This window comes from Microchirus variegatus (genome assembly GCF_963457635.1).
Source record: "Microchirus variegatus genome assembly, chromosome: 8".
NCBI lineage: Eukaryota > Metazoa > Chordata > Actinopteri > Pleuronectiformes > Soleidae > Microchirus > Microchirus variegatus.
In genome coordinates this window covers 4,214,594-4,273,900 of record NC_139809.1, presented here as the reverse complement: position 1 = coordinate 4,273,900, position 59,307 = coordinate 4,214,594, and the positions used below count along the sequence as shown (strand labels likewise).

Here is a 59,307-nt window from a genome sequence, read left to right as displayed (position 1 = left end):
TACCCGTGGAACACGTTTTGCAGCCCATCTCACAGTCAATGCACTCTCCCGTGTCTGGGTCCTGCACCTGTCCTGAAACAGATATCCAGCACGATGTGTCTTTTGCTTAAGTTACAGCCTGTTCAAGAACTCTGCTTGAGATGTATTTACCTATGTCGCAGGATGCCGTTTGGCAGACCCCATTCTTAAGTTTGTAGTGTTCCCGACATTTGGCACATACGTAGCCATCTGTGCAGAGTTCACAATTGGCGAGGCAGGGCGTGCACACGTAGTGACCCCTGTCACGATAGAATCCCCGAGGGCAATGTGTCCGACAGCGACCTTGGTGAAGGAAATGTTCCTGTCCGTCTTCATCTGTAGAGGAGGAGGAGGACGACACAAAGGACATGTTAAGATACAGAACCAGTCTATTAAATTGTATACATTGTACAGCTACACAGGTGTAAATACAGAAAACTTTACTAATCCCTGACGGGGCAATTACATTTCTTCACTTTATACTGACCACATTTACACATTCGTAAAATATGCATTTTCAGTGGCAGATGAAACAGTATGATGTATGGGAATCTACTAAGCATACAAGCAAGGCAGAGAGCAGGAAAAATAAATAAGAGTAAAACATAATGCAGTTACAAAAAATGAGTGTGTATATGCAAAAAAAAAATGACATTACATTCCAATGTGTCTGATGTGAGAGTGCAAAATGTACTAATTCTAACATTTTTCTTCCCGCCTTCCAGACGGCATCAATAAAAACTCACCAGACAGAACATGATCCATGTTTATGGAGGACCAAAAATGACAAAACAATAAATAAATAAATAAAATATATAAATAAATAAATATGTGTAAAAAAATATGATATAGAAATAGCCCTTTTCATGATGATTTTTCAAAAAATGTATTTACATATTTATATCTGCATTTATTTATTTATTTATTTATTGTTTTGTCATTTTTGGTCCTCTGATCAGGTCGATGATGTCATTAGCCACATATGAATCCTGCCTCGTCTTATAAGTGGGTAATATTAAAAAAAAACTGAGGCGGAGCCAAATATGGGCCTTGTGACACTGTATCATGCAGCTACTTTACCGGAGAGGCTGCTTGTTTCAAAAGAAGGAGCTGTAACTCAATGTGTGGATCAACTCATTTAGAACCAGAAATCAGTGGCAGAGCTCAGAGGAACTTATGTACAACATCATCATCTGTGGGGCTGCAGTCCAACATGTTGACTTGTAGACCTGCAATAGCACATCGCCGTGTGATATCGCCGACTGATGGTGCTCCAAACAACACAAACAAGGGCAACCGGAAGCAGATGAGGGATCAGAATCAGAGCTGTGGGCACAGACTGCGTCTTGCCCTTATTCTACTTATTAATATTCCGCCACCTGCTGCCACTGGCCTATAGCTGTGGCACCCGGGGCATCTCTGCAAGCAGAGTTACTGCATTGTCTCTTCTGTTCAGCACTGCACACAGAAGATGTGCGAGGCGGCGGGGGGGAAAGGGGACCACGAGTTGCTGCTGCCTTAACAGCACATCCACCCTCCAGAGACAAATAACAGCACATACAAAAAAATGTGGCTCCTCCATGTCAACAAATATGGCTGGACATGAGGATTCGGGAGGAGATCTTGGTTGTTTTAAGGGCACGGCAGACATTTGCTGCATTAATTAGGCTTAACTGCAAACTAGAGATGAATACAGAGTCTGCACAAGTGGAAATACCTGATTGTCCAAGTGAGTTAAAGGCAGACAAAGGGTTTACAGGTTAAGCCCAGTGAAATGCAACAGTAATACTTCAAGCCCCGAGGGGATATTTTCCTCTTTCCCTGATTAACAAAGGCCCCATTCTGACATGATCAGATTTCACAGAGAAAAACTGGGCAGAAAATGATCACACCTTCATTTCTTACCCATTTCAAAGGTGCCCTAAGTTGCACACAAACAAAGTCCTACAGTCCTACAGCCTATTGATTGTTTAAGAGTAAATAGTAAACCAGAGCTATGGAGCACAAGCAGCTTTACTTTGAGTCATCAAAGTTGCTTTTGTAAAGAAAATTAAAACTCCACCTGTCCTTCAGATGAGTCAGTGACATGGTTTTGTTTTATTTGGGCACCTGCGAGGCCACATTAGGGAAAATAGACAAGACAGCATCTAAAAACTATACAAAACATTATATATATGTATGTATTTTTTGGTCATAATATTCGCGCTGTGTTTAGAGTGAAATGCGTAAACGCTCACCAACTCCACAGGTCGTGCATTCAAACAGCTCGTGTCCGTCGCACTCAGAGCAGGTGGGATGGCAGAGGACACACTGGCCCTTCAGCATGAACTGTCCGCTCGGACACAACGACGAGGGTTTGCATGCAATAAATCCGACACAGCAGCAGATCAGGATCGGAAAGGCGGCGGCGGCGGTGGCGGCGGCGGCGGCGGACCTCATGCCTGTGCCCGGGGACTGTCACTGCAAGTGAGGGAAACAGCTGTGGTTCGTCCCCAAAGACGCAGTCGCAGTGTCCGTGCAGCAGCAGCAGCAGCAGCAGCAGCAGAAATCCTGTGCGCTGAAAGATCGATACGGATCACTGAGGCAGCAGCTCTGAAATAACTTGCTGGACCAGTTTATTCAAGTGAGGCTCTCTGGACAATGAGAGTGAACTGCGGTCAGCGTGAAGTGAATGATGCCTTTAGAGGAAAGAGAGCGCACACCGGTGTTGAATGGATTTCTTGTTTGCAGAGCTTTTTGATGCCAGTGCGCTGCTCTCTTTCCACAAGCTTTGATTAAAAAAAAATAATAAAAAAAAAAAAAAAATATCGTCACATTTATTACCCATAATCAATCTTACCTTGCTGCTGCTAAATCCTTTAAATAGATCCGCAACCCATAGATACAGGTTTAAAAGGGGATATTTAAAGCCACCCTTAACTGTCAAGTCCTCAGTGTTTGAAGTTGAGGACCACAGTCACCAAAGAGTCTTTGTTGAGTCCTGAGTCCCCAGTGTTCACGTGAAAGTAACCAACAAAAAGTCTGTGTTGAGTCAAGTGTTCAAGTCTTTCAAACAAAGGACAAGTCTGAGTGAGTCCTAAGGCCCCAGTGTTTTTCCACAATGCAGTTCGAGCACGGCTCTGCTCCACTCCACTCAAATTCTTCTGCTTTTCGATTCAAGATAGTACCTGGTACTTTTGTTTAGTACATGACAGCTCTGACAAGTTTCCGACAGACTTCCGGCCACCGATTGGCAGAGAATGTCGTCACTGGAAGATTCACGAGTGCGACGTCTGACACAGGAATCAAACCCGAACCATGCCAAACTGTAGATCACTCAAAAAACGCATAAAAATCCTGAAAACATGCGTAAAACTATAGACAAGAGCCTCGCTGTATGGAGGTCGCCATCCTGCACTGCCGTGTTTCTACAACAGCCTATACGTGGACGTGCGTTAGGTATTTTGAAGCTGCTTTGCAAACAAAGAGGAGCGGCTAAACTTATGTATGACCCAACAAAAGAGAAGTAGGAGGACACAGAGTGAATGAGCGATAGTTCACATCCTTTCTGCTGTGTGAAGGTCACCATAGTTTCCTGACGTTCTTGGTTTGCTGCACTCTATGATCGCCAGGTGTTACAAACTCTTAAGACCCACTTATACTCCACTTTCATCTGTTTTTATGTCTGCTCCAAACATCATCTCTGTCACTACCCTACATAACTCGGAAGTAGATGGATTGATGTTTACACACTACTTCATCTAGTACTGGGTTGCAGGTGTCAACATAGCGGCCATTGAAAGGGGTTCTTTTTCATCCCATCAATGGGGAATATTACTCGTTGGTGTTGCTGATGAGAGAGATTGATGACGAGTGGCATATACACTGTAGATAAAAACACTATTATACTGCCCCCACGATTTCTATTGGTATTGCTCCATTTCGTTAGTCATCCTCAGCTCCCCTCCGTGGTGCATAATGATGGACAAAATTAACGCAAACTACAGACAAAAGGCTCCGCCCGTCGCCATCTTTTGGGTAAAGTATAAATGGGCCTTTACACACTGGACCTTTAACAGCCGTTGAATCTTAAATGCACTTTTACTTGTCTTGTTTTCTCGATGTTACTTGATAAATTGTGTATCTGTGATAAAGCTACTTTTCTCTCTCTCTACATCTGTATCTGTCTTTACTGTTGTCTGTGCCATATGTATGTATGTGTCTGTGTGTATGCATGTATGTAGTACATATACATGTGTATGTGTGTACGTATGTATGTAAGTGTCTGTTTGTGTGTGTGTATGTATGTATGTAGTATATATAGTAAATATATACATGTGAATGTCTATATATGTATGTATATGTTTATTTTTATGTATATATAGTAAAATATAGTAATAGTAATATATGCATACATATATATTACTATTACTATGTTTTACGATATATATACATATAAATAAACATATACATACATATATAGACATACACATGTATGTATGTATGTATGTAATATACATGTGTATGTTTGTACGTATGTGTCTGTTTGTATGTATGTATGTAGTATATATACATGTGTATGTGTGTATGTATGTATGTAGTATATATACATGTGTATGTGTGTATGTATGTATGTATGTAGTATATATACATGTGTATGTATGTGTCTGTGTGTATATATGTATGTAGTATATAGTAAATATATACTTGTGTATGTCTATATATGTTTGTATATGTTTATTTATATGTATATATAGTAAAATATAGTAATAGTAATATATGCATACATATACATTACTATTACTTTCTTTTACGATATATATATATACATATAAATAAACATATGCATACATATATAGTCATACACATGTATGTATGTATATATAGTATACATGTTTATGTAGTATATATACATGTGTATGTGTGTATGTATGTAGTATATATGTGTATGTGTGTGTATGTATGTAGGTAGTATATATGTGTATGTGTGTGTATGTATGTGTCTGTGTGTATGTAGTATATGGTAAATATATACTTGTGTATGTCTATATATGTTTATTTCTATGTATATATAGTAATAGTAATATATGCATACATATACATATATTACTATATTTTACGATATATATACACATAAATAAACATATACATACATATAAAGACATACACATGTATGTATGTATATATAGTATACATGTTTATGTAGTATATATACATGTGTATGTGTGTATGTATGTATGTATGTAGTATATATGTGTGTGTGTGTATGTATGTAGGTAGTATATATGTGTATGTGTGTGTATGTATGTATGTATGTGTCTGTGTGTATATATGTATGTAGTATATAGTAAATATATACTTGTGTATGTCTATATATGTTTGCATATGTTTATTTATATGTATATATAGTAAAATATAGTAATAGTAATATATGCATACATATACATTACTATATTTTACGATATATATATACACATATAAATAAACATATACATACATATATAGACATACACATGTATGTATAGTATTCATGTGTATGTCTATATATGTGTGTTTATTGATATGTATATGTATGTATACCCATACATACATACATACAAAGACACAGCGGCCTCTGGCGGCTCTTCGCTGCATGTGCATTCGAGGGCGTGAGCCAAAGGGGCTGCTCGCCGGCTGACGTCACGCGGCAGTTGGCTGTCGGAGGGGGCGTGGCCTCGTTCTGCTGCAGCGGAGAAATATGACATGGGGATGAGCGAGAGAGGGGGAGAGTGAGCGAACCTGGCAGGAATTATCGGTTCGTCAGCGGTCTGGAGCGAAAAACGTTAGGATGGGGAGCAATGACTGAAAACACACCGACGGTAAGCTAGCGACCTGCCTTTGTTGTTGTCCCTCCCGTGGTCCCGCACACACAGCGGCGTTAACACAGGCCGATTCGTGGCTCGTTTGACAGCGCACACAAAAGGCTGCTGCCACTGCAGACAGGTGCACTTGCCTTTAAGCGAGTACGTGAGCGATGCGAACAACTTAAGGTTCGCTGCGAAAAGCCTTGTGTTTTTTTTTTTTGTGTGTTTTTTTTCTTTCGGTCGAAGGCTAAAAGCATCGAGGGCATAGATCTTATCGACGCGTTTGGGGATTGTCCTGTGACTCTCACATTGATGTGCTGTAAACACGGATGTATGTTCACCAGACATGGCAGCCCTACATTCATCATCATCCCTGTGTGTTTGGGGCCGGATGTGCTTCTTTACATATAGATGGTGAGATTTGTTCTGTCTCAGCAGTCTCACTTTGCCAGATCTGTCTGTGTCTATAGCATATTATAGAAGGGCCTTACAACAACTTACACCAAACAGACTACTGTCTGATTCAGCGTATTTATTTATTTATTTCTATGCTGGCCTGGTTAATATCTCCCAAGTGTGTTTGTAAATCTCACCAGGGCACTTGTGTTTTTCCAAATTAAATTAACCTTAATTTACCTCCCCTGACAAAAGACCTGTAAAAAAAAAACCCAAAACAAAAACAAGCATTAATCTATCAGCTGTTAAACCAGGAATAACATGCTCTCATGGGTTCTCACTGGTCATTTTTAAGATCATTTGCCATCTCACCTTTCCATCTCAGCTGTTTAAATTGTTTTGTTCATGCACTTCAGCTCAATATTTACATTGTGATAGTTTTTGTATGTAGTGGCAAGTGTGATTTAACTTTGACCATTATTGAATGCATTGAGAGTAAAGTATAAACCCTGGGTCAGACTTGCTGCCTTTGGGATTCGCCTGTTGTTCGATATTGTAATTTTGATTTGAAAACAAAGAATGGTTCAGCCTGTGGTTACCAGACTTCTGGCATGGTTTAGCCCAAGCCAGGCCAGGCCAGGCCAGGCCAGGGCAGGAAGGCACTGGGGAGATGGTACCTGGCACCTGACCAGTTACCACCATGGATTCTGTTTGTGTCATTGGCATTTAGCTACGGAAAAGCAAGGGTAGAGATGACGCTTTCATGTCTGTGTGGCAGTGCTGCTTTAAAGGACTATTTTTAAACGGCTAGGAAATGACACATTATGACTTGGCAAACAATGGTCCAGTTGCAGAGAAAATTCCCTCATAAACCTTAAATATTCCCGTTCACAATGTCAGTTTTTTTGAGCTGTGCCGTGCTTTATCATCCATTTATAGTTGACAAAATTGGCATCATACTTATAGATTAAGTGAGTCGTAGGCTGTGTTCTCTCTAACAGTTTTTTTTTTTTTTTGCATCTAGCTAATTGCCACTTCCTTTCTACCTCCTAGGCTTCACCTTTTCCAAACAGAAGGCATTTTTTCACATTGCACCAGGGCACCTTAAGCACTAGTGTTATGTTTTACCACTAATACACTGGACGATGATGAACAGAAATCATCAGGACCATTAAAAGCACATGTGAAGGTGTCCTATTTCCATCCCTGTCTGTAGAATATGATCTGATTAAGCCAACAATGTTGTCCTTCTGCTGAGATGAAATGAGACAAGTGCCCATGGTAATCACAGCCTAATCTCTGTGGCCATTGATGTCGGATGCTACGTTTTTCAGTCTGCAGGCAGAGGGAGGTCAGCTCGGGGCCATGGAGGCAGGCAGACATCACATTAGTGGACGACCACCACCACCACCACCACCACTCATATGAGGGTCTGTGCACGGTGCTCACTGCTAGACATGTGTACCCTATTGTGAGAAAACACTTGCTCAAATTCGTGTTTGAATGGAAATGAGAATTGTACATCTAAATCACGGGACAAATTGGGTCATAAGCCTTGCACTATAAAGATGTGATAAATCACTGCACCAGCGTTCGCTCTCAGGCTGCAGCCACAGTGTTTTAGTATGTTGACTGCAGGAATCATTTTTTGATTTATTGTCTTTTTCATTGTAAAGCTAAACAACGTTTGTGGTTCATCCACAAGGCCGGAGCCTGTGCTGCTGTTTGAGTGTGATTTTGAGATTTGTTGGACATAAAATCCCCCTGCGGCCTGTAACGATAGGCTAGAGGCGACCATAGACCGAGTAGTTTTTAACAAAACAGGATGTAAACCATAATGTCTTTTAATTCATTCAATTAAGCAAAAACGGATAGTTGTGTAGGTATCTAAAACATTCAGTGAACAAGGTCCGTTTTAAAGCTTTAGCATTCAGATTTTCTGAAACTAGTAGAAAGGTCTTTCAGACTCTGATCTCAGTCTAGTCCTTTTTATCCGACATCTGGAGGTTGTTGAATCCAGATGCTGAGTCGTCAACAACGCGCTCATTCAGCATGCGACTGAATGCCACTGGATTATAATTTATGCTGTTTGATGATTACTGCCATTTAAGCAGTTGTGATGTCCCCCTGAACAGGATAATGCTAATGCCATACTCGATCAGCATGAACGTCACTGGCATGTGTGTGGATTTTACAATGTTTGGAATACGTTATGCAGTCAAAAAAAGATTGAAGCTGAATTTACAGATAAAGTGGTGTTGTCTGCTATTATTATTATTATTGTTATTGCCCTTCGAGCATGTGTGATTGTGGCTATTGTAATACTACAATGGCAGTTGTTGAGGTTGCCAACCATGGTATTCTGCAACAGACCATTTTTTAAAATATATTTTAACACTTGACATTTGAAACGTTTTATATACGACGACTAAAGCTTGGTGTTGTTGGGTTAAGCTTGGACATTTTGATGTTTACAGGCACACGTTATCTAAAGTTGAACTTCCATCACCAGTGAGTAGGGCTGCAGAGATTGGTCGATATAATCAATGATGTCGATTATTAAAATGGGTCAAGCTGTAATGTACTACATGGGCGTAAGGCCCATTTATACTCCAGTCTCCTCTGTTCTACGTCCGTCCATCTCAAAAGTTATCTCCATCACTACCCTACACACACAAAAAAGCTGTGTCATGTGTCAAATGCAGTGAATTACAGAAGTAGCTGTGTTGTCTGTTTTTTTTTGTTTGTGTTAATAACGATCGAAGAGTCGACTGTGATTAGTCCACTTCCAAAATAATCTTCCGTTGCAGCCCTACCCAAATGAACAGGTGTTAGGATCTGAGAGTGACGCCCTCAGAAAGACAGCGACGCAGCAGGGTGTGTGTTTCTGTGTGAAAGACGAAGATTTGCCTTTTATTTTAAATGTGTCGCACGCAGCAACAGAAGTTGGATGTTTGTGCCAATAATGTGTCCTCTGTCCACAGCTATGGTCTGTGTGTGTGTGTGTGTTTGTGTGTGTGTGTGTGGCTTGTCTGGTGCTCGACCTGGGAGCAGACCTGCTGCTGGAGACACCATTGATAAGTTCTCAGTGTCCCTGTGTCTTGCCTTGAATCAGCAAGGGAGCAGTTTCTAAATCCTCCTGTTACACAGGATACCCGCGGTGACTTAATTTAGATTCATGCAGGTCCACAGTGTAGGTCATATTTATTAATTCTGGAAAAGAGGACAGGCCTCTTTCTCTTCTCTTTTTTTTGGGTGAGTTTCATCAGAAAACGGGTTCTTTTGAAACGATACTATCAGACCTGACCGAGGGAGCATTTGTGTGTATACAGCAGCATCACAGGGGCAATGAGTTACTTTTTTGGAGAGTGGAATTCACTTCTGAAACATTTTATTTACAGTTACCCTCCAACCTGCTTTACAGGGGTGGGGGAAATCGATTCACATAGGAATCGCGATTCTAATCGATTCATAAACATAAAAAATAGATTTTTGGAAAAAAAATATTTTTTTATATTTTTTTTTTTTTTAAGTTTCTATTTTGAAAAACCACACATTTGTGTTATTTGTGTACAGTTTATTTTTGTAATTTCTTGGAGAAAAAGTCAGCTAGCCTAAGCTTTTATTTGTGCAAGTTATTTTTTTTGTACAGTAAGTAAGTTTTTATTTGTTTTGAATGAATAAATGTTAACTTTTGTCTTAAGTTTGCCTTTGTGGGATCACATTATCACATTATCTTATAGAAACGGTGTTGTTTTGATACCATCATTTGCCTTAACTATGCATTGTATCAATTTTTGAATCGAGAATAGTTCTCAAATCGTGAGAACTATCGTGACTAATCAAATCGTGACCCTAAGAATCGGAAATGAATCGAATCGTGAGCCACCCAAAAGATTCACATCCCTACTGCTTTACTAGAGCAATGTTACTGTTGCCTCCTGTCTTGACATAAACAAATCAGTGTATATGTGTAATGCAGAAATGTCATCAGACGACACAAAATCTAAACACCGATATACCGAGCAATGCTGTGAAAGTCTCATGGAGCTGATGGTCTCAATCCGCATAGATTTGTTTGTACTTAAAAAGGGACACAGTACAGTTTTAATTCAAATGCAGGTTATCAACAACGTATCTCAGATCTCTTGAATGCATCGCATCAAGCTTACAAAATGAAACATTGGGGAGTCATTTTGCCCTTTCATTCAGCAAGTGATAACACTCATTGTCTCCTCAGTGGTGAATCTGAGATGACTCAAGAAGGCCATGAGCTAGAGTTGTTGTTGAGTCTTTTCGCAAATGCTCCTTGAACCACTGGAATAACTTGACTGCTCTTCGTTAGCAGTTGTTTTGGGTTGTTTTTACAATTTAACTCTTCACTGGTGAGTGCCATTTTAATGACTCAACATTATCAATGTATGTTTGGTTATTTATTTATTTGAATTAGGACAATGCATATTCATCAACATGTCAGCATAGCGCAACAATGTAAGTATGCCGGAGTTAGCACAATAGCTAATTTTCATCCATTGTCCTAAGGCAGGTTAGCACATTAGACATTTAACAGGACATTACAAAAAAAAAAAGAAAAAAAAAGTGAATAATCTAACTGTGAGTGCATGTCTGGTTAGTTTTCAACCATTGTTTGAGTGCAATTTTAAATGTTGAATAGGTGTCACAGTTTCTGACATGGTCTGGTAGCCTATTCCATGATTGTGTGCCCCTGATGGACCCCACCATTTGGCCAAATTTCGTCTTGCGCCTTTGTACGTTGCAGTTACTGTACTGCATTACTGTAGTTAAACCTCAATGAGCTAGAGCTCGCATAAACTTCCAAATCATAAGCTCACCAGTAAGTTAATTAGCCTTAACTACTTCTTCTTCTTCATTATTTTTCTTTTTGCCTTATCTCTTTAAGGCCACATTATACTTCTCCGACTGCGTAATGCGTTATCCGACTGCATCACCACGGAGACGACTCGAGCCTTTGTACTTCTGCGTCGTGGTGACGGACACGCGCTGCAATTTCCCGCTCGATCAGTAGGGGTCGCTGCACAAGGTTGTTGTGCTTCTGGCTACAGTGAGCAATGGCGTCGAGAGAGAAAGACTGTTGTTGTTGAAACAGTGGCCGTTTCTCACTTTTCTGTGTCACGGAACGCAGTTTTAAGATAATTTGATTTTTTTCCATTTAGAGTCTAAACTTGTGCTGTGTGTGTTAAGATATGACATATTTATAGTTTGGCAGCGTCGTTATCGGCGGGGATCAGCTCCGCCTCTGTGAACGCTCGGTGCTCACTGTGAGCCGGCACAGAGCAGCTTAGCTCGGCCTGTCCTGAGGACCAATCGCAGCTCTTGCCGTCTCCGTTGTCCCTTGACGGAGTGACGGACACTTAAAAAATATTTTGTGCAGTCGGAGACGACGCAGAGGCTCTTCGACAGGCTCTGCGTCGACGCAGAGTCTCTGCGTAACCTACGTAGAGCACTTTACGCAGGAGTATAAATTGGGCTTTAGGGGTTGCCACAGCAGATCATCTGTCTTTATCTTGCAACTATCCTTTCATGATTTCTTTCATGACTACATAGATTAAAAAAAAAACGGAACCTCATCCCCTCAGCTCATGCAGTCCCACAGAAAGACACAATTAAGGATTATAAAAGGTAATAAAATAATAAAAACAACAACAGAAAGTAACATATAACAGCAGCCTGAGCACAGCATGCTAAAGTGCACAGCAGTGCAAAATATTAAAGTGTCATTTTAGTCAATCAGGTGTGTGGCAGAAGATGGTAAGGGTGATGGATGTCCCTTATGAAGGAGGCGGCCCTGCAAGTGCAGTGCTGGAAATAGAGTTCCATCAGGGAAGGGAGAGAGAGGCACCAATGATCTTACTGGCTGTCTTTTTCAATCCTGCTCAGCTGGTGTTTCTTCCTGTGCTGTGCAGGTGAAGCCTCACTGAGAGAGGTTGCTGCAGACATCAGCCGCGCTCACAACCTCGTGTCCTCTTCTGTTACAATAACTGTCCTCCTTCACAACATCCACGACCCTTCTCTGTTGTCTTCCTCTTTTCCTCCTGCTCGGCAGCTCCATCTTCAACATCCTTCGTCCAATATAATCGCTATCACGTGATCCTCTGCACGTGACCAAATCATCTCAACCATGCCTCTCTAATTTTATTTCCAAACCATCTCCGTTTTCTTTTAAAGGTCACATAGAGTGGTCCTGTTGCACATAAATGTTAGTTATGGAGGTCTACTTACATATATTAACTTGTTTTATGGTCAAAAACCTCCTAGTTGCTGTGAACTAGCCGATAGAAATCCTCTTTTCCGACAGTGTTTTTCTGCTGCGAGATTTCAGAGTGAACTTTCACCCCCAGAAGACAGTCTTGTGATTGGCCAGTACTATCCAGCACATCCGTTCTCAGAAGCGCAGCGCCCCCCTCTGGAACGGCGGATGCACTGCTCCTCATTATCAAACCATTGTTTTAACAGTGTTTAAGAATAGCTTCGTCACGACTCCCCGCCGCAGTCCCTTTTATGACTTTAAACCGGAGTCAGACCCAGAGTCAGAAGACACTGTCGCTGTTGAAACACCTCCACAACGGACGTTATTCTTCTTCTGCGGTTCAATGTACGCAACCGGATGCGCCCGGACTACCGCCCGGAGCAGGACGATCGGTTGTTCAGGAGAACCGCTGCTTACGTAACTATTACGGGATTTTCAGTGATCTCGTTGAGCCCCGAGATTACAATAAAACACAACGTTCTCAGCAATGGCTGAACTGTTTGTTTCGAACCGTCAGGGCTTCATAAACAAGGTAATGACGCAGATACACACCAAAAAAATAGCGATAATAGGAACTTCCGGTCGAGTTCCGCTTTAAACACATTTGTGTCATGAAAAAAACAGTCTGAGCAATGAAGGGGAAAATCTCTGAATCTGCATACGTGCATCATCAGTCAACAACATAATTAAGCAGATGTGTGTGATTTTAGCCTTCTGAGTATGATGCATGTTTCCTCCACACTGCACACCCACTGAATGCTTTCTCCGTGGGTGCACGTGAGTTCAGTTTGGAGAAACAAAGTGACTCAAACCAAGTTTGTTTGGCATCCAAACATTTTATGCTATAAACTATTAAATAAAAATTCAGATTCAGTTGTAATGATTTCTTTGTTATGTGGAGCAAGGAAACCAGAAAATATTCTCATTTAAGAAATTAAAACACTCAGAAATCTTGTTTTAATAAGGAAAAAAAACTCAAACCGATCATCAATCGATAATCAAAATAGTTGACGATTCATTTAGTAATCCATTAAAAATCGGTAATTGCTTCAGCGCTAGTGCAAGCACCCAAAAATGTCCATTAGCTTGTTCTTTCATTTTAGATCATAACTGGTGAGAAAATAAAGGTTCACTCTGTATTTCTTTAGCTACACACTAGAGCAGAGGTCGCAAACTTGAGGGCCGTGGGCCACATGAAAATACTAGTTTTGCATCATAAATACATTTTTATTGTTAATGATATATTGTTCCGTTTCAACACAATGCACAGTGCTCCTGCTGTCCACTGTAGCATTTATCAAACCTTACCTCAAATATTTATGTCATGATGCATTTCGTGCAAATCGACAACTCTCCACCTCATGCATTTGCTGTGCTGGCGTTGTGCAGCGCAGCAATGAGATGTAAAGTGACAACGTTGCTTCCGACAGCATGTGAACTGCAGGTTAAGTCCTGCCAGCGAATAGAACATAATGGAGGGATAAGGAGGAACTTGGTCAGTTCCCCTCCCAAGTGGTGAATGGACAGACAGACAAAGAGAGAGAGAGAGAGATCGATCACGAGGCTCTCAGAAATCAAAGCTTGATGAGCCTGAAGAGTCCTCATTTGTACATTTGCCCAAGAAACGTGCGCATGTGCACGTTTGCTGCCCTCACACACAGTCGCTACAAACAAGAGCTTGTCGTTGTGGCTGCAGGAGGAAGGACAGAGAGGCTCTGACTGACTGAGGTGAGGGCTAAACGGCAAGTGGTGCAGTGAAAATTCAATGATTTCATTTTGTGCTCTCAAGCAAGGACTTTGAAATCATGGATGAGCTTGTTTTTCTGGACATGATGATATCCCATTACATGCATTTCCCATGCCACTTAGGTGCATTGTGCTTTGAAGCATGCTAATGGGACGATTATTCACTAACCGATGCAAGGTGGAACGATCGGTCGGACTGTGCTTACCTCATTTATACCAAGCTTTTACCCCACGCCTGATATAACGGTGTTTTCCACTGCTGTACCTTTCTTGTTCCCTATCAATAATGGCTGCGTACCAACATCATTTTGAAACTGCTGTGTGTTTTTTTTTTAGTGTTTCCATTAAAACGGCGAAGTACCCATTGTTGAGGAATTTGTTTTTCCTCTGGCCATAACTGAGAGGGTGGCTTGACATTTAGCTGCATACAGGCATATATATAGGGATACGAATGAATGCCATCGTTTATCTCATCTTCTTAAAGCCACACGCTTTGTTAGCTTTGAGATTTGTAAACAAACGGATGCAGGCAAAAGGAGTGGCACAGTGTGCACGAAGTGACAGTGTTTATTTTTTGCATGTTCACACGCATACAGGTGCATGTTTATGTTCTGCTCAACATCTGCTCAAAAACGCATACCTTCAGTTGAATACACAATGTTTTCAACAACAAAGTGATGTAGAGCTCCAACCAACGATTATTTTCATCATTGATTCGTCTGTTGATTATTTTGGTCCATAAAATGTCAGAATATGCTCAAAAACATTGATCAGTGTTTGTCAAACCTGTAAATGATGATGTTCTCGAATGTCTTGTTTTTGTCCACAAACCGTAATGATTCAGTTTGAATGATTTCTTCGTTATGTGGAGCAAAGAAACCAGACAGTATTCACATTTAAGAAGCTAAAACAATCAGAAATATTTTTTTTAATCATGACAAAAAGCTTCAAAATTAAATTAATTTAATAACCGGTTCATCAATCATCGGATTGTGCTGCCCAAATGTGGTTTCTGTGGATCTGAGGATGTGATTAGGTCAGATTGGGAGTATTCAGACTGCATTGCTGAATTGGTCTGAAACAGGGGTGTCAAACTCATTTTCACAGAGGGCCACATCAGCATAATGGTTACCCTCAAAGGGCCAGATGTAACTGTCATACAGAGTAAATGTAACTTAATGTAAAATAAAGGTAACTACTCCGTAACATATTGCTAAATAACTTTATTACTTATTCAAGTTACAAATATGACGCATTATAGATGTAACCCGGTCCGCGATGGTGTTTCTTGACAAACTTAACAGTTTTAAAAGTTTGTATCTGGTCGGAGCAGACCTGCTCACACACCTTCAGCGTGCACTGCTTCAAAAACACACCCTCAGAAAAAGACCATCCACAATAAAGCTAGCTTTCACTGCCACATCGTGTTTGGTTGTGGCTTTTGTGAACACATTCTGCTGCGATCACAGTCCCAATCTCAATATCGCTCGTCGCATGATGCATATACAATGATACAGTGCCATCTAGTGGCGGGATGCCGTCACTCTGCGGGTAACGCAATCGCAGTGCATTGTGGGAAATTTAGTTTATGGTCAACGCACGCCTTAAAGCAACATAGACCTATTTTGACACAGATTTTCAAGACTCGTGGGCCACATAAAATGACCTGGCGGGGCCACATCTGGCCTCCCGAGGGCCTTGAGTTTGACACATGTGGTCTAAAATATTACATGACTTATACATGGACAAGTGAGATCTCTAATATGAGTAGATAAATTGTTCCAATAGAGAGGTCTTCCTCTGAATCTGATGAAAAATATGGCAAAGGTTGTAAAGAATAATTGGTTGACTCTGGGATTTGGAAAATTGTGAATAGATTGAGAAACAACTGTTTATAAAATAGCAACCTAAATAATAGTAGCTCAAAAATGGTGAGGACTGGAACAAAAAAAAACACCTTGTAAATCTATTTGACAATCATTTACATAAAGTCAAAGGACACACATGACAACTATATAATGTTGTAGGTGTACAGGTGTAGGATTTACTTACTGGCCGTTCCAGTTCAGGATGAGATGCAGCGCAAAGAGAAGTGTGTAAGTGTTTGAACAGTATATTCGCCTCCCACTTGCTGTGTGTGTATCTGCCCGGCATGTGGGCGATCACTGCTCACTATGGAGACAATTATCTCAGCTATAACTCATCATCCTTTTACCGTAACATTATCGCTGTTTATCGTATGCACACGCACATCACGGAAAGTGTAGCCTGTGGCCCTGTTTACGTTACAGTGGGGGGGAAGAAAAAAAAAGAACCTTCATTAATGAGCTATGTGTCTGTGAGGAACCCAATTTGCATCATTCTTCCTGTGGTTGTTTGTGTGGCACTGTGAGAGTGAAACCCTGCAAGTCTTCTTGATCGCTGAGTTGTATAGACTCACTCGCACTGGTTAACTGGCAGCGTGTGGAACTGCTGCGTAGTATTAACGTGGACCGCATATAGCAGGGTGAGTGCTTTTTACTGTATTTGAGGTTTAAGCTGAATTAAATCCGAGCAACTGTAAACTTCCTCATCGCAGGGAATTGCACAGCAGGTGGATTTATTGTCTTCTGGTTAAAAGTGTGTTTGTAGTATTAATCCTACTGGGTAATATTGTTAAATGTGGTACTACGGGTTTTAGTTTTCGCTTTACGTTAAACTCATTTATCAAATGGGGAAGATTCTGGGCGCCTGTTTGGTTTCAGATGTCCGTCTGCTCGTAAAAAAAGTAATGGGACACTAAGAATTGACTGGATGAACCTTATATTTAGTGAAGGTTGATCGACTGCTAATCGTGGAGAGCTGATTTGCTTGTGACATTATGTCAAGACAATAGTCATTTACAATTATGTTATAAGTTAAAATGGGGCAGGTATTTGTAATTTTGAAGTTTTGGTACATTTTGAAAACTTGTTAATGGACTTGTGATGTTGAGGAGGACAACTAAAGGTGTGTTTTGTCTACAAATGTCGCCTTGTAAACATGGAGGGACTTGAGGATAAATTGTCACGCGTTAGTGGCCACAAGAGTTCAACAATGTATGGCGAATGTGTGTGTGTGTGTGTGTGTGTGTGTGTGTGTGTGTGTGTGTGTGTGTGTGTGTGTGTGTGTGTGTGTGTGTGTGTGTGTGTGTGTGTGTGTGTGTGTGTGTGTGTGTGTGTGTGTGTGTGTGTGTGTGTGTGTGTGTGTGTGTGTGTGTGTGTGTGTGTGTGCACTCTCAGTGTTAAAGTTAGTTGCACGGCCACACATTTCCCTTCATGGCCTTAAACTGATCGATCACAAGCTGTGAACACACATGGTCTCATCACACACGTGGACTAACTTCTAGTAGTACGTTTAGAGTAGTGTTTTATTATATTCTCACTCACAGTATAAACTGTAAAATGTGTAATTGTACTTTCTCTTGTTGATGATTGTGCCAGCGAGGTGATAGAATATAATATATGTTTGCTAGCAATGTTTATTATAACAGTAATAATAAGACATTTGGTCATAATTCGGAATGGCACTGGCCGAAGCGGCTCCTGGCACAAATTTTAATCACCGTTGTCCACACTGTAATTTATGTAATTTAAAATGAATGTCTATTTTTTGATATTAATACATTAATTTTGCATCATAAATAGTATTATTAAGTATACGGTGGTGTGCAATATTGTGAACAGTTGTTTTATTTCTCGCTTTTTGTTCTCTAGGCCCCTCTTGACCACAATAGATGCACATTGGCCCCCAGGTCATTTGAGTTTGAGACCCCTGATTTAGACCATTTACTTTTTTAAATATTAACCAACACACTGCATTATTCAAATCATTGTATTCAAATATTGTAAAATAGCATTGTGAGTAAATGAACCACAGAACACTTTTCAGTTTGGTGATTTTGCAACACATGTCATTTTCATTTTTCTCGAGGAAAATATTTGTCAAGTAACTTCACCTTGAGCCTGATCGTAAACTTCCTGTAAATGTACACTTTATAGAGAGATATTCAATACCCTGTACATTTATATTATTCTGAACATGAAATCTGTTTCTGGTCTGCACGAAACTTGATATGTGAGACAAGGGAACTGCCCTGAACATGTTTACGAACCCAACAGGAAGTCGGCCATTTTAAACAGGAAGTGCCCAGTAAATGAATTGTACTAGAGAGAGAGAGAGATGCTGTTTAGCTTAAAATAACTAGTACTGCAAGCAAGGGTTCGAGCTCGGCCTGTGCATACCATTTCTATTATTTAAACATGGAATCACCACAGTGGAGTGGTGGTGGAATTGTTGCAGGAGATGACGTATAAATAGTACACTCATAGTCTCAGTCAGGCGGTGGAGCCTTTTGGAGAGTGTGGCAGAATATATATGCTGAATTTCCATTTTGGCTGCCTTCACAGTTTCCGTGTGTGTGTGTGTGTGTGTGTGTGTTTGTCTCCACGCATAGTCACAATTCTGTCGTGCTGGATCCACCTGAAACGCAACACGTCAGTGACCTTCTGTCTTCACCAGCATCAGCATCTTAGCATTTCATTACGTAAAAGCTTGCGTCCCGAGGCCAGCGCTTCACTTCTTCTTCTTCTTTTTGTGCCCTGCTGGGCGATGGTAATGTCACATTTGCAGGTGTGATGATCACATAAAATGAATATTTCGAACAATGCTGATAAATGCTGTTTCATTGTGACACTGTGTCAGTCAATCATCTAATATTGACATATTTGATATACTTATTTATTTAACATATTTTTAAAAAAGAGGTTAGTGTGCAGAGTTATACTGTGTCACTTGGTGCAGTTGAACTTGTGTGTTTTGGGGAAAATACTTAATTGCAGTTTATCTGACTGTCAATTTTCACAGTGTAATTAAATACAAATCAAATGAATGAGCATCACCCCACAACATCATCTCTGTAATCTAATACAAAGGATGAAAAAGTAAAGATGTGGATTGTTTGACTCACTGTTTTTGTTTGCATTGAACGAGGGCTGAACAATTAATATCAATACCTGCTGCGATTTTGACGCACTTTTTTAAAAGCCAAAATGTGTGTCAAAATATAATTTTTCGGTTGATTATTGATCTTATTCTACAGACTGAAGAGAACGTCTTTGTTTCTCACAAATATCACACAGTTATCATTTTAAATATGTTTTTCAAATGAAAATGAGAATAATGATGTATAAACGGTATTTGTCAAATAATCACAATTTGAAATCCATTCAAAATCGTGCAGCCCTACATTGAATCAAGAGCAATCAAAATAGAAATAGAAAAAAAGACATCGGCAGTCTTTGCAATTCACTAATTGCATTGTTCTTAATTGCTATTGTTGTTTATCTCGAATTGTGTGTATATGCGTCTTTTACATTAGCTTGAAACACAAATGAAAACCATAGGTGTGAGTGTAAGATGGACGGATGGTTGTCTCTATATGCGGCCCTGTGATGGACTGGTGACCTGTCCAGGGTGAACCCCACACCTTTTAGCACATGTAAACAACTCTCATGTGGAGGAAGAAGCTGTAGAAGATTAATTAATGCACATTTTCTCTACTTTTCTCTTTGTTTCAGCATTTCCCCCATGGTCTTCCTCTCCACTGCAGACTCTGAAGCCATGGACTAGAGAGCTGTGTCTGGTCCTGACAGTCCTGTGGTCATCAGATGGCTTCTCAACAACCCGCAGCCAAAATACAGAAAGTAAGTTGGACTAAAAATGAGACCAAAAATGAGCGATTGATTGTGACAGCAGCAGGAGAACTTTGATAAATAAAACAAAAATAAAGGTTATAGAATGGGAATGTACTCGATTTACCTTGACAGCAAATAAAAAGACAAGAACAGAATAAAAATAATTCTGATTGGTTGAGTTGTGAAAGTGAAAGACTGATTATAATTAAAAAAACAAAAATGAGCAACAGCCGCCTTCCTTATGGTACTCATTGACATTGTTGTTTCTGCATAAACCCACCTATTCAGATGATTTGCATGTAGTTAAAAGGCCGTGCAGAAGAGCAGAAGTAGTTACTAAAACTATTTGTTGTGCAGGAACTATCATTGATGTTGATGTTGTTTTGGGCTGAGAGTTAAGGGAAGGACTCTTGTCTCTGGTGTTAGTTGAAAATAAGAAAAATGCACAAATATCAGCCTCTTCTCTTTATATGTTATTCTAGTTCACTGTGCTATCATGTTTTCCAGAAGCCAGGGTGAGACACTGTGTGACAAGTATGCTAATTATTATTATGACTAACAGGAAGCTGGACAGTCCCACACATAGTATCATGTCAGATAGAAAACATGTATTTGGGTGTTGCTGAGTCATAATTAACTCCCACAAGTCCAGAGATCTGAACTATTTGATGTTCTTGAGGCAAAGAAACGAGGTCATGACTTACAATATTCAGCTATTAATGTGACTTGCTCTACACACACGCACGCACGCACACACGCACACACACACACACTATACTTGAAGCTGTGTGCCCTGCAAAGCAATATTGTGATTCTCTTTTGCAGCCTATTATTCTTCGTTAGAGATGGACTTAAGTGTCCGTACATGGAGAATGTAAATATGCACCCAACGAATGCAAAGAAGGCAAATCAATTTCCTATAAGACCTGTAAGATGTGTCCAGCTATTGAAATGTTTGGGTCTGTGCGTCAACCGCTTTTTCATGATGAGTGACTGATCCACCTGATCGCTGTCTGTTTCCTGAAGTGACCACTTTTGTCAGTGCAACAAAGCACATGAACCACAATTCAAATGACTGACAATATCTAGGTCACCTTAACTCCAGCTTAAGTGCAGCTTTTGCTCATAAATAATTAGGGCTGCAGCAATTAGTCTTAATTAGTCTGGACAAAAAAAAAAAAAAAAGATGATAAATTTAGACGCCGACCAATTTCATTGTCGGTTACTTTCCTTTTCCATGCTTTGGACCTGAACAACATCCTTTTCATATGGAGTGAGACATCTCTGCCTGTCACTGGGAGTCACGCATGCAGTGAACAGCTGGAGACTGCAAGTAAACATCAGAGTGACATCAGAGTCTATTTTCATACAGTGTATTTTTATACATGTGGAATTTTACATTTTTTTATACTCTTAAAAGTTGGTGCAATTTTTATATTTAAATTTTTCTTATTTCTACATTGGTTCTTCCAGTCTTATTTAGTCTTACCTGTATATAATGACAATAAAGTCAATTTTATTTTATTCTGTTTAACACCCTGTCACCCAAACATATTGAAATACCAAAAGGTTATTGGAGTATCTCGCTGTGGACGAATTTGCAAAGCAGAGCTCGCATTTTATGGGAGCACATCAGTAATGCACGAGAATTTGAAGAAGAGGCTTGTTGCAGTTCTGGACGATTGTGCACATGACTTGTAAAATATATTAAGCTTGATAGCTAACTATAAAGACAGAGAAGCTTTGGATTTTAACGCCTTTGAACAACTGTATGTTATTCGACTACACAGTCCAAAATTACCACCGAGCGCAGTACTTCTTCATGATAATTAGCACATGACTGCTCGATGTTGACACTTTCGGGCCCTTATTGTGCTGTTTGTTAGCACATGCCTCCAAGGTAAAATGAAAAGCTGGTAGTTAAAGAGAGCCATTGAGTCGCTGTGCGAGTTATTATCCGATTAGTCGCCTAATTGTCGCAATAATCGATGACTAGTGGACTATCAAAATAGTTGTTTAAGAAGGAAGTCGTCTTTTTTTCTCATTGATGTGGACATGAGTTGGCTGAAAACATGCCATGATACGCTTGGTTCATCCTGATTTCAGAGTGAACCACCAATGCTGGTTTCCATCGTGGTACGGTTTCGTTTGGTACGAAATTAATATGGTACAGTTTGGAATGTGTAAATCCCTGGGTCAGGCCTCCGATTCTACTCTATTCCTGCTCAGTTTGTCTCAACAAAACATCAAGCTTTGTATGAAAACCCGACTCGACTTCCGTGGGATATTTACACCAATCGCATAGAAGTGACGTTTTTCTGTCCCCCAAACAGCTGTCGCCCAACTGTACCATTTTACTCTGGAAACCCAACGGAAGGGTGCCAAAGAATGGAACTCTTGGGGCTGGTTATTTTGGTACTATTCCTAATGGAAAAAGCAAAAAAAAAAAATGCATCGTACTGTACCAAACCGACACTGCGTAATAAGTCATCCTCAGAAGCAGGAAGCATCAGCATTTGTTTTGTGTCGGAGCGTCTGTTGCTTGACAACACTAAGCCAGAACCTGATAGGCAGTCATGTCATGTGGTGCACTGCACTTGTGGGCAGAGTATCTGGATGCCACATGCATGCTCTCACTCCTCCGAAGGTCAAATCCACGAATCTCAGCAGCCTTCAAACCTCCAGTCCTTATATACACAGAAGCCTGGTGTCAGAGCTGCGAACGTGGGTGTTTGTTTTCTTCACCGACGAAGCTGCAAGCTCCGTTTCTGGAATGCAAGCTTATGCATGGTCTCATTCATTCCATGGGCCGAAGGAGTGGACGCATGTGCATCTCAGAAGTGTTGTTTATGGCCCTAACAAGGCAACGCTTGTTGATTAAATATCACACTGGTGTGCGATGTAGCCATGATGCTTTTCCAACGAACAACATGCACGCACACAAAAAAAAAATAACATCACACTGAGTCACCTAGCTCCCAACACCAGTCATCCTTCCTTGCCGCCCAGCTCACAGTGTCTTTGTGAATTTAGATACTTGATCATACCCAAGAAATCCAGGTTGACTCTGAGTGGCAGAAAGAGGATTTGCATTGATATGTTCATGGGCGTGCGGCCAAAGAATTTTGAGATAGGCAGGTGTGTCCTGGATACGACTTCTGGCTGTGTTGTTGATGTTACATCTATACTTTCTGGATGATATTATATGACTGTTAGCAAGAGCTGGGAGGAGCAGCTGGGAGTGGAGTGCTCTGAACTATCAGCTCCATGAATCATTACACATCAGTGGAAGCAGGGTAGGGATTCTGGCTGGGATTAAAACAACAGAGAGGAGCACTTTTATTATCACATGGGGTCGTGACTGTGATGTTTTCTGAAATGGATTTGACCGCAACATTTTGTTTTTTTTCCCTCCAGATGAGAACGTGAAGGCTGGCGTCCACCAAGGCCACCGCTGCACCTTGGGCAGCGCACACACGTGATCACATGACTCTGGACATGGATGCGGTCCTGTCAGACTTTGTTCGGTCCACGGGGGCAGAACCTGGTCTGGCAAGAGACCTGTTGGAAGGTAAGAGATGAAAGACACTGACCAGCGTCTTTTTAGAGACTTTTACATGCAAAAACAAAAGGTGTTTCTGTTCCATTTACTGTGATATGAGCAGAGGAAATGAAAGAAGAGGAAAAATAAAGGAAACAAAGGAGGGGAGGAGAGCAGTGAGGGCTGCAACATTGAGCCAGCTCGCTGATTTAAAGGCCAGTGACAGTTTTACGAGCACACACCCCCGGGAAAGCTTTGTGCCCATTCACTGGAACTCATTGAGGTGCTACTGGCACTTGTATAGCTTACATACAGTGCCACTGGATTGGCTTTGATAAACACAATGTTTTTTTGGGGTGTTTTTTTTTGGTGCTTTTAGGAGATTTGTACAAACGCAGCCTGTTTGAATTTGACCCGAAGAATACATTCATGGATCAATTCAAACTGCCCTAAAGGTATGTAGAAAGAGCTTAATGCAAAAAACTCAATGCGACAGACAGAGACAGATTTCCAAGAAAGAAAGGAGTCCAGACCAATCATGGTTATTTCATCCATGGAAATTAAAATTGCACGTATGCACAAACCAAAAACAACTCGGAGTGATTATTGTGCTGTCTTGTTGCTTAAGTTATAAAAGAAAGGGTTGGTTTGTGAGTTTAAAGTAGATTTTATTGCAAACCCTGCCCCGTTGAGGTCTATTTCTACTGTTACTGAATGGAAAAACATTTGGAATGGCTTCATTCAAAGTCCTGCAATAAGAAAATGGACACACAGTGTCTCTTAAGGACATGGATGGATCTGTCCAAACTGCAATGAAGACTTTTAGAGAATGCTAAATGTTCAATTTCATTTAAAAAACCTCTTGTATCTCCTTTTTGGAAATAAAAGTTTTCACACTATTCCATCAGGGCAATGCTTTTTCTATACTTCCTCTGTGAGGCCCCCTCAACCCCCCACCCCCATACACACAGGTTTGCAGTCTGACTAACATCACAACACCTGGATAATGTGATTCATAGTTCGCAAATTTTTACGAATAAAATTGACTATATGACTTAAACACTTCACTAGTGTCTCCGGGAAATCACAACACAACCTACTGGAAGCAGCCCAGTGTACCGGAAGCCACGGTTGCTAGGCAGAAGTTCCACTGTGCACGTAGCCTATACGACTGACAGCGAACAGCACAGACGAGCGGAGCAAGCAAAGAAATATGACCATGTGTTGCTTCCCTCTAGAGGCTTGTTTGTGTACTGACTTTTCACCGTACATCGCTTGTTGAACTTTGTGATCGAATTTACTGAAAGGGGAAGAACGGTTTGTTTTCCTAGTGTCGATCCCAAGCACCGGATACATGGGAGGGTTGCATCTGCCATCAAAACAAAATTCTGGCAAATCAAATGTGAAGCAGCTCTGTGTGAGAGAGAGAGAAGCTGAAAGAAAAATAAAGTCGATTTTATGGTACAATTTGTTCACAGGGATCTATTACTTCTGTTTCTATATGGAAAATCCTCTCAATGTGGCTTATTTCTAAATTTAGTTATGAGAAAACAGACTTTTTCTTTTGTACAGGGATAAAATTAGGGCTTTAAGAATTACATCGACTAAGCAATAATTAACTGGCTACTAAATTAATCCCAAACCAGTTTCTCTGCTTCTCAATAAAATTAATATTTCTGTTTTTTTGGAGACAAAATACTTTTTACACTTTTTTTTAGATTGGGGGAAAATATGTTTTTAACCCTGACAAAAAAGATCTTTCTATTAATCAAAAAATAATTGGCAGATTAATTTATAATAAATCCTAGCCCTAGATAATACAGGTTCATAATGCAGATCAACTTATCAGTTTTCCCTTTGCTGACCACAGCCATTACACTCTTAGATGCTGAGACAATGTTCTCCCCACCGCAGTAAAAGCAGGATAATGTGAAGGCATTTAGAAACCATGCATTAGGTGCTGAGTGGCTACATACCTGGCCCTTAAATGGTGTTCCTGGATGTGTGCAGCCCGAGCTGCTGAGATCCATACAGTGAAATCAGTTTTGCATTAATTGGCATGAGAGCAGGAGATTAGCGGTGCATGCGTTTCATGTTCCATGAGTGCCGAGAACGTCAGGGGAGAGAGAAGACTACTTCCTCCTGGTCTCTTACACATCAAGTACATTAACGTCTGTCTGTAACACTGTCTCATAAACATTGTCTCCTCCACATGAGGATATGAGGATATTGTCTTTCCTCAATATCGTCACTTACTTGTTGGGCACCACCCAACCTTGACCTTTACTTACTCACCTCATGTTGTACTCAAGCACAGTATGACAATGTTCCTACATATACTGTTGTTGTGGGGGTTCACTGTTTTAAAGCTGTAAAGAGTGGTCCTGTTGCACATATATGTGAGTTATACTTTACATACATTAACTTGTTTTTATGGTCAAAAACCTCCTAGTTGCTGTAAATGAGCCGATACAAATCTCTCCTTACTGACGCTCTCCTCAGCCGCGGTGTTTCAGACATAAATCTCACACCCAGCAGACAGACTGTGTTGTGATTGACCAGCCAGCGTAGAGCCTCCCAACCGGCCAATACCCGGAAGTGACATAATTAGCACACCCGCTCTCAGAAGCGCAGCTCCCCCCTCTGGAACGGTGGATGCAGTGCTACTCATTATCAAAACATTGTTTTAACAATGTTTAAAAATAGCTTCGTCACGACTCCCCGCCTCAGTCCCTTTTATGACTTTGACCCAGAATCAGACCCAGAGTCAGAAGACACTGTCGCTCCTGAAACACCTCCACAACGGACATTATTTTTCTTTTGCGGTACCATCTACGCAACCGGATGTGCCCGGACTAGTGCCCGGACTAGTGCCCGGACCAGGAGGATTCGCTGTTCGGGTTTTTTTCAGAGATCCCGAGATTACAATAAAACACAGCGTTCTCAGCAGTGTCTGAACTGTTTGTTTTTGAATCTTCAGGGCTTCATAAACGAGGTAATGTTGCAGATACACACCAAAAAAGCTGCGTTAATTGGAACTTCCTGTTTAGATCTGCTTTAAATCAAGGGGTGATTGAATCAATGTTTAAGTATCAAAAGGGAAGAATCCAAATATCTCGTTGAAAATAAGTTTTCCTGTGTACTGTTACTGAGTCCTGCAGCACCGAGAAAACACTGGGTGAAAATTGCCTTTAAATATACCCAGCTGTTAAAATGAGCAGTGTTATATTTAAGTTGGATATGCATTGCTATTATTTCTTCAAAACCTGACCTTAGTTTGTGTTTCTGCAGGTAAAAACTGGGACCTCAGCGCTGCTCTAAATGATTACGAGGAGCTCAGGCAGGTCCACACTGCCAACCTGCCGCAGGTCTTCAACGAGGGCCGATACTTTAAGCAGCCAGAGGCGCGTGACACGCCCACCCATGTCAGCAGGAACGACAGGCCGTGTGCACAGAAGCAGGAGGACAATGCACAAGGTAGCAGAGCCACCGCAACACAGCTTTGCCACCAGCTTTGACCCCCCCCCCCCCGCCACTTTTCATCGTTTTTCATTCCTTCCCTCCCACTTTAGAGAAGCGTCTGTCCCGTGGGATCTCTCACGCCAGCTCTGCTATCGTGTCCCTGGCGCGGCTGCAGGTGGCCAATGAGTGTACCAGTGAGCAGTTCCCTCTTGAGATGCCTATCTACACATTCCAGCTACCAGACCTCAGCGTGTACAGTGAGGACTTCAGGAGCTTCATAGAGAGAGACCTGATAGAGCAGTCCACCATGATGGCTCTGGAACAGGCTGGTGAGTACTACAGGGTACAACAATGCCACTTTTCCACTATATACAGTACTGCGCAGAAGTCTTAGGCCACCATTAGATGTGTTGTTTTAGCTGCTGCTATAACGACAATAGAGGATCATTATTTCTATTTCACTTTACTGGAACACATCCAGAAAATATGTAAAAAAAAAAAAAAACATCCTCTACAGGTGTCAAGTGCTAAGCGTGATCTACCCTTACACTTGAACAATAACACAGCTCTGTTAATACTGGAATGGAACCTTAATTCATGTTACTGGTAAATCCTGTGTTTGTCCTACTATTTCATTTAAAGGGACACTGTGTAGTATTTATGGGTTTATATAACCCAGAATCCACTTTTTTATACATATTATGTGCTCCTGCATTGTCTAGTCGCTGTATAATAGTTTTTGTTTCATTTTCGTAGTGTTTCAAAAAGTCATGTAAAATAACATGGTCGCGGGCCGCGGTTGCATAGCCACTGTTAGCAGCGAGACGCCATGTTTCTACCGGAGCCTGTAAGGACAAACGCGAGAGAACAAATCAAGCGTCGCTTTACTTGTAGCGGAAGTCCCGCCTCCACTCTCTCCGCTTCGTCTGCTACGGCCGCGGTAGCTCCGCCCTCTCCCTCACCTCACAAACCTCATCTGTTGACACAGAGAAAGACGACCAGGACGACATTTGACCTGCTGCGGATACCGTAGCGCTCAGGGAAGGGAGGGGGTGAGCAGAGGAGCAGTTCTTTGTTGTAAATTTCAGCCTCTCCTCTAGATGGCACGATAAACTACTTACTTCACCTTTAAATAAATATCTGCTGTAAAAAAAAACGTCTATTACGCCAGGTTTATTCAAGACATACTTTGCATTACATTACATTGCATACATTGCATTACATACACATGTTGCATGGGTTAAACTCATTGACAGCTCACTAATATATAAGACCAGCTTTAAGTCACATCACTTCATTCCAAATTCACATGATCACAGAATTTGACAACAGAGCTGATGGTTCCTTGAAACTTTTGCACAGTACTGTAGTTATAGCACGGCTCTACTTGGTTTATTTTAGTTTTCCATGAGCGGTGTTACCTGGTACCTGGTACTTTTTTTAGTACCTGCTCTGGCGAGGTTCCAAGTGAGCTGAGCCGATGCGAAACGTGACGTTGACAGACTGCCGACCACCGATTGTGGTCACTGGAAGAGTCATGAGCGCGACATCCGACAGAGGACTCAAACGGAACGTTGCTGAACTGTGGATCAGCTAAAAAGACTTTAAAATCCTGAAAACATGCATCAGTCGCATTTCTAGAATCTCAATATTTAACAGAGGAGTCTTGTGTATTTAGCGACAGCACTGCGAATGCTGGTGATCGTCAGCCGCATCACAACCCTTTCCGCCGTATTTTCAATTCAGCAGCTGTGTCAAACGGAGTCTGAGCTACGGTCATGCAGGAAGAACCGAACTAATCTTTTTGATTAACTGATTCTAATGATTCAGTTACACTGAAAACAACTGCTTTGCTCGTCACTAGTTTGCGTGTTTGCGTCGCGCGTTAAAACAATGTCATGGCATTTTCGTGCAGCCGTGCTATGATGACTCCTCCCACATTTAGGCGGTTCTGTAGTAATGGAAAACGACCCTAACCCGACGTGCATCGTCGAGCCGCGTCACAACCGCCATATGATATATTTACTTGTAGTACTCTCTTCTGCTGAGATGAGATTCGTAACAGAATCCTACCTATAGAGATGAGAAATGAAAATCAGAGTAATGGAGACAGAAATAGAGCGCAAGACCGAGGAATGAGACGGATCAGACCAGCAAAACAACGACAGCTGATTAAAGCACAGAGGATCCCAGAGGAATCCGTCTCCCATCTGAAGTTTTGAAATAATGAAGAGAAGAAGTTAGTGAAGTTTCAAGTCTTCCAAGAGACTTTCCCACGCAGACACCGTGAAGTTCTTCTTCTTTTTCTTCATCTTCTGCTGCTGTTTCTGTGCAGACAACCCATGATAATAATAATACTACTAATAATAATTATGAAATGGTAACACTTCACATTACAGTACAATAACAATATGGTAATATTTTGTTAATAATAAGGATAATAGAGAAGTAATATCTTATTTGACGGGTCGTGATTGACGGTGCACATTAGGCTGAATGTTGTGTACGTGTGTGGTATAGGAATAATTCAATAATTCACGGTCGTAAAAGTCTTAGCACCGTCATAAATGCAATCAAAACGATATGCATCACAAACTGTGGGCAGGACCGGCGCTGACAAGACGCTATAAAACATGCATCTTTGCAAATAACAAAAGGTCAATCGTGTGACAAAAAAACCTGGCTGAATCTTTACAGGATGGAGAATTGTCATCGTCACATTATGTTAGGAAATTAACATGAATGCAGAATGTAATGAGGGGGGGGGAAAGAAGGCAGTGTTGGGGAAAATCGACATCTGTAGTTCTACACTGAGGGGGTGAAACATTCACAGCCTCTCCTGTTTTTACTGTTATTGAATAAATGATGGATTCGAGCTCGGAGCGGCGACGCTGCCCCGCAGTAAAGAGGCGTGCGAGCGACCCGCACTGCAAGGCTGTTGTTTCTTTCTCCCTCTGGAACACTGGCAGAGCAGTGATGGAGCAGCAACGGGAGGAACTTTAAAAATTCAGGCAGAGAAGGAAGATATTCAGAGTGCTTTCCTGTTTTTTTTTGGAATGTAGGAACGATGGCCCTGTGCTACTTATTCCCCTCACAGATCAGCTGTCGAGGCTGATTATGTCGGCTAACTACGCTCAATGGACCATAACTAGTAGTAGTATTTTACTGAGAGACATTTGAAGGTTCACCTGTTTCTGTTTTAATAGGTGTGACATAAAACTTCCTCACTTGTGTGCGTTCATTTTATTATATGTGTGTGTGTGTGTTTGTGCAGGTCGTCTGAACTGGTGGTCCACCATGTGCACCAGCTGTAAGAAGCTGCTTCCTCTGGCCACCACGGGGGATGGAAACTGCCTTCTGCACGCTGCCTCTTTAGGTGAGCTACTCACATGCTGAATACATGCTATAACACAGAATTCCCATCGTTGCTGTTCAGTGTGGAAGGGAGCGTGTGCGCCTGTGTCTGATAACAGTGCTGCATCATAGCTGCTGAATCCACAGAAGGGACTGAGTAAGGATCAAAGAGTGGTTAGCACCCGGTCAGAACGAGGGCCTTTCCGAATGCAAGATTGCATGTTCTCCCCTACTATATGGGGATTAGCTAAATTGGACACTCTAAATTGACCATAGGTGTGAGTGTGGGAGTGGGTGGTTGGACTGGCGCTCTGTCCAGGGTGTACCCCGCCCCATGTCAGATTGTCTGAGATTGGCACAGTACCCCCCCACGACCCTCATGTGCAGGATGAAGTGGTAGACGATGGATGGAGGACTGACCGACGCATTAGATCAGCGGGTCCCCAACCTTTTTTTGCTCCACGGACCGGTTAGATGTCAGGAAATATTTTCACGGACCGGTCCCCTAACGCTCTCTGGTCGGTATGGTTAACGCTTTAAACGTGCCTTCAAAATAAGATACACAAAACGGCTGTAAACGTTTCATTAATGTTGATATATTTGTTTCAATCGCTGAATGAAGCCTGTCTTATTTGGAACAGGAGTCGGGAACTTAAATTGCTTGCACAAAACTATTTATCAGCACTCAGCATTTGTTTGTTGCTCATTAAAATCAGTATGTGCCGAGATGGGCGGAAGAGAGAGAGCGAGAGTAAAAAGTGCGAGTGAGTGAGATCTGCGGTCTTCAGTTCATTTACTTATTTTTGTGTAGGTATGTAGGTTGAATACGTCGCGCAAGTAAGCGAGTTTTGCGACTCACTCCTTGTCACTTAAATGTCAGCGGTGACTTCTTTTCTGAGAGAAATCTCTACAGCGGCTCTCGTAATTCAAACCCTCTGGTCAGCGATCTCCCTCGGAATGCGTCTAGAGTGAGTCGTAGAAAGATGTAACGGAGGGAACCCGGTCATTTTTCAAAATAAAACATTGTTCAGACACCCCGATAATAAATAAAACGGGAAATAATGTTATTTTTATTTATTCTTTCTGTGCGGCCCGGCACCAAACGGCCCGGTGGTTGGGGACCACTGCATTAGATCAAAGTGAAGGAAAACATTTGGCTCTCGTTTTAAGTCAAGACAGACGAAGGCAACAGCAACAGTGGGCTAAAGCGAAACGAGCTCAAAAACATGGTTATTCAGCCGTTTGACCGGATAAAAGCGTCTTGTCCTCACCCACCCCTGGGCTACGACGACTGTATACACGCAAACGCTCCCTCGGTCAGGTCTGATGTTGTTATGAAAAAGGCACGACATACAAATAATGCCACATCGCGCCTGCATCCTCCCGTTCTAGTCGAGCCTCTGTGATCGTCACGTTGATCTATTTTGTCCGCAGGTGTAACACACAGTAACGGTGTTGTCTGTCTTTGCTGATCAGGCATGTGGGGCTTCCACGACCGAGACCTGATGCTGAGGAAGTCCTTGTACACCATGATGAAGAGCGGAGCGGAGAGAGATGCGCTGAAGAGGCGGTGGAGGTGGCAGCAAACGCAACAGAACAAGGAGGTCGGGGAGAGCGTCCGACGTAGCACGATTGCACCTTCCAAAAGCATCGCATCCCTCTTTTACTGATGACACACTGACACGTCCCGGAGATGAGTCACGGTTCATGGCGCCGCTGGCTTTAGCTTCCTTGCTGTGCCTTACATTCGGGAATTTTGCAAGGAAAATAATCTTTCCATGATACCAAACGCGGATTAGTAGCAGTGCTGTTCTGATACTGATAGATAGTTCAGGCAAAGATGCTCATATATTAAAGTTGCCCAGGGCAGACTGGGACATGACCTATGTAAATGCCCGTGTAGCCCCAGCTTTAGTACGCATTAGTCTAACCACCCCCTATTTCTTCTGTCAATCCATCAAAATGTAAAAAAAAAAAATAACATAACAAACTGTATGAACACACGCACGTGGGCAGCTTCAAGAGATGACCTTGTTGATGCAGATGGAAACCGTTAAAATAAATAATAATAAGGATTGTGTGGGAGAGCACCGGCACATACAGTATTCATCTGAATTTCCACACGCGTGTGTGTGTGTGTGTGTGTGTGTGTGTGTGTGTGTGTGTGTGTGTGTGTGTGTGTGTGTGTGTGTGTGTGTGTGTGTGTGTGTGTTTATAGTCAGGCCTGGTGTACACCGAGGAGGAGTGGGAGCGAGAGTGGAACGAGCTGCTGAAGTTGGCCTCCAGCGAGCCTCGCACTCACCTCAGCAAAAACGGCAACACCAGTGGAGGGTAAGCTGTTTGAGTCACATACTATACACAATCACTACATCCCCCAAAAGCCCTGAAGCATGCATACTCTGCACTCGCAAGACCGAACACATAATACAGCCCTTTAACCAGAACCCTGCACTATTTGCTCTGTAATCATTTTTACAGTACGGCGACCAGAATGAAACACAGCAGCAGAATCCCATATCACACGTTTGCAACTCTCCTGCTGTGTTTTAATGCTTGTTGTGCCCTGAAATACTGCAGAAAAGCCCACAGTGAAAACAAAAGTGACCTTCACACTAAAATGGATTTGTCAGGGAAACGGTTTCCCACTCTGACTGTTGCTCTTTTTCAAATTGCTTCTTTGGATTTAATGGGAGCTTTAAAGCTCACGTGTGAGAGTGTGCCATCTACTGGCTGCCCTCGGCATCAATCATTTCTCCCGTAACGGCCTCCCCTGAGCTGTGGGTTACTTTCAGATGCAGCAGGTGATGTGATTCACCCGCCCCCCTCCACTTTGTAAATTAGTACAAGACTGGGTTTTATCTCAGGCTTTGTAGGCAGAATGGAAACTAACTCTGGTTTCCTCCTCCTACGCACAGAAACCTTGTGGGTTTCTTTTTCTTTTTCCATTGTCACTGAAATAAACATACGATTCATATTCTCCGTTTGCTGATGTGTGAAGAAAACAGAAGAGTCTCATAAACACCCTTGAGATTGGGAAGGAAAGCATGTGAAATCCTCCAAACAATCTATAATGAACGTCAGTTTATGCTGCATCCACTTGTCCTGCACTAAGCCTTCTGTCTCTAAATATATCCCATACATAAGAGTATGATTACTCATTTAGTCTGGTGGTTCTGACCTTTCATTTAGTTTGACTCTAATACAGTAATCAGGTTAGAGGATGTTTGATGGTCCTAGTGTGAGATGAGCTCCTAAATAGGATGAGTGGGATTCACATATTAAGAGGCTCTTTATTAGAGGAAATGTGGCGGCGCGGCTGTTTGTGTGGCTAACAACTTAATTGTTGCACATCCTCTGGCTCCCTGGTGGTTGCTTGCATGAGCTCTGCATTTTCTCTCTCTCTCCGTCTCTCCCTCCTTCCCTCTTTCTCTCTACTACCCTGTTTTATTGAAATGCTTGTATGCGCAGATAGAGTTTGTGCATTGCTGTCCTGTTTGCTTAAGATTAAGGCCGAACGATTTTGAATAAATCTCTAATTGCGATTATTTTTGGACAGGAATTGCTTTTTTTTTTAACTCATTTTATTCATTCGAAAAACATATTTAAAAGGATTACTGTCTGATATTTGCACAGATCTGTAAGAAATAGTGCTGTGCAAAAGGTTAACGGTGTCGCGCGTTAACGTGCATGACACGTTTCCATAACGACTAACCGGAAAAGACGCGATTGGCGTCATGTTTACGTGCCACGAAGCTGGAGCGGTATGTTTATTAAAGGAAAAGAGCAGCGCGACAAATAACCAGCGTACCTGTGTACTGCGTATGTGTGCCTCTGTTTTTAAAGTTAAGCGCTACTTTAGAGACTCGTTTTACCAATCGGGAGTCACTTAAACGTCTTTTTCCGGGCAGTCGTCATGGAAACGTGTCATGCGTTAGCGCGCGTTAAACGCCATTGACGCGCTAACGTTTGACAGCACTAGTAAGAAACAAAGATGTTCTCTTCAGTCTGTAGAGTGAGATGTGTATAGATCAAGGACAATAATGTATCTTAAATTATGTTTTTACACACGTTTATTTTGGTTTTAACAAATATCGCGCCTCCTGCGATTTGAAAATTGCAGTAGGCCGTATTGCGATTTTCGATTTAATTTTGATTAATTGTTCAGCCCTACTTAAGATAACCAAAGTTTAGTCCGATTAGATTAGATGGATTGGGTTATTCCCAAAGACCCAGATATGGGTTGTGTCAGGGTTTGTGGCAGGTTTCCAAACTTTTAGTTATTTAATTTTCCCAACCTTTTAGTTAAGTGTAAATGTTTTAAATTGTGTTGTAGTTAATTACAAAAACGTTATTTATTAAGAGTGATATAAGGTGTCACAGATATGGCTCTAAACTAGTTGCCACGTTATGCACAAATTTGCTCTTGTCACAATGTATACTGTATTGGGATCTGGGTCACAATAGTTTGCCATCTTTAAAAAGTGGGTCCCCCCACATAGAAAGTTTGGGAACCACTGATTATGTGGACACATTTACAGTATTATAGTGTTGACTGTAAATGTGTCCACATACATACACATACATTACCAAAACTAGAGCTGCAATTAACGATTGTTTTGGTAATCGATTATGTCAGAAAATGTTAAAAAAAAAACGTTGATCGGTGTTTGTCAAACCTGGAATGTCTTGTTTTTGTCCACAAACCAAAATGATTCAGTTTTAATGATTTCTTTGTTTGTTTTTGTTGTTTCTTTGCTAAAACAATCCTGTTTTAATCATGAAAAAAAGCTTCAAACCGATTAACAAAATAGTTGACGATTCATTTAGTAATCGATGACTTGATGAATTGTTTCAGCTCTACTATATACTATCCCATGAACCCACAGTGTCACACCATTTTTTTTTTTGTTTTTTTTTCAGTGTGGATAACTCTGAGGATCCCGTCTACGAGAGCCTGGAGGAGTTCCATGTGTTCGTGCTGGCCCATGTGTTACGCAGGCCAATTGTAGTGGTGGCCGATACGATGCTCAGAGACTCAGGAGGAGAAGGTAGACATGGCCGCCACCACATCTTGAAGGGATCCTCAGTAGGGAACAAGCAAAGGACTGACACTAAAGCGCAGTTGTTCTGTCTGAATTTCAGCATTTGCTCCCATCCCCTTTGGAGGCCTCTACCTGCCCCTGGAGGTGCCTCCAAGCCGCTGTCACTGCTCACCTCTGGTACTGGCCTACGACCAGGCTCACTTTTCTGCACTGGTGTCCATGGAGCAGAGAGACCAACAGCGAGAGCAAGGTAAGCATCCGCACTGACACACGACTGCAGGTTGGAATCAGAGACGCATGTCCTCTTGCTGTTCGAAGGTTCCCGAGTGTCACCCTGTATAAAGGTACAATAATTAGGCAGTCTGTGCTTTTAACTTAATGCTTAGATCGGGATAGTGAGTGCGAGTGGTTTCTGCACGTCCTGCTTAAAGTGAATAATGTATGAGACAGCAGCCTATTTACCTGTGTTCCATTATTAAAGCTGGCCAGTTGGCAGCAGGAAGCAGGGAGAGGCCTCTGTGGAGGGAAAATGGACGTCAGGCCTCATCTTCTGACTTCCTCAGCATTGTCCAAATAATTCAAGTCTGAATGTAACTTACATCTCTGACTGTTACCTCGTACAATGGCTAATGTGGAGCCTAATAAAGTAAACTAAATGTTGTATGTGGCCTGTAACAGTGGGTGTGTCTGTTTATGTTTATGCATTTTCCTTCTTGCGCAGGAATTTGCAGTAGGGTGTTTGCCGACTGTGTTGTGATGTGGTGCTGGTGAGAGTTTAGTGTTGTGTAAGCTGTTCATACTACACATGCATTGCTTATTTTATTTTATGGAGTCCTTTTCAAATGCAGGTCTTTTAATAGACACATAAGGTGGTTCTCCTTGACAACCAGTGGAGGTAGTCAGGGTTCCTCGCCTGTAGCTGACTCAGTGGGTGGAACTCAGTTGAAATTTCCATGGGCAGTCGGCCACCTCCGTGTCTCCATGTCTTTTCCTCACTCTGAAACGCAAACACACTTGCGTTAACTGCTTCTTTCTTCCCCTCTCGGTCTTCCTCTTCCTGCTCTTTCCGCCTTGTGCTTTTCTGAGCGTGCAAAGTCCTATTCTGGGCCTACAAACACCAACCTAGTTATTAAGTCGGCCTATGACCGCTGCAGACTAGCAAATAGACATGATTACTAACCTGCCACTCCTGCCCTGAAGTCATGTTCCTTTGTGCCAGCAGCTCATCAAAGCCCCGTATTCTCTCACACAGCCTATACAAACTCTTCAGCACCCTTACTTTTATTTTTAATGTGGTTCTCCCTTTTGTCCACCAGAGGGTGCATATGTCCAAAGAACCCACTGCAGCTCAGTCACAACACCACTGCATTTTTGATTCTGAACGTTGTGTCCTTAGATAGGATCAGAGTGTTTTTTTTTTGTCTGCTGTCTGTCTCCAGGATGTTATGAAAACTTGGTGCACTTGTACGTCATGTGGTGAATCATATTACACAACAATAACATGGTGCTGCTCCACTTGTAAATGTGCTATTGTTGAATGTCTTTGAATGACATTATCACAACTGGGTGATGCTGTGATCAGTTGTCAATTTCTACAAATGTGCAGGAAGAGAAAAAGACAGAAAGACAAACAGACCTAATCTTCCACTGCCAGTTGGGGCAGACTCGCCCTAGTCTGCCTCTAAAGACCTCACAACATCACCACATATGGGCAGGGTCCTGGACTGATGTGGCCTCAACAAACCAAACCCACTCTCCTGACAGTCAGGCCTCTGTGTAATCGCCTCAGGTGGACGAATTCTCTCAGTTTCCCTCCAGCACAGCGAAGAGCCTGCGAGGGGGGCCGTTGGCTTGGTGTGTGTTCAGGTGCCAAAGGCCCCGGGTTTAGAATACTGGCTCTTTCTTCAACCCTCTTTATGGAAGATTATAGCAGAGAGTCCCTCCCAGTAACCTGATTCTAAATCACACTGACACATCAAGCTACTGCCCCTTTTTACGGCCTACTTGCACGGCTGCTGCATTGCTATGTTTGATGGTGTGGATGGTGACAAAACAAGGGAGGAGTCAGTGAATATCGAGGTAGTTGCTGAGGATCAACCCCACCTTTTTTTTTTGTCCGATTTATTTTCTGAGCATATCCCAAAAGCGCAGTCAATGGATTTTCTTGAGAAAAGCAGTTGAGTCCTATGCTCATGGGCCTATTTCCTATCAGCTTGTTTGTGTGTGTGTAACTGGCTCTCTGGAAAAGTCATAACTATACTTAGACACCAAAACATCTCCAGGTTTTCTGTCGCATTCCATCGTCAAACACAAATCTGAATGGACTAAATAATCATCTTTTACACAGAGAGACCACCTACCTAACATTGCACAGTAACCATGCAGCTCTGGCAAGGTTCTCCCACCTCCGCTGTCCATTAAATGCACCCAGTGTATTACTCACCATGCAATCACTGTAATTAAAACAACATGGCAATCAGATTTCAAATGCTATGTGTTGTTATTACCACCGTGCTTCCGCTGTTAAACTCGGAGACAAAAAAAAAAAAAAAAAAGCTCATATGCATGACTGCTGTTTATTCTGGGGGAATTGGGCCCTTTAAATCTGCAGCTGTGTAAAGTGGCCAAAGTCAGCCAGACAGTACAAATTGTTCTTGACTCGCAATACATCGGAAACATTGGCTCACTGTTCCTGCTTGTAATGAGTGACTTTTGTGCACAGAGGGGGATGAAGAATTCACTGTCATTCTGCTCTCGTGAAACATGGCACGATTTTAAGTGAACTGCACAAATTTAAAATAGCAAAATCGAGCTTCATCATGTGAATAGAAACGGTATTTACCTCATTTCCAACAGCTGTTTTCTCACAGAGAGCACTCGACCCCCCCCCCCCCCCCCCACATCGCTCTTCTCTGAGGCTGCATCTGATTCCCCACAAATCAGATGCAAAACCGAGCGAGGCGAGGCGAGGCAGGGGCTAGCAGCTACGCTATGTTGCTGAGCACGCAGCTCGCATACCACAGAGGGCTATGATGTCATCCACACATAAGCAATGGGAATCGGTCATTCAAGGACAACAAAACAAGGCTGCCAACGGGGGGGGATAGTAAATACATTACAACACACTTTAGTCCCCCAGAGCTCAATTGGCAGCGTTGGATCTGTTTATCTGGACCAGGCCCAAGTGGGAACAACAGCACACACAGCACTCAGGAATGGGGAGAAAGGAGTGCAGCTGCAACGTGGGAGCCAAGACACCACCTCCTAGTCCTCAACTGCCTGCTGCATGACCTGAGTGGGAACTGAGTGGGAGCTGGCCGAGTGTCCTCTGTATACATGTGTGCGCACATGCATCTTAGAGAGGAAAGACCTCTCTGTAAGAAGTCTCTCAGTCGTCAATGCTGTCATTACTTCTTGAGACTCCGTGGCTGCAGTTAATAGTCATTCCCTTTTTCTTTTTTTTTAGGTGGACAGTTTAAATGCATTGTGATCTGCAGATATGACACAACAGGACTGTTTGTAATTGAGGACAAGCCTAGATTAAGATTCCCTTACAGACCGATGGCGTCGGATAGATATAAATAATTGGGTTAAAACTGTCAAACTTGGGTGTGGCTGCACTAACGCTGTGTCAAGATCTCGGGGCATCATCTCAACGCTTGTAACACCAGTTATGCACTTTGCCCCTGAGCGTGTGCTGTCAACAAAAACGTGCCACATTATATGTATATAAGGAGATAATTTGAACCTGCAGTTGGAGGAGCAGTTGGTGCTGGTGTCCCATGTTTCTGTTGAAGCCCACAGAGCAAAGAAGCCTCTTGGCAGTGGCAGAAGTGATGAAAGCAGGGAGGAGACTGTGTCTTCCATCTGGGACTGAGAGCGGAGGCTGGAAGTGTCCTCAGCCTGAACAGCCTGTGCCTCTCTGGTGTCATGTGGACCACAGTCTCCACACTAGATCTGCACGAGGAGAGCAGTTATGTGGGTCAGTGGGATCTTAGTGGGCCTCCATGCACATATACGTACACACACACACACACACACACACACCTGTACTACACACACATTCATGTTAAGAAATCCTCCCACACAAAAGGAAGTCTGTTTTATGTTCTGTGTCCAGTGATTCGTGCTGAAAATCTCTTCCTGCTTATAAGTAGCTGATCATATCAGTAAAAAGTGAATGTTTTTTTTTTTCTGATTGTACCCTATGAGAAAAAAAAAAAATCAAGTAGCCCTGATCAGCTGCAGAACTAATAGTGCCATATAATCTAAGCAGCAGTTACATCATTATATTTCCACTGTTATTAGCAGTTAAGTACAACCTGGGACTGAGGACACGTCATCATCATTATGCAGGGCAATCAGTCGTCAGTTTATAAATCCTCAGTATAGACCGGCATTAAAATCAGGACTGCAGCAGCCGTCCCTTTCCCCTTCTTTTTTAAATAATATAATAATCCCTTGTTTGTTTAGGTCATTGAGCTAATCTATGGTTTGGTGTTCAATCTGCTGTGTATGATCAGTTAAACGTGTTCAGTTTGTATAACCACTGTTAAGACATCAAATCCATGTTGGTTGAAAAAATAAAATAAAAAAAACTGGCTCTTATAATAAAGTTCATTTAGTAACTGCTCACAGAGTATAATCAAAAGCTCCACTTAAGCGCAAAGTAACCAAGTTCTCAGTAATCCTCTCTCTGTGATGGTTCTTCAAGACAAACACACACCTTGGAACAAGTTCTCTTTGTCTTTCCAGTTGAGCTGCATGTCTCCAGTATAAGATTAGCTTTTATCATAATTGCTGGTTTATCGTTTACTTTTATGATCTCTATCTACTGATCTACTATCTATGTTTTTTCTTCTACTATTTACTGCTCTGCTCCTGAACTATGATGCAGTCGGTGGTGACGCATCACAGATGACTGTATCTAATGTGTTATTTGACAGGTTTAATCACAAGTGACTACTATTTCAAGCCATTTTCTTTGATTGTAGTTTTTTTAACTTGCTTATTAACCCCATGCTGATAATCATTTAGATGTATAACGTGGCATTATTCTAGTGTGCCCTTGTGATGTCACCTGGTGTTAACATCTGAGGACAGAGTGAGGCACTAGATGTCCTAGATGCGTCCCCTGTGACCACATTCTGTATGAGTTTGGATCTGGCTTATGTTTAAATACACATTCATGAGGAAAATATACATTATTGTGTTAATCTGAGTAAAGTACATGTAAACATTTCAGTTTGACTGAAGCTGTACTCAAAGTTTGCATGTTCTCCCCATGTGTGTGGGGTTTTTCTCCGGGTTCTCAGTTTCCTCCCACAGACCAAAAACATGCAGGTGTGTGGATTAGGCAAATTGGACATTCTAAATTGACCTTAGGTGTGAGTGTGAGAGTGAACGGTTGTTTGTCTCCATGTCGTCCTGCGATGGACTGGTCGACCTGTTCAGGGTGTACCCCGCCTTACCACCCTATGTCAGCGGGGATTGGCACCAGCAATAGAATTGCTCAAATTCTATTATAATCAAACACACCGAGAAAATGCAATTCCAAATCGAGCTACTGCTCCATGTAAGCGTTGAGTCAGACTCGAGCCGGTTTGGGCATTCTGTGCATATGCCACAGTTCCCACCTCCAGCTCATGCCCGGAAATAACAGGAGAAGCTAGTACACAGAGGAATAAGACAACAGCAACGAAAGCATTCAGGCGTTTATGTTTTTTTTGGACTAAGAAGGACATTTTATCCTGTCAGCTTAAAGAGGTTAAAGGTGCATTATGTAATAAATCTAAAGCAACTGGCCATAAAATCCTCCTAATATGTCACAGAGACTCAGGAATAATATTTATATAACAAACTGAACTCACCAACAACAACAGTACAGCCAAAATATTCACATTAAAAAAATCTTGTCATCATGTTTTGGCATGTTGCACCACCTACCGCCGTCTACCAATCATTGCAGTCAGTAGAGTCTCAGCTGCCGAGCAACCACGGGTTGCCAGTTACGTCTGAGCTACGATAGCGGAGAAAACGAAACCGAAAAGACCTCAGTATTTTGAATTTGAGTGTAGTAACCGTTTTTGGCCACATTCTTACATATGGCGCCTTTTAAAGGATGGTATGGTAAGACATTGACTGGCGCCCGACATGCTAACAACAGAACTGTACAGATAATGTCTGGTGTCGACTTTTTTGTGTATGTGTCTGAATTGAAGTGACACAAATAGACGGTGAACATTAGTGAATCAAAGATCTACTCGTGCTGCTGTAACATGAAATGAGATTCTAACCATAAAAAGATCATCACAAAACTGCGGGACTGAGTATGCATTGTGTTTATGCATGCTCAGGAATGTGGCCACATGTGTTCTCAAACCACCTCAGAATGTGTGTGTGTGGGTTTTTCTTTCTCTTTTTCTTTTTTTAGAACACGCTGGGAGTGTTGAGACCTGCACTTGGCGTGAGCTGGATGCGTTTAGATCACTCGGAATTGGTTTCAAAACCAGGACTGAATTGGGGTCTTAAACTGCGACACCTCGATGGTCTTGTGGGAGTAGAGGGAAGCGATGTGATGTAGACTCCAGTAGCAATGCTAGACCAAAGTAACCTTTTAATAATCAACCCATCTCTTCCAGCTGTTATCCCCCTGACTGACTCGGAGCACAAGCTGCTGGCACTCCATTTTGCCGTGGACCCTGGCCGGGACTGGGAGTGGGGGAGGGATGACAATGACAACACCAAGCTAGCCAAGTAAGTCTTGCCTGGTGTGTTGCGGTGTATTGATGCTTATCGACAAAACACGCTTATTTCAAAGGTTGTGACCAAGAAGTGGTGAGAGTCAAATCTGCAAAGCCACGGCTGTTCTGCCAGTCTTCATACACACAAAGCTGTATGTGGAGGATTTGTCTTTGATTACGGGCTCTGGGTTCAGGGTTACTTCAAAGTGTCGGCAGAGAGAGAGAACAGATTGTGAGATTACATCGGTGCATCACCCCGAGGGTTTCCAGGAATGACCCTGTTTGAGTTTAGCAAAGAGTTCAAGTCGTCTCGTTCACATTCCTGCCAGTCAACAAACTTCTGTACGGATAATGTAGGCACACAGAGAGAGGATCCTCAAACGTCAGTTGCTTGATCTTAATCTTGTTTACCTGTTCTCCCACAGTCTCATCTTGTCTCTGGAGGCCAAACTCAACCTGCTGCACAACTACATGAATGTAACGTGGATTCGAATTCCATCTGAAACGAGGGTAATTTTTTTTTTTTCATGTCATGTTAGTCATGATTCATGTATTCCTGGAGAGACGCCTCCGTTCCAGATTAGCTTAAAACCACAGAGACCAATCAGTCACTGTACTGACTCAAAATACAATGAAATCAGTTCTTTTAACTGTCCTCTGATAAACCAGAGATGGTGGCTGTCATCTGCTTTATTGTTATCACATTATTACCACGTTTTGTGTTTACTTCACTTCTGCTCTGTCTCCAGGCTCCACTGGCTCAGCCAGAGTCTCCCACAGCCTCCGCAGGTGAGGACGTCCAGTCTTTGGCCGAGTCCATGGACTCTGACCGCGAGTCTGTCGGCAGCAACTCGAACGTCAACACCGGCAAGCCCAGCAAGGAGAGCAAAGACAAAGACAAGCAGCGCAAGGACAAAGACAAGAGCCGAGCTGATTCCGTCGCCAATAAACTAGGCAGCTTCAGCAAAACCCTGGGAATCAAACTGAAGAAGAACATGGGAGGTCTGGGTGGCCTGGTGCACGGCAAAATGAACAAATCTAATTCTGGCTCAGGTCGTAGTGGGGAGAGCGGAGGGGAAAAGGCCAAGAAGAGCAAGACGGTCAAGGGAAGCAAGGAGGAGTCAGGTCAGTCCACCAGCTCCACCTCTTCTGAAAAGACCACTAGTCCATCGCCTACCGACAGACCCTCCAGCTCCTCCCCCACCGAGAGACAGGACAGTGCAGGGAGAGTCTCGGGGGACAAGACCATGGAAAACTGGAAATATAGCACCGATGTCAAGCTCAGCCTCAACATCCTGCGTGCCGCCATGCAGGGGGAGCGCAAGTTCATTTTCGCAGGCCTCTTGCTCACCAGCCATCGCCATCAGTTCCACGAGGAGATGATCAGCTACTATTTGACTAATGCCCAGGAACGATTCAGCCAGGAGCAGGAGCAGAAGAGGAAGGAGGCCGAGAAGAAGCCTCCCGTCAGTAACGAGGTGGCCGCAAAAAAGCCTGAGCACGAGAGCGTCTTCCAGAGGGAGAGGTCGGACAGCTCGCCTCCGGAGAGCTGCTCTCCTGTGCTGCCCCATCACACCCACTCTTACAGCTACAACTCGCAGCCTCCGCTGGGTCCTAAGATGCAGGGCAGGAACAGTCCCACTCCCGCGGGCCCCCTCATCTCCGTCCCAGTGCCTCCGCTCACACCGCCTACAGCCTCGCACCACGTTTCTCACCCAGCCCCAGCCCCAGCCCCCGCGCCTTACTCCTCCCCCAGTATTGGTGCTAAGAGACTCGGGCCCGTCCCCGTGTCTGCCCACTACAGCCATACACCGCCCATCCAAAGGCACAGTGTGATCCACATACAAGATGTCAACATGCAATCCTCCATCTTCCAAGCCGACCCCTATAAGCCTGTGGTGGGCACGCTAAAGACATGCGCCACCTACCCCCAGCAAAACCGCACGCTCTCGTCGCAGAGCTACAGCCCCGCTCGCCTGTCGGGGGTGCGCACCGTCAACACCATGGAGACGCTGTCCTACAACATGCCCGGCGAACACAAGTCCCACACCTACACCAACGGGTTCGACGCGGGAGACATTCAGGATTGCCTGGAGTTTGCGGACGAGGACAACTCGTCTCACACCTGGCTCAACCAAGACAAAACCAAAGGGCGGAGCTCTGGAAGCCCTCTGTACTGCTTTCAGCAGCGCCGCTGCAAGAGGGAGAACTGCTCGTTCTACGGCAGGTCAGAGACAGACAACTACTGCTCCTACTGCTTCAGAGAGGAGCTGAAACGCAGGGAGAGGGAGAGCAAAGTGCAAAGGCCTGCATAGCCATCGCCGCCACGTCAGCATCACTCATCAGCAAGGCCAAAGGAGACTTGAGGGAACGACACCATCTGCACTCTGCATTTAGAAAAATCCATGATGGCAAACATTTTCCTATTTTGTTGAAGAATGCTCTTGTATCCCTGTCACACCTTCCCTTGTTGGTAAAGATTCTTACTTTATGATTGGGGGAAGCAGAACTTGACACAGTGAGCAGCTTTGGCCAGATATTGTGCTATTTTATTTTTATTTCTGTCTCACCGAATTAAGTCTTTTACTTGTTTTAGAGTAAAAGTCATCTCTGCAATGTATGTGAGGGAAAGTTCTCTATTTATTTTTAATTTTTTTTTGAAGTTCAAATGTGGAAGGAACATTTTAGCTCTTTGAATCAGTTTTAATGCAATACCTCTACTCGGTTCCTCAAAATCCTGTGGAAAATTTGTAGTTGTTTTGCAATCAAGATAAATTTGAACGGGAGAATAATATTAGACTTTAAAGCAATAAATTAGTGATTTTTGCTATTCCCTCTCCCAATTTTGTCTATGCACTAATAATATAATGACTGTAGGTTATCTGTGTCTTGTAATCTGTAAAGGATCGTCACGGTGTGCTTTTGTAAACAATTTGAACTACAGGAATTAAAAAAAAAAAAAAAAAAAGTGTAAGCATTATAGAGTGTACGGTTGGATTAGGAATGAAAATGTAAAACTCATTTGTTCAGTGTTAAGCTCTGTTGTTACCACAGGTCCAAAGGTTTGCTGTGTCTGAATTGAATGCAACATAATTGTGCAAGGTAAGGTATCATTGACCTCTCCAAGACCACAAGCACTGCCAAACTGGCTTCTCCTTCTTCTTCTTCTTCTTCAAAACAGAAAAAAAGTATTGAATTCAAAATTTTCAAAAAACGTTGTTGTGCCAAATACTGAACAATGTGCATAGGACAAACCCCCTCCCCCCCCCCCCCCTCAAAAAAAATGCAGTGTTTTATGGTGTGTTTCTCTGCGTCGCCTGTTAACTACTTTACTCAGTCAATGTGTTAGATGAGATGAATTGTAGTTAGCGAGAGCAGGCCCAATGCATATTTTTGTCCGGAGTGTGATTCCGTGTGTCTCTTCTCCCTCTACACTCGCCACACGACGCGCAGTCGTGCTATCAGCACTATGTGGTGATCTGCAGTATAGGTGTGTGTCACTGACCCCAGTGTGAGATTGTGTTCTTATTCCATTCGTAGAGGCCGTTTTAAAAAGAAGCACCTGCTGCTACGAGCACCTCAAGCCTTTGTGATCGTCAGTGCTTTAATCAATCAGTGGGGTTTTTTTTTGTAAAACCCCGGGCCTCCAAGTGCTTTCTGCTCATTTGACATGACTACTGTAAAGACGCAGTGTTTGTGTTGCTGTTCGTTCTGGTGATGCTTGGATAATGTACCATGCTGTCCTTAACTAAGTGTGTCCTGGCCAAGGATGTCCACTGCTTCACCTTCAGTTCACTTCTGTCTCTCTCTCTCCTCTGCACATTACAGTATCGCTCCTACTTGTTTCTACTGTATGTGACCACTTCATGGACTCCCACCATGTTAGGACTGTAAGATATGATTTTGTATTCCTTTAAGAGTTTTACACTACTTTAAATTATTAATTTGCACATTAGGTACAGATGTAAATATGAAAAAAAAAAAAATAGTTTATTGTTACAAATGCTGTGTCTGTCGTTTTTGTTTGTTTTTTCCGATTAAGGGATGTATTGTTGCTCTGAGAACGTTCTTCCCTTTTTTCCAGTAGTAGGGCCTGAAAGCAGATGGTGATTATAGGTGACCTTAACATCTTTATTGCGGTGGAAGTGAGTATGGTTGCAAAGTTTAACACAGTAATTTTAAGTCACACGACATAATCAAAGCACGGTAGCACTGCATTTTGATAATGCTCGTTGAAGGCTTCTCGAGATGGGGTTTTAAAAAAGAAAACAAGTGATAGTCTCTGTTTAATTCAAGGATTTGACAACACATTTTGTTCTATCAAATATTGATAATATTTTGAGTAGCTTTACAAGAGATATCTCTGCTTCTTCTGCACCATTGTTTTTAATCAAGTCTCCCCACCATAACACAGCCGTTTAGCAACCAGTTAAACCCCATCTGTTGAGGAAACGATGCCTTTTATAGTAGAGCTTTAGTGTCATTGTTAAAAAACTAAATAAATACACAATTACAGAGGCCAAACCACACATTACGCAGCTAAGAAGCAACGTATACAAAAGCAGTCACAATAAACTGTCGTCTCGATAACAATAGACGGCATGGTGATGATTATTGTGCACATTGAAGTTAATTAAAAGCATAAAAATACTAGATATTGTAAGCACTCAGACGTAATAGAGTGCCCAAAGGCTTCAATGACACGCCTCCAGCAGTCTGCAGACAGTTTACAGTTAGTTTACAGTTACCTTGACTGTAAAGACAACATGTTTTCACAGGCTGTACAACTTTTTAAAACAGTTTTTTTTTTAATGAAAGAATGCACTGAAAATCTTATAAGATTATTATTGTTATTATCATCGTCACTGACGAAAGGTTTGACGCCGTGCAGCAAAACAGGCCTTTGGAAAGTCTTCAAGTGCATTTATGTGAATCCAACTTTGCGAGAGTTTTTGTCTCCATAGATAACGATCACTTCTTCAAATATTGACGGTCTTCACAGGATCTAATGACCCCGGTGATCTCTGTAATCATCACAGTTATTGGAGACGGTACCGTGTCGTTTTTTTACGACTAAACACCTGAGAGTAAAACGTAGCCACACCTGTGCTTTATATTCGGTAATCAGGAGCCAGTTTTATTATTAAGTTCAAAGTAACACTGTGCTTAAGTGTCAGAATTCCCTCACAGAGCTGCAGTCACTACTGTAAGCCGTCATTAAACCGTAAAACTCCTGCAGCTTCTCGGGGGTGATCTGAGGAACAAATGTCCCGGAAGAGAAGTGTAAACATGGCAATAAATTAACCTCTGCGCGCTGTTTTGCGAGAACTCTCGAAATGCCGTTTTTTGTCTTTTCCAATAACCTTCGTAAGACGATATATAATCTGTGTTGGACGGGTGTGAGTGGGTGGGAGGTTCTGCTCTGTGGGCAGAGGCCTGAGTTGCATACTTGTGACTGAGTGTAAAGTCTTGTGACGGGGCTGCTAAATATGATAATGTAAGTCAGATTCTCCTCAGGTCACCAAAAATAATATCGAGTGACTCGCAACGTGTGAAAGATAAATCACATCTCCACTTGACTTCTAATGCAGGTCACACAATAGCACATGTGGGTTTTTCTTTCTTCACTCTTTAATACATCCCAGGCTCGCGTATCCCTGCGTCTTCCAAGTATTGAATGGGAGTACAGTGTCTGCTCCCTTTGGATCCCCTTTTCTCAGAAGTTCCTTTTGAATTTGCATGAGGGAACTCCCTCTGCTTTTCACGGCAACAAAGAGCTCTATCAAGGAAACGGCAGCCATTTGGCAGACGGCTCATGCTCTCAAAACAATACAGCATAGCCACCATGTTGTCAGATTCACTCACTCACTCACTTCCTGACTCGCGCCAGAACTTTTCCCCGGAACTTCCCTCCTTCCCAGATGCAGATGTCTCCTCGCTCACGTAATTAGAACCGGTTACATGCCTTAACATCACACAGTAGCTCATAAATATTGATTGTTATGGCCTCATTAAAGGGTGGTTTCACCTATTTTTTCCCCCAATTAGTCTAACTTAAAATCGTTATGATGCTGCTGTGTTTGTTTAATTCACATTCTATTACAGAATCGGATTCAATTTGACCAGTTTTTTCTATTTATTAGATTTTTTCAGATCTTTTTACTCATAAAACTTAACCAGTAAGTGGGTGTAGGGCTTTTATTTTTTAATGTATCTCAGATCCACTGTCTGATGATCAAATCCATCCATCCATCCATCCATTATCTACCGCTTTATCCTCCAATGGATGGTCACGTGGGGGTGCTGTCAGCAGACATTGGTGGCGATAGGCGGGGTACACCCTGGACAGTTCGCCAGTCCATCGCAGGGCCGCATATAGAGACAAACAACCTTTCACTCTCACACTTACAGTCAATTTAGAGTGACCAATTCACCTAATCCCCATATCGCATGTTTTTGGACTGTGGGAGGAAGCCGGAGAACCCGGAGAAAACCCACGCACACACGGGGAGAACATGCAAACTCCATGCAGAAAGGCCCTTGTTCCGAAGCCGTTCCAAACGGGGCTCGAACCCAGGAAACCCGGGTCTTCTTGCTGCAAAGGCAAGAGTGCTAACCACTGCACTGCACCCCGATGATCGAATCATTTATCTTTAGAAATTAATTTTAAAAAACTGTATATTGGGTGAAGCGGCCCTTTAAGACGACAAAATTGCACACTTGCATTTAACCATGCGTAAATAAAATGTAGATCCTGTTTTTGCTCTTTCTCATCAAAGACTCGACTGTAAGCAACTCTGCAGTACAGTCAGTGCTGTTTTAAGCAGGGATTGTTGCTGCCTTTGATGTCTGTGCTGCAGTGAACACCAAAGCCCTCCCTCCCTATACCCTCTATATCTAAGCCTTGTTCTCCTCCAATATATGAGCCCATTCCACAGGATCTGGTGCCACAGCCCCGTCGTGCACTACACTTGAGAGTGGGTGGCATCACATGGCCCTTCAGCCTGTTTTCTGGGGTTTGGCATGGGATGGGCATGGGTACACACACACACACACACACACACACACACACGGGTCTCTGTGTGATCATGGCTGCTGCTGCTGCTTCTGAACACGTCTTTGTTTTCTGTGGATTATTTCCATTGCCTTTCAAAGTCAGCGATGCCCACACACCTCAGTGGAGCATAGACCCTTTTTCCAGCCTGCAGAACCTCCCACGCTGTGGACTGTGAGTGAGTCTAGCTCGGGTGAATCAATCGGTGGTACTACCACCAACCACCCACCCCCTCATCCTTATATTCCGTCCCTCACAAGCGGTGCTGTGCTTTTCTCTCCGAGACAATGCTTTCAAAATGTGGCCGAGGTTCTCGCCAGTCTGTAAATACCCGAGTCTGTTTGGTGTCAAGAATCTCACCTGGAGTGTCTGTGCTGATGATCCTCACGAAGGGGCGGAGCTGGAGCGATAAATCAGTCAAACTGAAACCACCTGCCCCCACATCCTGTCTGCAAGGCGATACCAGCTGAGGTGTGGTCTGAGCACTTTGTAATTTGCCAGCAATGTAACTCACTCTGGAGGAGGAAATGTGTCATCCCTAAAAAAAAAAAAGAAAAAGAAAAAAGTTTAGCAACCCCAGATAGAACATACTGTATGTCTCATGCAACCAACTTTTGGAATATTGCAAGATATGTGGGAATTACCACAGGCGAGATCTCCACAAGGACGAGTGAGACTCTGCTGTTGCATGACCAGCAGCTCCACAGGATTAGGAAAAGCAGCAGCTTAGTTTCCCTGTGATATTCGGCGCATAGCACGCTAAAGAAAAACGGGTTAAAGTTCAATGTGCAACATTTTGTAAAGGTTTATTAGCAGAAATGTAATTAATACCAATCAGTATCTGTGTATAAGTGTAATAGAAAAACCGTTTGGTTTTCATTACCTTAAAATAAGACTTTTATGTATTTTAGACAGTGGATTTGCTTTAAGCGGCCACCAACGTGCACCACCATGTTTCTACAGCAGCCGATGGACGAAGCAGCCAGCGTGTGAAGCCTACGACGGCACCCTTTACATCTGGATTGCAATCGGATAGAGCCTGACCACATGTAAGTACAGGTGTAAACACACCCGAGGATTGATTGTTATCCGATCTGTCTTACTTTTCACATTGTGACCTGATTGAACAGAAGTCTAAATGCAACAAGTCTTGATAGCAACAACTATACGAGTGTAAATACTAAATGTTTTCGAAGACGACTTCTTCCACGGCGTTGAAAAGCAAAGAGGAGCACACGCACACGTGGCCAACCTTGTTGTTGATGTAATAGTGCACAGAGGGGAAGGTGACGTAAGAGGGGGGATGTCTGTGATCAGATAACAATAGGATGTTGATGTGGACACTGGAGACGCATGTCAGGTGTAAATGCATGTGGTCAGGAGCCATATCTGATCACATTCTAATGTCAGGTGTAAAGAGTGACATCCTTTCTGGTATAAAAAAGGTTTGTTTCAAAGGTCTAAACGTTGAGAGTGCAACTAACGATTATTTTCGTAATCGATTAATCTGTCGATTATTTTCTCGATTCATCGTTTGGTCCGTAAAAAACGTCGATCAGTGTTTGTCGAACCTGGAAATGACGATGTTCTCGAACGTCATGTTTTGTCCACAAAGCAAAATAATTCAGTTTAAATTACTTCTATGTTATGAGGAGCAAAGAAACAAAGAGAATATTCACATTTTAGAAGCTGAAACAATCAGAAATCTTGTTTTAATTATGAAAAAAAGCTCCAAACCGATTAATCGATGATCAAAATAGTTGACGGTTAACTCGGTAATCGATTAATAATCGCTTCATTGTTTCAGTTCCAGAGTCCAATAAACAGAGGATTCCTCTGCTCACCCCTCCTGGGAAATATGGTGGCCTTTACATACCAGAAAACATGTAAACAACTCTTTCTATGCTTTTTCGTCCTCCTTCTTCATTACACACAAAAACCCAATACTTACACACTGAACCTTTGAACAGACACTCACTAAAGCTCACCCTTCCTGTTAGCACACACACATTTTAAAAACAGGTCCTGGGAACATGCTGAGTGTGATGGCAAATCAAGTTGTGTGCCGGTGCCAGGGGTGACAGCTTGTCTGTCTGCGTAGCGTGGCATGCTGGTGCCTCCAACCTGCTGAGAGACAGGAGGTAGGAGTGCAGATTGAGCAGGGAGATCACCAGGCTCAAAAATCAAGAATTTCACAACGTCTCCCTCCTTTTCTCTCTCCGTCTCCCTCCACATTGCAGAAGTCATTGTGAGCAGCAGGAAAAAGGCCACGCCTGTGATCTTTTCTGGTGCCGTGGCTCACATTCGGCTCAGGAGAGGATCAAGCGCAGATCTTTCACAGCTGCGGCTGAATGCAGATTGAGCGAGAAAATGTTTCCTTTGGATCAGAAGTCACTGTGTTCACTTTCCACGCGGTTGTGCTGAAGTCATCGCTCTTCTGAATATGCATTGGCTTTCTGCAGGAAAAACCTCACACTGTTTATCAAGTCTACTTGGCCTGAAATACAACAAGGAAGGACGGAGTACCCAGTGTCAATGCCCCACCCATTGTTGATACCCCAGCAGTTACTGTAAATATTTGCATGCGGAGAACAAGGTGTACTTCCTCTTACAAGAATAATATTGACGCTTGTGAGACGAGCCTGTCTGACTGTGGAGGATGGCTCCATTTTTCATAGCTGCAAGGTCTGAAATGTTTCCTCAGTGCAGTGGAGTGGAGTGATATCCCAAAGTTTGGACTCAAAAGTGTCTCTAAAGAAAGATATCAAAAAACAGAACATGTGCAATCAAACACCTGTGCTCTGTTCAGTACAATCAGGGATGTTTTATTCTACTCGTCTAAGTGGTGTCTATATATCGCCATGTAGCGTAGTGACATTATTTTTGCATTATACAGCTGTTTTTATGTTTAGAATCTTGATGTCCTTGTTAGATATCGGCATTAAACATTATAAATAGGATATATGCAGTGCATGCGTTCTATTGACTGCCTGCTATTGTTCGATGTTTTTTTTTTTGTTGTTTTCTATTTTTAAAGGAACAATATGTAGTATTTATGGGTTTATATAACCCAAAATCCACTTTTTTATACATATTATGTGCTCCTGCATTGTCTAGTCGCTGTATAATAGTCTTTGTTTCATTTCCATAGTGTTTCAAAAAGTCATTTAAAATAACATGGTCGCGGGCCGCGGTTGCATAGCCACTGTTAGCAGCGAGACGCCATGTTTCTACCGGAGCCTGTAAGGACAAACGCGAGAGAACAAAACAAGCGTCTCTTTACTTGTAGCGGAAGTCCCGCCTCCTCTCTCTCCGCTTCGTCTGCTACGGCCGCGGTAGCTCCGCCCTCTCCCTCACCTCACGAACCTCATCTGCTGACACGGAGAAAGACACCGTAGCGCTCAGGGAAGGGAGGGGGTGAGCAGAGGAGCAGTTCTTTGTTGTAAATTTCAGCCTCTCCTCTAGATGTCACTATAAACTACTTACTTCCCCTTTAAATAGCACTCTTGCCTTTACAGCAAGAAGACCCACGTTCGCATCCCAGGCGGAAGAAGAGTCTTTCTGCATGGAGTTTGCATGTTCGCCCTGTATGTGTGTGGGTTTTCTCTGGGTTCTCCAGCTTCCTCTCACAGTCCAAAAACATGCAATATGGGGATTAGTTAAATTGGACACTCAGGTCATAGGTGTGAATGTGAGAGTGAATGGTTGTTTGTCTCTATGTGTCCCTGTGATGGACTGGGGACTGTCCTGGGTGTGACCCTCCTATCGCCCTATGTTAGCTGAGATTGGCACATGTAGGGGTAGAAGATGGATGTTTCTAAACTCTCATCACTTAAAGGTCACATAGAGTGGTCCTGTTGCACATAAATGTTAGTTATGGAGGTCTACTTACATATATTAACTTGTTTTTATGGTCAAAAACCTCCTAGTTGCTGTGAACTAGCCGATAGAAATCCTCTTTTCTGACAGTGTTTTTCAGCCACGATGTTTCAGAGTGAACTTTCACCCCCAGAAGACAGAGTCTTGTGATTGGCCAGTACTATCCAGCACATCCGTTCTCAGAAGCGCAGCGCCCCCCTCTGGAACGGCGGATGCACTGCTCCTCATTATCAAAACATTGTTTTAACAGTGTTTAAAAATAGCTTCGTCACGACTCCCCGCCGCAGTCCCTTTTATGACTTTAAACCGGAGTCAGACCCAGAGTCAGAAGACACTGTTGCTCGTGAAACACCTCCACAACGGACGTTATTCTTCTTCTGCGGTTCAATGTACGTAACCGGATGTGCCCGGACTAGTGCCCGGAGCAGGGCGATCGGTTGTTCAGGAGAACCGCTGCTTACGTAACTATTACGGGATTTTCAGTGATCTCGTTGAGCCCCGAGATTACAATAAAACACAACGTTCTCAGCAATGGCTGAACTGTTTGTTTCGAACCGTCAGGGCTTCATAAACAAGGTAATGACGCAGATACACACCAAAAAAAACAGCGATAATAGGAACTTCCGGTCTAGTTCCGCTTTAACCTCACAAAGTGGGAGTTAAGTATTGTTTTTAGTGTGGCTGTGTCTGTTTGTCTGTGCTTCCACACTTGCACTTGCGCCAATATGACCAACAGAGGCCGCCAGAGGCTTGTTGCATGAATGTCATGTTTATGTAAGCCAAGTGTGAAGAATGGCGACACGTTTTGCTGCTTATTTTATGAATTTATTTCCAAATGTAAACTTCACTATTTCATGCATACAAGTTATGACAACATACATTATTCAACAATCTGTTATTTTTCATATTTGCATAGGACATGGTCACAATATATTTTCTAACATGTAAAAAAAGTAATGCCATTAAAAAAGAACAGCAAAAGCAGCTAAGACCAGCACATGAGAAAAGTTGTGTGGAATCCAAGCAACTGTACAACTGTAATACTTGAATGCAGTGATTTTGGTTTGCTGTGAGAGAGAAAAAACAAAATGACACCTGAAGGTTAGAGTGAGGTCATAGAAGAATGTACTGGCCATAGCTGAGTCGAGAGATATTTACAGATTAGATTTTTACTGGTGCTGAGAGGGAGAGCAGCACCATGGAGTCACTACAACAGGCAACTGATGGTGATGGGCAGAGGAGAAACACGCGGAGGTGTCGAGAGAGCGTTATACGTTGTACACTGTAGAGGGGAGGTACACTGAAGACAAACGGCACAGGAAACTGAACCAAAAGGCCCTTTGTAATCAGAGAGAGGTCACTGACAGCACTGTGTGCTACATAATGTGAAACAGAAGAAAAAAAAACATCCTTTCAGGGGTAAAAATCACTTGAGTGAAAGACTTTTGTTGGGATTCTTTTCAAGAGCCAACTCAGCACAGTGTCACTTGTGGCAGTTGAGCAAGAGCACACGGTCAGTTTAAGGGCACTGACAAATATCACTCTTTAGTTTCTCGTCTTTTTACTCCTTTTCCTTCTGCTCCTGTATTAATAAAATGGGTTTGTTCATTCAAGTGTTTTTTTTTTTTTTTTCTTGTAGAAAAAGGTCCATACCAAGCACAACATCCACCGATCGACACTTACGGCACGTAAAGTTAAAACCCAGGCTTCCAAAACCGGATTTGGCTCAACTTTACTGCACAACATTCATTTTCCCTTCAAAGCCTTTGGTAACAACTGGTAACTGTGGAGCCGCTGGTGAGCTGGGAGTATATACTCTGGGCCTCAGGGCTCAACCGTCCAGTTCTTAAACATTATTCCCACCTTCAGGCCTTTGTCATGAGGGAGGACATGCTCTGTACGTCCTTAATTCTTTAAAAAATATTGCATGTATGGTGTTGGTTTGACTTGGCTTTAGCCTGCACAAAGATGCCCCCGCGGAGAAGAAAGGAGAGATTAAACCTGGGAAATGTTGACAATGAGAGACGTACGTACCTTGTGCACAACTCACAACGTGTAAAACCTCACAGTCAAAGACAGAAACTCCTATTCATTACCTACAAAGAAGCATCAGGTCGATGTAAGCAGCACATTATGTATAACAAATGCAATTGTCAATCCTTTGGAATGGTTGGGCGTTCGTTATCATTAAAGTCGTTAATGTCCAAAAAAAAAATACAATTGCTTGAGTAGTGTACAGCAAAGAAACAGAAGGGAAATTAAATAACAATAACCAAATAAAAACAAATCAACACAGTCAGAAAGAACTATTTAACTTAGAGCTGCTGCTGCACACGAAAATATGCAGTCGCTTCATTGAATTCTGTACACAACATAAAAAAAAAAGAACATGTCACGCTGTATAAAACTGTACACGTTTTTATTAAATGTCTGATAATAGCTAGATTATTTTTTTTTTAAATTTTTGTTATCCTCAACATTTGTATCATCTTTATGAAGCTACCATTATGGTTTTGGCACACAATTGCAGCAATCATGCTTTTACATTTGTGATCAGTCACAGAAGATTTGAGCTGAGATGAGTCTCATCACTGATATATTCATGTCATTAATATGAACCTCTTAAATAATATAAATGTTAGTTCTTTACATACTAGGCAACAATCAATTCTTTCTACTGTATTATTTTTTTTTATTCTGTTTTTATTTTTTTTATTTTTTTTTACAATTTGAGGAAAAATGATGGACTGGTACACTTGTATCATCTTGTTTTTCCCACTTTTCCTTCGTCCTTTTTTTTTCTCTCTCTCTCTCGACAGATTTTGAAACAGTACAATCAGAAAGTTGTTGTTTGAAAAACGCTGAACTAGGATCAAACCCGTTCAGATTTGACATCATTCCCGAACACACAGTAAGTATTGAAACGAATATGTGGAGCTCAGTAGGGAAATGTGGTTTTAAATAGTTTTGGAACATAAAATAAAAAAAATATATGGTTTTCTTTTTTTTCCCCCCAGAATCTAAAAAGATGTGCAGGACCCTGACAACATGGGGTGAGTTTATAAAAAAATGCAACCCAGTGTTTATTTCCCGTTTGTTGTTACTTTTGTTTTGTTTGTTTGTTACAGAAACCATCAGTTGTTTGTGCTAGTCATTAAGCTAATGTAAGCTACGTGATGGGTGCTTTAAAAAAAAAAAGATATGAAGGTACAACAAAAGTCGAATATATTCGAGAGGTATGGTTTAAAAATAAACAAAATAAACAACATTTTATCTGAAGCAAAAAACACGACTACATTGCTAACTCACAATGCTGTGGTCTCTATCCTCGTGGAAATCTTTGAAAATAATCGAAATAAAATAATAAAAAAAATGAAATCAATGTACATAGAGGTCAGGAAGTTCCCTTTTCTTATCACGACCAGTTTCTGACACTGTTGGATGGCAGGTTTATGACAAGAACCAGCATCCTGACATCAAGAGAGCATTAAAGTGTTTTCTGGTTAAAGGGGTTTAAAAATGACGTTGCTGTATTTAATAAGCAAAACCGGTGCCTTTTTAACAGCAAGGCATAAAGAACAGTCAACCTTAATGCTGTGATAAACCTTAAAACAAAAAATGCTGAAATGACCTGAAGACAATGAAAAAATCAAGAGAAGAAAAAAAAACATTTTAACACAAGAACAAACTATATATATTTCCCCAAAGAGGTTAATTATTTGATAACAAAAGCAAGTACAGTAAAAAAAAAAAAAAAAAAAAAAAAATGGACAAATACAAAACTGTGTTCAATGGCCTATTGTGTTGAGTTATTCAAGTAGATTTTGGTACAGTGAGGATGAAAGTTACGAGACACTCCTGAATGTCGTCGGTGCAGTCTGAATGGATGGATAGACTTGGACGTCTACACTGTCACACTCAGTCTATGGTCAGACGGTTAAGGGCTTCCTTGTTGCCTATACTGTAAATGTCCAGTCAGAGTTCTTCTTTTTTTTTCTTTTTTTTTTTTTTTAAAGGGGGCATTTCATCTCACTGAAAACAGCGTCCAGAGTGCCCAGTGCTTACTAAGGCATAATGTAGCAGGGCTGTTGGATGTTAGCGACAGACAGAATAGGCAGGAGGATGATGGCGGCGCCCCCGTACAGAGGCGTTCCTGTGTTTCCAGTGTGGTCCGACACTGACCAGCAGTGAGCACTAAGCACGCAGGAACAGAACACCACGGGGGGGGGGGGGGACATTTTGTGTGCAGCAACTCGTGCTCCAACAGAATCTATACACGGTCCCATTTCTGCGTCGCGGATGTCGACCCTGAGGTAAATGTGCAGATAATGGATTTAAAAAGTTAGTCATGAAACCTGCTGAGGGTGAGCCTTTTCGGTGTTTGTTTTGCAAGATAGAGTTACACTACAAATCAAGTCAAAAATGTACTATATATATGTATATATATATATATATATATATAGAGAGAGAATATGGATAGATACCACAAAAAGCTGCTCAACAGCAATCATCCACCCGATCAGTACGTCTTTCAATGCGAGCTGCGGCGTTCAAAGTGTCAACTTTACTTAACGTTTTTCAGAGGCTTTTATTTTTAACAACGCTGCGGTTTTGAGGAAACTACTGAATTCCGTCGACACAAGAGGTGTTTTTCTTTCCTCGAAGGGATGTGGCAGAGCTGATTCTCCACAAACGTTTTTTTTAAAGCGAGATGGCCGCCTCGAAGACCGAGGGGACAACAAGGCCCGCCATTCATAAATGTAACACCTGCCACGCTGCCTCAGAAAATCACTCCGAAGGGCTTTCAGGGCAAAGTTGTTAACATGCATGTAGCGGATTTGCCGGGCGAGAGCTGGACGACGCGTCGGCGAAAAAAGCGACTCGCGATGACTTTACAGTCTGCGGGGGGGGGGGGGGGGGGTTTGACGGGGATCACGCTACACACATGCAAGGAAGCCGTTTCCAGCCATAAAGTAGAGGCGCTAAGAGAACATGTAGGCATAACACAGACTGGCGGGGGCCGCAGCAGTTTTGATAGCGGTGCCTTTTTGCCCTGACTTATTGAGGCATGTCTGTGTAGAAAACACAAGTCGGCTTTCTCACGGGGGGACATGTGAGCTTCATAGGCAGCGTGACAGCGTGAGGCTGACGAGCGCCGCGCGGTTTTTGCTGATATGTTCGTTTTGGTGCAGATGTTTTTACAACAGTTTAAAAGCCCCCTTGTTGCGAGAGAGAGAGAGAGAGAGAGAGAGAGAGAAGTTTGAAAGCAGCTGTTGGAGAACTCATTGGTATGAATGTCTTTTTCTTAACATTGTGTTATCTGACTCTTAGGAAAGGACTTGGAGGGTTTTCTACCTGTGCTTAGGATGGAGGTGGACATCTAGGTAGTACTGTCTTTTTCATAAACTCAGCAATTCCTACAGTTGGAGAGAGGTGGATATGGGGAGGTCTGCAACTGGGTTGTCTCCTCCCCTATGCTTTTCAGCTCATGATAAAGCGCTCCTCGTTTATCAGGACTTGCCCTCTCTTGTCTGTCTAGTGCAGATATCTGCTCTGTTCAGTCTGTGCTCCACCACGTCGCAGCCCGGCCCGACTCTGCCTGACACTGTGGCCTACATTTGACCTCTCAAGTTAGGCCTCACAACAACCTCCGCAGACTCTCTCTGTCTCTGATGGGGGGACAGGTAAAGCCAGGGCGGGTGAGGGAAGAGCCCCCTGAAAATGCCATGTTAGCTCTATACTCCTGCAGGGCCGTGAATGGCTTCTTGTGGGATGCAGCTGTTTCCTCCAGAGAGGCCACAGAAGTCAAAGCCAGGGGGGAGGGGTGTGAGCCGGCTGTCTGGTTCTACCTGTGATACTGCCAACCACAAGCCCCAGGCCTCGGTGAAGGGCGGCTTACAAGACTGAGTAGAAAGCTTTCTTTCACTCTTGTCTTTGGTTCTTTTTTTCCTTATGTGCTTAAGAGAGAGGGATAAATATTGTTTCAACTACAGTCCCTCTGTATCCATTTTTGTGTAAAAAATACTGGCTGATGACAAAGCACTTTTATGCAGGAAAAATCTGAATTAACAGCTGCTTTGAAACTTAACAAAAGCTTTTTATTGATATACTGAATGATATCAATAAAAAAAACTAAAACAGTGCAGGTTTGCACAGTATATACTTGCACAACCGCTGCTGAAATAAAACATAAATTAAACCCAGTGCAATGGCACCTGACCATGAACACTGACAGACGTGGTTTCTT

At 42.4% G+C, this 59,307-nt stretch overlaps 1 protein-coding gene across 1 annotated transcript; it reads left to right on the top strand.

The window, feature by feature from the left end:
- The first annotated feature begins 5,726 nt into the window (after positions 1 to 5,726).
- On the top strand, positions 5,727 to 45,274 carry otud7a (OTU deubiquitinase 7A). Its single transcript, XM_083893141.1, has 13 exons — positions 5,727 to 5,855; positions 19,869 to 19,994; positions 23,403 to 23,556; positions 26,818 to 27,003; positions 27,099 to 27,317; positions 30,263 to 30,364; positions 31,819 to 31,946; positions 32,561 to 32,673; positions 35,263 to 35,390; positions 35,485 to 35,634; positions 42,026 to 42,140; positions 42,553 to 42,637; positions 42,877 to 45,274. The coding sequence occupies exons 3-13, from the start codon at positions 23,472 to 23,474 to the stop codon at positions 44,440 to 44,442; spliced, it is 2,877 nt and encodes a 958-aa protein (XP_083749267.1). The 5' UTR covers positions 5,727 to 5,855; positions 19,869 to 19,994; positions 23,403 to 23,471; the 3' UTR covers positions 44,443 to 45,274.
- The last annotated feature ends 14,033 nt before the right edge of the window (positions 45,275 to 59,307 follow it).

Coding starts and splice junctions, on each gene's coding strand:
- otud7a (XM_083893141.1), top strand. CDS start 23,472: ATGACTCTGGACATGGATGCGGTCCTGTCAGACTTTGTTCGGTCCACG. Junction 23,557..26,817: donor GGCAAGAGACCTGTTGGAAG/GTAAGAGATGAA, acceptor GTGTTTCTGCAG/GTAAAAACTGGGACCTCAGC. Junction 32,674..35,262: donor AACGGCAACACCAGTGGAGG/GTAAGCTGTTTG, acceptor TTTTTTTTTCAG/TGTGGATAACTCTGAGGATC.